At 42.1% G+C, this 72,089-nt stretch overlaps 1 protein-coding gene across 1 annotated transcript; it reads right to left on the reverse strand.

Moving 5' to 3' along the window:
* Positions 1-16,830: 16,830 nt before the first annotated feature.
* Positions 16,831-49,673, reverse strand: LOC143887427 (protein DETOXIFICATION 20-like). Its single transcript, XM_077391513.1, has 8 exons — positions 49,262-49,673; positions 38,218-38,759; positions 33,221-33,307; positions 33,046-33,102; positions 32,667-32,905; positions 30,905-31,023; positions 20,377-20,463; positions 16,831-17,000 (listed from the first exon to the last, which is right to left on the reverse strand). Exons 1-8 carry the CDS (start codon positions 49,505-49,507, stop codon positions 16,920-16,922), a joined length of 1,458 nt encoding a protein of 485 aa, XP_077247628.1. The 5' UTR covers positions 49,508-49,673; the 3' UTR covers positions 16,831-16,919.
* Positions 49,674-72,089: the final 22,416 nt, after the last annotated feature.

Genomic DNA, 72,089 nt, shown 5'->3' on the forward strand with positions numbered 1-72,089 from the left:
AGAACCTATGACTAAAATACCCCTAGAAGGGGATAGGTCTAAGCGGTACCGATACGCAATGGGGGGATTGGTCCCATTTTTTTGAGCGAATGTCCCTGTGTAAACATATTTTTAGCATCTCCAAGGGGCGGTCTCCGCAGAGCGGATCGGGCAAGGTTAGTGCTGCTGAAAAACAAAACCGGGGAGGGTAGAAGACCTAGAACTGGACAATATTTACACAATGGGGTCGGGGCATGACAAATGGTATCAGAGCCGTGCGTCCCGCAATACGGTGTGCCAGCGAGGACATTGGGCCTTTAGGGGGATGGATTGTAAGATCCCACATTGGAAAGAGAGAGAAAGTTCTTGGGCTATATATGTGAACTCTCTTTCTCCTTGTGTAGACGCATTTTTAGCATCTCCAAGGGGCAGGCCCCTACGGAATAGGTAGGGAACAATTAGTGCTGCTGGAAAACAAAATCGGGGAGCGTAGAAGATTCAAAACCAAAGAATATTTACACAGTGCGGTTGGGGCGTTACAATCAGAATATGAATCGACATGATTTGAATGCAGATGTTGTGACCAAATCTTGTCTATTAACGTTCCGATCCTTTAGATTTTTGGATCACCATAGGTCCATTGACACCCCTATTGTATTGGTTGCATGTATCGCACACATGAAAACCAAGATAGGATATAAGGCAAGCCTATCACGTACCAAAAGTTATACTTTTCTTCTTATAAATAAAATCGATAGGCACTAATTAGTAAGTTCAAAACTTATTGTTAAAGTATAAACGCTTTAGTAACACCTTATCCGACAGCTTAAGCTTTTGGTGTAATTGGTTGTTTCACATGGTATCAGAGCAAAAGTCCTCGGGTATGGTTTGGAAAATATTTGCTTAGTCTCTTCCAATGTTCTTCGGTCTTAGTAAGCGGGGTGATCATGATTGGATGGCTCGTTCCTCCATAAGAACCTCGATATTATGTTGACTAGGATTCGACAATCGGTTTGAGTGAGTGATTCGAAGACTTCCTTTCCTCGATCTCGATTCATGTATAAATTCAAGTATAAATTCAGGAATTAGGATACTGGTTGAACCGTAGTGACCCGAATTCCCAAGGTATCACATAATTACATTCCCAAAATTTCTTAGCTTACATAGCTTATGATCAACCGTAGTGGCCCGGCAAAACCCATGTATGGCTTTTTCTATTTCTTAATAAAATGAAATATGATCAACAATGGTTCGAATGTATATACAAAGGATTTCAAACCTCGTTGATAGTAAAAATCCACATGCAATGGCCAAACCCAAAAGAGGTGCCTAATGTGCCACGTGTAGGCCAAACCTAAAAAGAGGGGGGCCACATGTGAGGGGAAGTGTTACAGTATAAAATATTTAATAAGACCTTCGCTAACAGCTCAAGCTTTTGGAGTATTTGGTTGTTTCACACTTGTAAAATCTCTTTTAAGTACAAATATCAGTTATTATCAGTTATTAGAAGGCCTACAGTTGGGAATAGGGAAAGTAACAATGTGGAGAGACCCAGCAAACCATCATACAATTATTCATCGCCAAAATAATAACAAAACTTGCAATAAGAACTTATAGAGCTCCCATCCTTGGGGAGTAAACATGGATCACATGTTTCATTCTATATACCTGGCAATTTGGACACAAAGGGTCGACATCACTTTTAATGAGCTGTCATATTGCTTTGACACTTGGGCGAAGTAGTAATGTTTTTTGTGTGGAAAGTCATACAAAGTGCTCTAGTAGGTCCATATCTCACGTTGAATAAATGGAAAGATCAAAAGAAATGAGCCTACTTGTGAGTTGTGGCCTTTTAAATATATAGCGCAACTTTTTTGACAAAGAAAAAAATTCTGCTAAATAAAGAAAGAATGCAACAAGAAAAAGAGCAAAGTGGCCTGGGGTCTGCCATGAATGATGCTACCAATTACCTAGCATGGGCGGTGAGAAGGACCCTGCCACTAAAATGTTTCTACAAAAATATGGTAGCCATGTGAATAAAGAACAGGAAATAGAGAATATGGGCTAAGGCTGTTTTTCTATAAAGGAGTGACAAGAAAAGTGAAATGGACCCGGATTGGAAGTGGAAGCAGAGTGGATGATGCGAACGTCTCAACAGTGATGCGTGTTAGGAAACCTTAGATCTCACAAGTAGGGCGGCATCATCGGCGACCACGATTCCTTCCTTGAGTGTTTCTTTGTTGAGCCACGAAGGCGGTATTATGAACATGTTCTTGTGCAAGACGAGTGGTGCGCTCAAGAAAAAGTTCGTGACTAAGGAGGAGAGAATATAATTCATTGAATGTAGGAAGGGGTTGGCGAACCAAAATGGTCGTGCTAAAGATAGCATACTCAGTACCAAGCCCTCTAAGGGTGTAATTAAGAAGATCGGATTCAGCCACAGGACGTTGGATGATGGAGAGAGCATCAGCTATGTTCTTGACTTTCGAGAGATATTCAATCATCGAGAGGGAGTCTTTACGTTGATCTTGAAGATCCTGCTGGAGTTCGATGATACGAGCAGAGGAATGGGCAGAAAAGGACTTTTCAAGGGCTGTCCAAATAGCATGTGAGGTTTCAAGGTTGACGACTCGTGAGATCTAACTGTCAAAAAAGTTACATGGTATCAGAGGATACTTGCTAAGTATCCAATCCTTCTTCTCTCCTTTGCCTTAGCCCCCAGCCCACCCCCCCCCCCCCCCCCCCCCCCCCCCCCCCCTTCTCTCCTTCTATTCTTCTTTGAATTCTGATCTCCTTTTTTTTCTTCATTTTTTAGCTGCACCTCTATCCTCCACTCGCATGGCACTTCCGAAAGTCACAACAACCTTTTATAATGTTGCAACCCTCTCTGCAACGTCCTCCCTCTCCACGCCATCTTCCTCCTCCTTTACACCTCCTATGGTGTCAAATATCTCACATCTAGTGTCTGTCCGTCTCGATCGGAACAACTTCCTCTTATGGCGTAGTCAATTCCTCCCCATCCTACGCAGTCTAGACTTCCTCCATTTTGTTGATGGCTCATCTCCTCCACCACCTCGGTTTATTTCCTCATGTTCTTTCGATTCCTCTACTCCCATTACCGACTATTCTACTTGGGAACGAATTGATCAGACTCTTCTTAGCTGGATCAATGCCACGTTAACGGAACCCGTTCGCTCTCAAGTTGTCAACCTTGAAACCTCTCATGCTGTTTGGACAGCCCTTTGAAAAGTCCTTTTTCTGCCCATTCCTCTACTCGTATCATTCAACTCCAGCAGGATCTTCAAGATCAACGCAAAGACTCCCTCTCGATGATTGAATATATCTCGAAAGTCAAGAACATAGCCGATGCTCTCTCCATCATCCAACGTCCTGTGGCCGAATCCGATCTTACTAATTACACCCTTAGAGGACTTGGTACTGAGTATGCTAACTTTAGCACGGCCATTTTGGTTCGCCAACCCCTTTCTACCTTCAATGAATTATATTCTCTCCTCCTTAGTCATGAACTTTTTCTTGAGCGCACCACTCGTCTTGCACAAGGACTTGTTCATAATACCGCCTTCATGGCTCAACAAAGAAACACTCAAGGAAGGAATTGTGGTCGCCCATGGCGCCGCCCTACCCGTGGAGGGCGTCCACCTTGTAACAACCCCCCTCGTCCCAACTCCAATGCAGGCATTTTTGGTCAAGGTCATCCATTACATGCTCATGTCAATGTTCCATGTCAGCTCTGCAACCGTCGCGGTCATTCAGCCTTGCAGTGCCCCAGATACACACAACTCGCTCACCCCGATGATCTACCTACAGCATTTGCCGCTCTCAACATCGGAAGTATGGACCAGCAGTGGTACCCTGACACGTGTGCCACCAATCATATGACCTTCGACTAACACTTGCTTCAAAATCGCTCGGAATATATGGGTAGCTCATCGATTTATGTTGGAAATGGATCCGCTCTGCCCATCTCTCACACTGGATCTATTGGTCTTCGCACTTAAATAATGTTCTATGTGTTCCTCATCTTAAGAAAAATCTCATTTCCGTCGCTCAACTCACACGGAATATTGACTGTGTCTTCATTTTCGACTCTTCAGGTTTTACTATTCAGGATCGAGTGTCGGGGAAAGTTCTTCACCGGGGAATCACTAAAGGCGGGTTGTACCCTCTTTGCACTACTACCACGAATCCATCTGACCTTCTCCAAGCACACTCTACAGTTCACGCTTCACGAGACATCTGGCATATGCGCTTGGGGCATCCTTCAGATCAAGTTTTGTGGAAATTAACATCTATTAAGTCTATCAATATTAGTACTGTTTCTGTTGAAAAGTCATTATTTTCGAGTTGTATGGCTGGCAAACACTGCAAAATGCCTTTTTGAAGTTCTCCTTTGCGATCTTCAGCCCCTTTAGAACTACTCCATTCGGATTTATGGGGTCTTGCACCAACCTTAAGTAATGCTGGATATCGTTTTTATCTATTAATAATGAATGATTTTTCTCGTTTCTTGTGGGTTGTACCCTCTTGTTTTGACATCTTGTTTTTCAAAAGATATTAATTGAGAATGCCTTGGGTATGAAAATTAAAGCAATTCAAATAGATGTTGGAGGAGAGTATACAGGACATCAATTCACTCATGTTTTGTCCACTAGTAGAATTCCTCACCTCATTTCATGCTCACACACTCCCGAACAGAATGGGATCGCTGAACGAAAGCACCGCCATATTATTGAAATGGGTTTAGCCCTTCTGGATCAAGGTCGCTTACCTCAGTCATTTTGGTTAGAAGCATTTCAGACTGCAGTCTACTTAATCAATAGACTACCAAACCCGATCTTAAAAAAGAAAAGTCCGTATGAGATCTTATTTGGGCCATCTCCCGATTATCACCATCTACGCGCATTTGGATGCACTTGTTACCCTCTCTTGGTGCCATACAATAAATCTAAACTTGATCCTTGGACTCGACAAAGTATCTTCCGTGGTTACGGCATCCAACATAAGGGTTACAAATGCCTTGATCCCCTATCTGGTCGTACATATATCTCACGTCATGTTGCATTTGACGAATCATCCTTCCCTTTTGCAGGTTTTTCCAGGGCTCCACCATCACCCACCACCACCTATACTATTCTGCAATGGACCAACCCTTCGCAACTATCCCACCCCCAGTTGGCTTCCAGCCCTACTGATAGGACCCCTATCCCATCTCCCTCTTCTAGTTTGGTGCACACCTCCCCCACTACGGAACCCACCATTTCGGAATCTCCATCATCTCCTCTACAAATTCCTCCCTCCCCTACTCCCCTTCCACCCCCTTACACTAACCGATCCCACCTGCTTTACCCAAGCCTCTCGCCATGCTAAGTGGAGGGAAGCAATGCAACAGGACTTTAATGCTCTTCTCCACAACCGTACCTGGTCTTTGGTTCCCCCCAAACCAGACATGAATGTCGTCGGCTGCAAGTGGGTCTTCAAGACCAAACTCAAATCGGACGGGTCCCTTGGTCGTCACAATGCTCGCCTCGTTGCCAAAGGCTTTCACCAACAGTATGGGATCGATTTTGCCGAAACCTTCAGCCCAGTTGTTAAGGCACCCACCATCCGCATTGTCCTCTCCCTCGCTTGTTCCCATCGTTGGCCACTTCTTCAACTCAATGTCAGTAATGCCTTCCTCCATGGGCACCTTCTGGAAGAAGTCTATATGCAGCAACCCCCGGGATTCATTAATCCACTCCACGCTGGTTACATTTGCAAACTTCACAAGGCAATTTGTGGCCTCAAACAAGCCCCTCGCGCTTGGTTCCAAAGATTCAGTTCTGCATTACAAACGCAAGGTCTTCACTGCAGCACCAGTGACACATCATTATTTATCAAACAGTCTGAGCAAGGGTCCATTTACCTTCTCTTGTATGTCGATCATATAGTGCTTACAGGTAGTGATACTGTCGAGATTCAGCAACTCATCGCTTACCTTTCTGAGTGCTTTGCCATGCGCGACCTTGGTAGTTTACACTTTTTCCTCGGCATGGAAGTTCTGCATACACCAGCTTCTTGGAAGTTCTGTGCACACCAGCTTCTTTAACTCTCACTCAGACAAAGTATGCACTAGATCTTCTCAAACGATCCAATACCCCTGAGGCCAAACCAGTTCACACTCCAATGGTTAGTGGGTCCAAATTATCCGTTCACGATGGTACCCCATTAGCAGATGCCAGCACTCACCACAGCATTGTCGGTGCTCTTCAGTACCTCACATTAACTCGCCCTGATCTCTCGTATGCAGTAAATCAGGTATGTCAATTCATGTACAAACCAACCACTAATGGATATTGCGCTATCAAAAAGGCTCCCTTGGTCTCGGTATCACTTTCACAACATCTCATGATTTCTCCCTCAAAGCTTTCTCAAATGCTGATTGGGCGGGGTCTCCAGCTGATCGTTGCTCCACCACTGGCAGTTGCATCTTTTTAGGTCCCTATCTTGTCATGTGGTCCTCAAAGAAACAACCCACTATCTCTAGTTTAAGCACGGAAGATGAGTATCGTGCTCTCGCATCTACTACTGCGGATCTGTGTTGGCTTCAATCTTTGATGAAAGAATTAGGCCTCTATGCATCTTCCCGTCCGGTGGTACACTGTGATAATCTAAGTGCTACCTATATGGTCTTTAACCTTGTATTCCATCCCCGCACGAAACACAAGAGGTCGATTACCATTTTTTACGTGAACGTGTTGCGCGGGATTTCTTACGAGTACAATTTGTTGCCAGCATTGATCAAGTGGCCGATGGTCTCACCAAAGGGTTACCTACGAAGCATTTTTCTTGGTTTCGTGACTAATTTAATTTGTTACCACCACACTTGAGTTTGAGGGAGGGTGTTAGGAAACCTTAGATCTCACGAGGATCACATGGATCTCTCGTGAGATACATTCCAATTGAGGAAAATGGCAACCAACCATTATTTCCTCTTGTATCGTTAAAGGATTGGCAATGTTTCAATTAGTTTCCATCTATAATCTGTATAGCTTAAATCACTCCACAATTGACCATTTTCATACTGTAAAAGATCAATGTATGGCATTTGCCATCTATATTGTATGGTATCAACCCTATTAATAACAACTCTGCAAACACAAGTATGCAGAATTAGTTCATCTCCTTCTATTGTGTAACGAGTGGTGTGTCTTCTCTCTCTCTCTCTCTCTCTCTCTTACTCTCTCTCTCAATTACCTACATCTAATTCTACAATGTGGAAGTCAAGGGGGACATGAATTGAATTGCCTTTGGATCTTTTGAAGTACCCCAAAGGCCCATTGGCAGTTAATTCTATTAGAAGGGTAAGTTGGTCCCAACCCCAAATGAAAATGAGGAGTAAAATTACATTGCCATGCATAACATTTTTGGCCCATGCCATGCATCAGTGTAAAATAATGGGCCCAAAAGAAAATGAGGTGAAAAAGTTTGGACCCAATGATCAAAACATGAGGAAAAAAGGTGTCCCACCCACCTCATCTTCATGTGGGGCCCATTATTTTACACCCATATATGCAAAGCTATAAGTTCTAATATTCCATCAATCCTCTTACTTTTCACAGAAAGAAACCCTAAATCAAGAAGATGAAAACCAAGTTTGCGAAGGAGAATGACCGGTGATCAATTTGAATACCAGCAAAACCCATCTGAGGTAAGAAACATGCTTAGGGTATGACTTTTGTGTTAATTTCTTTGATTTGCATGTAGATTGGGGTTTTTGATGGGATTTTCTATCATTTCAGTCGTTCGGAGAGAATCCGGTGGTCAATTAGGCTCTTTGGAAACGTCATGTCCCGAGCTTTCCAACAACACTAACCTCACTCTATGCCACCGAGAGGTCAAAGAGATGATTGTTTAAAGGTGGAAACCCTAGTTTTGATGGGTTTGGTTACTAACTTTGGGGGCGGCAGGAAAACACCCTTCCGGTAACTTCCGTTGCCGGCCACCAGTGTCAATAGGTCGGTTGCCATGAAATATTTCAAAACCCTAAGGTGACACGACCCTAGGACTCTCAAAATGGGAGAATCATAGACCCAAAGATGAGAAAGAGAGAGAACCTGTGAATCGGGTTGAGCCCTTGGACAGTCGACCATCCAATCTGATGGTCGACCGACCCTTCACCACCCATTTCCAGTAAGACTAGATGGTCGACCATCCAGGTTGCATGGTAGACTATCCCAGGCATTGTATGCCCAGTTCAGTCGACCGTGGGCAAGGTGTTAAATTTTAGTTTCGGAATGCGTTTCTGTCCTCATCGAAACAAAAATTTCAGCCGAAATTTCAGACGAAATCTATCAAGATTAAATAAAGTAATATTTTATCCCGTCCAAAATTTAGACGAAATCCTCGAAATTTTGATAATTTAGGCTAAAATTTATGGATAATATTAAATAATAACTAAAATCAAGATTTTTTTCATTATATTCCTTAAATTTCGACCGAAATTTCAGGGAAAACTAAATTTCGATTGAAATTTCAAAATTTCGGTGGAAATTTTGTAACGTTTCGACTTAACCCAATTTCGCTTTCGGTCTCGACCGAAACCCGACGAAATTTCAAATTTCAGTCGAAACTTTAAACCTTGATATGGGGGACCATGTTCAACTGTCCAGGGCTTTGTTTCTTTTTTCTTTTTTTTTTTTTTTTTTTTTTCTAGATAGGAATCCTCACGTGCATGTGTTTATTCTCTTTTACTCCTCTCATGTACCATTGAGGACATGTTGATTCATGAATGATTCTTGGATTCTAGGTAATTGAAAGTCTAGCCAAGGGATATTGGTTTCAGCACTTGAGGTAAGTGATATAGCACTTCCTTAGTGCTTATTACAAACACTTATCGTAATAAGAATATAAATTTTTTTTCAGATACACATTTGGCTTGTGAAATAACCTGCTTTAATAAAAAGGCATCTAGCCTGCCTAGTTAAAAGGGTTTTATTGATTTTGTTAATATGTATGTATAAAGACCCCTTTTTTTTATAGGTAAGCAGGGATCAAACCCCCGACCCCAAGGTGAAAGAACATAGTCTTTACCAACTCAGCCAAAGGCTCAAACCCTATGCATAGAGACTTTGAATGCTGTTACAACATACCACGGTAAGGAACCTCAAAATCATTGGAACTCATGACATGTTTTGAAATTCCAAACAACTTACTAGTATTTTAAGCCCAATGATTCAACCCTTGGAAATCTTCTAGTCTTGTTTTGATGATTCTAAACACAAGTTGATTTCTTGTGTAATTTTATTGTACTAATATGTTTGTGTTTAAGTTGAAGATTTTACCTAAACTATGTACTTTGATGGTGCATCAAATGGCAGAGGCAAACGAATTGGCATTTTTTTTGTCTCACCTCGGGACAAACACATACCGATTTCCATCAACTTACAATTTGAATGCACCAACAACCCGGCTACGTACGAAGCTTGCATAGTAGCCCTTTCATTAGAGGTACAATGCCTTGAGGTGTACGAAGACTCGCTTTTGATCATTTGTCAGACAAATGAAAAATGGCAGACTAAAGAAGATAGGTTGATTCCTTATCACAGTTATCTCACAAGCCTGATGAAAAGTTTCTACAATATCAGCTTTACTTACATCTCTAGGTTGAGAAACAGATTCCCTGATGCTTTTGCCACACACGCATCCATGATTGACATCCCGGTAGAAGTGGATGCCCGTCCTTTGGCCATAAAGAGACAAGTCATCCCAGCACCACAATATCTGCTTTACTTACATCTCTAGGTTGAGAAACAGATTCGTTGATGCTTTAACGACACTCACATCCATGGTTGACACGATAGGAGTGGAGGTCCGTCCTCTGGCAATAAAGCGACAAGTCATCCCAGCACACGTACACATGGTTTATATAGCAGCCAGATGTCCAGATGGGGAGCCTTGGTATTTCAATATTAAGATTCTTATATCTGGCAGGGGGCACCCCCCAGAGGCCTCATCAAAGGAGAAAAGAGCATTACAGAAACTGGCATCTAGGTAAGTCATTTGTGGAGGAGACTTGTATCGCAGATCCTTCGATGGAGTCCAGCTCTTTTGCGTCAATTAAGACAGGCAGCAAAAATTCTGGAAGATGTTCACTCAGGGGTCTGTGGTCCTCATATGAACGGAAAGATATTAACTCGGAAGATCCTTCGTCTTAGTTACTTCTAGACCACCCTCGAAGCAGATTGCTTCACATTTGTCAAGAAATGCCACCTCTGCCAGATCCATGCTAATCAGATACACGTGCCGCCATCAGAGCTCCACTATCTCACATCTCCATCGCCATTTTTGGTATGGGTATTGATATTATGAGCAAGATTTCTCCCAAGTCGTCCAGCCGACACGAGTACATACTTGTCGCAATTGATTACTTCACTAACTCGATTGAAGCTCAATCATACGCTTTGATATGATCAGCATCGGTTGTGAAGTTCATCAAGGCAAACATCATCTACAGATATGGTATCCCACACGAGCTGATATCAGACAACGGTTCTCACTTCAAGAAAGAGGTAGCCTCGTTGTGCAAAGAGTTCATAATCAAGCACCATAATTCGTCGTCATATCGACCGCAAACTAATGGCGCTGTCGAAGCAGCTAACAGAAATATCAAGACGATCCTTCAGAAATTGACCTGATCCTACCAGGATGGGTCAAACAAGCTTCCGTTTGCACTATGGGCATATACAATGTCAGTCCGTCAATCTACAAGAGCTACTCCTTACTCGCTTACATAGTATAGAAGCCGTACTGCCAATCGAGTTGAAAATCCCTTCACTCAAAATCTTAATGGAAAGCAATCTACCAGAATCTGAATGGTCTGTATCCTTCATCAAGAATTATGCATAATGGATGAGAAAAGACTGAGAGCGGCGTACCACGTTTGTACCAGCACAGAATAGAAACGGCTTTCAATAAGAAGGTTCGAGTCAGATCTTAGAGAGGGCGATATGGTGTAGAGAATGCCGAGCTCCTGTCTTCGATCATAGGGAAAAGTTTAGACCTAATTGGTCTGGCCCATACATCGTCAATGAAATCCTGTCCGAAAAAGTCGTTAGACTTTTTAACCAAAATGGAGATAGAATATCAGAACCTACTAACCTCGATCAACTCAAAAGATATTACTCATGAATATCGAAGGCCTCCATGCGCTGATTAGAGCCCTAAAATGAATCACCTACAAAATTCAAAACCCTTTTGAAGATGTCTTCAAACCCTCAAACTACGCGGACCTGATCCCAACCTCTTTGGGGTACGTAGGCAGCCTGACAAATCTAGGTTCGGTTACACTTTCCAGAATAAGCAAAACCCTTCACTCACACTCATTTTAGAAGAGAAAAGCCCTCAAACTACGCGGACCTGATCCCAACCTCTTTGGGGTACACAGGCAGCCTGACAAATTCAGGTTCGGTTATCCTTTTGCAAACCATCAAACATTTTCTTCAATCATTTACCAGAAAAGCCTCGAACTACATGGACCTGATCCCAACCTCTTTGGGGTACGTAGGCAGCCTAACAAATTCAGGTTTGTTCACACTATGCAGAACAAACAAAAGTCCTTCACTTGAGCCCCTTATCCCCACAGAAAAGCCTCGAAATACGCGGACCTGATCCCAACCCTCTTTGGGGTACGTAGGCAGCCTGACAAATACAGGTTCGGTCATATTCTGCAAAGCAACCCGAGATCCTCAAAACTCTAACCTGAAGTCCTGCCAATATTCAAAACGAAATATTCGTAGGACAGAAGAAAAGAGAAAAACAAGAAGGTCTAAAGACCCGCTAGGTCGAAAACTTGCAAGGGCGACTTAGGTAAAATTTAAGGTCATCGCGCTCATAGAAACGACAAACCTGAAGAAAAGTTTCTAACAAAACTAAGGGCAAAATGGTCCGCCAAGATGAAAACCTACAAAGGGCAGCTTGGTTGTTGACAAGGGATGCCTTCAAAAAAGACCAAGCGAAGCACTCTTCGATCTAAAACAAAATGCATTAAAACTCCAAACAATCTAAAGGGTCTTTGGACCAGGATTGAAAAGCCAGGGGCAGGGAACACTGCCCATGAACAAATATATCCAAACTCATCTACTAAGATTCGACCCACCTAAAATAAATCAAAAGCATTTGTTTCAGTAATAGTCGAGTCTTCATTCCCGGGTCATGCATGTTTAGACAGATGTTTTCTCGGGGATGATTGTTCCCATTTCACATGATTTTCGCCCAAAACTCTTCAAAGTTAATTGAAAATGGCATAAGAGACCAGGTGCTTGCACTTGGGCGAATTGAGGGTGCTCTTTGGATCTTCCTCATTCGTCACCAGGCACGAACCTTTGCATCTCTGGTTATCCATTGCAACAGAGTATTTTATAGGGTTCCAGGGCCAGCTCCCCTGGATGGCGACTCTGAGTTATTTTAGGTGCGTCTTGGTTTCGAGGCTCCTGTCTCCGGATCAAGAGGTATCTCATACATTTACATCGCCACCCATGCTGTGAGTGGCATCATTTCGAGAGTTCCTTGGTAGAGCTCTCCTTCACATTGTGGAGGTCTTAGAGGATTGACGGGGGATCTCGCGTCCCTCATTCATCGTCCTCGGTATAGGGGTCCACAGTTTCTTACCTTGTGTTAAATTTCTCTTGTCTATTGGAATATCTACACTAGGGGCATTTTGTATTATTAGTCATAGTAAGATATGACTAAAAAAACAAAATATTCGATCAAATAATAATAGAAACCATGCAAGGGGCATTTTACATTGTTAGCCTTTGCTAATAATGCAAAATACTCAGTCAAATTGTCAAAAGAACTAAACTAGGGGCATTTGTGTAAATACCAGCCTAGAACGGCGACTATTTACACAAAATCAACTTTATTTCAAATAGACAACAACACAAACAATTGCAGATAAAAGTATTAAACTGATCCATATATATCTCATATGTCTAATGAATACATGTCCGATCAGAATAAATAAATAATAAATAATGCATCTCATCCCGAATCGGGGTACATCAAAAGAAAAAGAAAAATCTACTCCGACAGACGGTCTGTGGGGCCCTGCCCCTGAGTATCCTGGACTGTGGGTGGGGCGGGGATCTTCCTGAGGCTGGGAAACAGAGGACTCCCTTGGCTCTCTTGATCCTGCGGCTGATCCCCCTCTATGGCGACATAGCAAAGAGCTCGGCGAGTATTTATAAAAATTTCCCCTAGTTTAGCTCTTTTGACAACTTGATTGAGCATTTTGCATTGTTAGTGACAACTTTAACAATGCAAAATGCCACTAGGGTAGTGAAATCCCTAGCAAGAATTGAGGCAACTCGATGACACCTTTCGAGACTCAATGGACATGCCCTATGTGGGCCAGAGGTTCAATGTATCCTTATTTGGGAACATGCTCACATCTCTTGATAGTAACAGGTTTTGCCTTCACCTAACTCTAAGCTCAACATACCCTATGTGGGCATGGTATACAATTATGTGAATTTGCTGGGCATATGCATTGTGATGAAGGCTTAAAGGTCCCTCTTACCAAAATGCACGAATAACCCTTACTAGGAGGCCTTGGTGCGGCGGAAAGTTCAGTACAGTTTTGTTTTAACGCCACCACAAAGATGACATGCAAAGGGGTGGTGCTTTCAAGTCAAATGGAACCGTGACCAACAACAATCCGGGTAATGACATCCCAAACGCCACCAATCCGGACCAAGCGCTAGTTACTCCCGAGGGTAATAGGTATGAAAATTATAGTGTGTGCGGTGTTTGACATAATTAAATAGGAAACCCTGGGTGCCTCCCGGGGCATTTTCGCGCAATTGGCGGCAATTTTGAGCATTGGCTCAAGTGAAACTTCGAAGAGTGAAGCAAGCATATGGTACATAATTTAAACCTAACACTTGTTTTATTTTGCTCGTGAGGAGTACTCGCAACTTGCGAAAGATTCGCAACTTACGATTACCCCTAAACGCAACGTAGGGTTAAGAATAATCGTAATATAGGCGGAAAGAAGCATAGTTTTCTGATATGTTTTTGAAAATCTGCCAAGTCAAATCACTCTAGAGCTATAATCTTATGATTTTCCTAGCAGAGTCGCCAGTCTTGGGAGCCGATTTTTTCCCGCTCGGCCCCTTTCAGTAGCATGGGATCACCACATTGGGTTGGGAGGGTGTTTGTTTGTTTGTGTTTTGGGTGAACTTGGGACCGAAATCTGAATTTCACAAAAAAGTGAATCTCAAAGTCGCCACCTAGGTTAGGGCCTAGGACCCATGTCTACTTTTCTGATGAAACGGGGATAGAGATCCAAGTTTCATTAAAGGAGCGATAACCAAAGTTGTACTCTAGGTTTGGGGCCTAGAACCGTAATTTTACTCTCTTTGCTAAGGCATGGTCTTTATAGAAATCTGAGTAAGGCTTATGGTTACATTCGGGGAAAGTGTTAGGCACCCCTCATGCCCAGGTAAACCCGGTCTCTTGACTTGATTTGGCAGTTTTAAAGAACTTTATGACAAATCTTAATTTTTTATCCTTTATTATGATTAGGCTTAATTCATGTACATAAATGGGTGAGATTTACGAAAGAAGGAAAAGAATCGATTTGGGCGTTATCCGGATTGAGGGTACACACTACATGTTTCGAATCCCTGGAGGATCTCAAAGTGACGGCCTTAATCTGAATAACTAAAATGAACGAAAATGACAAAGCGTAAAGGAAAGAAAAGAGTGGGTTTTTTATTCCCTCCCCTTGTCCAACACCATTGGAGCGCGAGGGCTATCGTCTCTATCTCTTTTGTCTTTGGTAGGACCGAATATAGAGCGGCGAGATAAGGAGAGGGAACGTAGCCCTAATTACAAAGAGAGATTCGGGATTTACATTACAGGACCCGGGGCAAGAGGAGCCTTGGACCCTATAACTACCCTATACCGAATTTTATAACAGAAATGTAGAAAGCTCAGAAATAAATGTAATTTTACCAAAGGAGCGAGGAGGCCTCCCGAAAAATCAGCTGCGTAACGGTGCTAGGTGGATGGTGTAGCTCCGAGTTCTCCCAAAATTCAGCAGAACAATGACACTAGTCAGACGATGTAGCTTCGGGTTCTCTGAAAATTCGGCAAAACAACGGCGCTAGTCGGAAGGTAGCTTCGGGTTCTATGAAAATTCTGTAGAACAATGGCGCTAGTCGAACGGTGTAGCTTCGGGTTCTCCAAAAATTCGCCAGAATAACGGCGCTAGTCGGACGGTGTAGTTTCGGGTAATTCTCAGAAAATTCAGCTGAACAACGGCGCTAGTTGAGTAGGATAGCTCCGAGTTCTCCAAAATTCGGCAAAACAACAGCGCTAGTTGGAGGGTGTCGCTCCGAGTCCTCGGAAATTCGGTAGAATGCCGACGCCTAGTGTGAGCTCTGTATGTTTTTCTCTACTCTCTCTCTCTCTCTCTCTCTCTCTCTCTCTCTCTCTCGGGTAAAGAAACTAGAATTTTTTGGATAGAGTTTCCTCTAACATAATGTAAACTAGAGTAACCGAAGGTTTATATTGAAACTAGGATTTTGATCTGGTTAAATATCTTGTTTTTACACTTTCCTCGTCCCCCCTATTTATAGGGTCAGATGGGAAATCGTAAGGTGCGATTTTCAATTCGCAATTTGCAATTACAAAATCGCAGGTTGTGATTTGGTGGTTGCACCCGACGATTTAGGGGCCACTAGTAGCTCGGTTGACGGTATTTTGGGCAATTTCGGGGTTTTTCGGGAGTTTTGGCGGACCGTAACTTCTTCGTTTGGACTCTGAATTGCGTTTGGTCAGATCTGTTCGATTGCTTGAGATAAGAGGGATCCCATGAACCTAACTTCACGCTTCGGAGTGGAGTGAATAACTTCGATGCGCCCGAATCAGGTTTATGGGGTTTTTCGGGAGTTTTTGAGAACTTTGAAAGATGATAACTCCTTCGTTTGGACTCCAAATCGTGTGCGGTTAGGTCCGTTGGGTTCCTTGCGATGAGGAGAATCCAACGTACCTAGTCATACGCTTTGAAAAGGTGTATGCAAAATTTGAATGTCTTTTTACTAAACGCTTAAGCGAATGCCCTGTGAAAACGGGCTTCATTGGTGGAGCCGTAAAAGGCAAGTACCGTGTAAAAATGGGCTTTTGGACTTTATCCTCTGGACAAACTCATTTTTGGAGAAGTATTTCCTGTTCCAAGAACCAGAGAGAGAGATCAAGAGAAAGAGAACAGGGGCCTTAGGCTCGTCATGGGACTCATCGTCGCGACAACCTATCATTAGTACCACCTTGACAAAATTTGGTGTCTACATGCAATGTTAAATCAACCCCTCAAATATCTTAAATCGACCCCATGTGTCTATTTCTCTCTCTATGTTAGAGAGAGGAGAGAGAAAGAAATAAGAGGTCGAATTAAGATATATGGGGATCGATTTATCACTCCTTTTAATATAATGATCTTATTTGCAAATAAAGACTAATTTTGGTGGCAACCAAAGAAGCCCTTAACGAGTTCGTATGTTCTAATTCAAGAGGATGTGGCAACTCAAGGGAAAATTTCTTCGCAGACAACTCTCTAGTTAGTAGTTGTTTTTTTTTTTTTTTTTGGGTTGCAAGGAACGTGGAGTCAATTTGATTGATTGATGATATTAAAACATGTATTTTTCTTAATTCTAAATTACTTGTAGTCAATAATCAATTGTATTGTCAAATGTGATTCTATTCTAAAAACCCAAAAAATTAAAATAACAAATATGTCAGTTGCTAAACATGATTTAAATTCTTTAGAATCAGAATCAAAATAAAAAAATAGAATCAAGAATCAAAATCAATATCAGGAAATAGAATCAGAATAGTTGCCAAATGTGCACTTAATCTCTTCTCATACATCAACTCGCTCGCTAAGCATGGGACGGGTGGTCATATGACTCATTGGCATCAGGCAATAACCATCTATTTAGCCGTGCTGATGCTTTTTGTACCTGCATAATGGGCAAAAAGGTAAGACTCCATTCAAAAGTGAATGTTAGAGAGGCATTAATTAATTAAAAGAGGTTGATTTGTTGAGGTTTCTATATTGTGTCACTGATTTTAAACCTACAACAAATTGAAAGTTAGGATAATCCTAAACCTCCAATTTTTGGGACAACCTATTAGTAGGGCTGCACAACAAAACCAATCAAACTGATAAACCGAACCGAACCGGGCCATTTGGTTCGGTTTTTATATCTACCGGTTCGGTTGCGGTTACGATTTTAACAAAGCCGATCCAATCGGTTCGGTTCACAGTTCAGAAAATATTAATCCGCAAAACCGAACCGAACCGAACCGGTTCAGATATCTCTTTTTAGTATTTTTTGCCGTTCAACTTCAAACTTCAAACGGTTCATCCATTATCCCCAAAATCAAATGGTCCAAAGTTGTCCATTATCCCCAAAATCAAACGGTTCGTCCAATATTAATCCATTATGTCTTTTTCTATTTATGACTGCCCATTACTTATAGGTAAAATACAAATAAACCATAAACCGAACTGGTCAAAACCGGTTCGGTTTGGTTCGGTTCAACTGCCAATCGGTTCGGTTACGGTTTGGAAAAAATCCAAACCGATGGGATCAGTTCGGTTTAAGAAATTCCCTTAAACCGAACCGGACCGAACCATGTGCAGCCCTACCTATTAGGGGGACAGCAACTGAATGGCTTAGATGATCCAACGAAGTGTGCCCCACTGTACTTCTTGGCGACGTGTTCACCTACATACATGATGGCCCCAATATAAGAACTACCTAGGTGCTTCGCTGTGCGTTCACCTACACACAAGGCCCTAATATAAAAACTACCGATATTGAGGCCACAAGGGTTGGTGCTTACAGAGCCAAGAAATATAGTGGGGTTAGATGAACTATGACATTCATTTGTTGGTCAAATCGTGGATATGCCTTCTAGTAATTGGTGCCCAACAAATGTGTTTGCTATAAGTTGGAAAGAACTCTACTAGTTGGGAATCACCACCCATGCGTGAGCGGTCTCACCCAAGTATGGTGTTAAGTATCGCCATATATGATCCTATATAATAAGGGAAAATTACATTTACACCCCCTCTAGATTCACTCATCCACTTCTACCCTTATAGTTTTTTTTTTTTTTTTTTTTTTAACCCGGAAAGGAATGCGACCCCGGGGCGGGCCTCTGCATATTATTTATTGAAGGCACAATACAAGAGGAGGGCAAACAACCAGCCCTCTAGACCGCGACAAACAAAGGGGTACCAAAGACCCTACACAACACCACCTGCTTCGATCATTTGCTTGGGCGAATATTTGGAAAACCATTAGTGTCGCATCTTGCAGCCCCCTGGGCTATGCGAGGCATTTCTGACCATCCATGGAAAATTTGATGAGATCTAGATTTGCAAGCTTCATTTGCAAGAGCATCTACCACTATAGTTTAAAACGTGACAACTACACCCCATGTAGTTTCAATTTGTATAAGGTAGGCCCCCTCAGTTGATAGTTCGTGGGCCCACTGTGTTTTTGGTAGTGTTTGGAATTGGGTATGAGCCCACATTGTTTGGATGATCCAAAGAGTTCATTTGATGGGCCCTAACATAGATAGGGTGTGCCCAAAAAATCAGCTCCATTGGACCACCCTAAACCTTCAATCTGTGGACGAACCGTCAACTGAGGGGGCCTACCTTTTACAAATTGAAACTACAGGGGGTGTAGTTGTCACGTTTTAAACTAACGGGGTAGAAGTGGATGTGTCAGAAACTAGAGGGGGTGTAAATGTAATTTCTCCCGGTATCAGAATATAGTCAATATACCACGACGTTAAAACCCTAGTTAGAAAAACGTTATATGACAAAAAACAACGAGTTTTTTATACCGTATAAGCCTTTATAGTCCCTTATTTTTCAAAAAGTACTGTACAGACCACATCATAGGATGATCGAAACCGTCCATAAGATGGAACACAATGTAAATAGGTTGCTTCACCCAAAAATTATTTCCATAGGATGATCGTAACCCTCCGATCTATGGAGGAACTGCACATTATGGTAACCTCTAAAGATCGAACGGTTGTAATAATCCTATGGAAATGATTTTTGGGCGACAACCTATTTACATTGTGTTCCATCTTATGGACGGTTTGGATCATCCTATGATGTGTTCCGTACAATAGTTTTTGAAAAATAAGGGACTATAAAGGCTTATACCATATAAAATCTCAAAAACAACAAGGGAAAAATTCAAATTTAATACCACATGGGGTAAAAAAATGTAGTAAAAGTGGTTAAATCAATAAGAGGACTGCTAGACTTAAAGGAGCCCTTGCAAGAATGAGATGAAAGGGTTCCCCATTGGAATGAGATGAAAGGGCTTCCCCATTGGCTGCATGTCACTCTAAAATGTAGAAGTCAATGAATGTTAATGCACTCTGGTAATGCGCAGCCAATGTGAGAGCCCTTTCATCTCTTTTTTGCAAGGGCTCCCTTCAGTCTAGCATTCCTCAGTAAAATTAAAATACTAGAAAACAAGTTTAACACATTTAAAGTTTTGTCATTAACAAAATATAGCGGGGTCAAAATTGGAAAGTTGGATAAAAATGCAATTAATAAGTTTAAAACTTGTTTAAAATACGTTTTAAACATTCCCCTTAAAAAGTTTTAAACGAAGTATTAAACAGCATCTAAAAAATAAATTTTTTTCTTTGAAAAAACACCGTTTAAAACGAAGTTTTAACTTTTAACTACTAAATATGCTTAAAACCTTGCATGCAAGAGAAAAAAATTAGAAAAGAAGTTAATACTTACCTAAAATAGTTCTTGGCCTTTTCACTAGACTCCCTATGTACAAAGTTATTATCCTTTGCAGTCTTTACCTTTAAGGAGGAAATAGTTATTGAATTTGAATCTACAGGAAAGCCTAAATTGTCAGTTTTTGATATTTATGGATTTGAGTCTCGCTTACACTGCTAAGACTGTTACAGTCCCAGGTACCCCTAGCTAATGGGAGAGATCCATTACTTTGTTGCCAGGGACAAAAGATAGTTGCCTCATACTTGTTTTTGAAATCATTAAAAAGAACTAACACATGTATTCCGACTGTAGGGCTTTCCTATTAATAGGGAAGCCAATCTGATGCATGTGTGTGGCTTTTCTATTAATAGGGAAGCCAATCTGGTGCATGTGTGAAGTGTACAGTTGTGCACGACAAGGTTTTAAAAGTTTCCTGGAAAGTAAAATCATTTTGTGTAACAACTCAATTAAACTTCGACGAGTTTTGATGCTCTATATGGTGTGGAAGAATAATTCAATGGACGCAAACATACTGAAGTAAATGCATTTTTCACTATTACCTGAATACTCCAATCTGTTCTCCCAGTGATGCAAATAAGCACAAGTGTTTGTGCGGCAATTCCAAGCATCATGCCAATCCAAATACCCTGAAAAAGAAACCAAAAAGAAGAATATATATATACTAGTGAAAAACCCCGTGCGATGCAAACCGTCAATGTGATGGAACACAACATAGGTTGATCCAAACCATCGATGTGATGGAACACAACATCAATAGGTTGTGCCCGTAAAATCATTTCCATAGGCTGATCCTAGCCCTCCAATCTATAGAGGTTTCTATAGATAAAAAAGCATAAAGGAGGGGGGTAGGATTGAAATTATGTGGCTTTAATGGGTGCCTTTGTTAAAAAGCATAAAGGAGGGGGTATGATTGAAAATATGTGGGTTGAATGGGTACCTTTGTTAAAAAAAGTCAAAAAAAGTAATGTGTAATTCTCATAGAATTTTGGGAGAAATTCAAATAATTCTCTCTTTTTCCTCCCACTATATATATATACTAGTAAAAAACCCGTGCGATGCACGGGCCGACAAAGAACGGTACGGACCATGTGATAGGTTGATCCAAACCGTCAATGTGATGGAACACAACATAAATAGGTTGTGCCCCAAAAATCATTTCCATAGGCCGATCCTAGCCCTCCAATCTATAGATGTTTTCATAATTCCTCTTATCTTAAATCGAATGGTCAAGATCACCCTATAGTTTTTTAATTAAAAAACCATAAAGGAGGGCGTAAGATCGAATTTATACGGCTTTAATGGGTGCCTTTGTTAAAAGCATAAAGGGGAGGTAGGATTGAAATTATATGATTCAATGGGTGCCTTTGTTAAAAGCATAAAGGAGGGGGGGTAGGATTGAAATTATATGAGTTGAATGGGCGCATTTGTTCAAAAAAGTCAAAAAATGTGACGTGTAATTCTCACGTGATTTTCAAAAAAATCGAAAAAACCCTCCTCTTTTCATCCCAGCTTATTATAGTAGATATATATATATATATATATATATATATATATATATATATGAGGAAAGTGAAGCTACACCGCCGGTGTAGCTAACTTAGCTACACCGCAGGCTTAAAATACAATGGGCCCACATTTTTTTTGGTGATCCAAACCATTCATTTGATTGGCCCTCACATAGATAGGGTGTCCACCAAAAATCAGCTCCATAGGATCATCCCAACCCTTCAAACTGTGGAGGCAAAAATGGACAAATTTGTGAAGGTTTTTACACGTTCATTTTTGCCTCCACAAATCGTAGGGTTGGGATGATCCTATGGAGCTGATTTTTGGTGGACACCCTATCTATGTGAGGGCCAATCAAATGAATTCTTTGGATCACCAAAACAATGTGGGCCCATTGTATTTTAAGCCGGCGGTGTAGCTTCACTTTCCTCTCTCTCTCTCTCTCTCTCTCTCTCTCTCTCTCTCTCTATATATATATATATATATATATATATATATATATATATATAGAGAGAGAGAGAGAGAGAATAGAGTTCCTGAGGTATCATATAGGCTTATATGAGGTGGCGCACACAAAACATAAGGCGCCCACCTTGTTTGGATGATCCAAACCATTCATTTGAAAGGCCCCATCATAGATAGGGTGTGTACCAAAAATCAACTCCATTGGATCATCCTAACCCCTCCAAAAGTGAAGGCAAAAATGGGCAGATTTGTGGGCAAAAAGTGTCTATCCATTTTGCCCTCCACTTTTGGATGGGTTAGGATGATCCAATGGAGCTGATTTTTTGTACACACCCTATCTATGATGGGGCCTTTGAAATGAATGCTTTGGATCATCCTAATAATGTGGGCCCCTTATGTTTTGTGAGCGCCACCTCATATAAGCTATATGAGGTTAACCTCACGAACCTTTTTCTCATATATATATATATATATATATATATATATATATATATATATAGACACACACACACACACACACACACACACATTAGCAAAAAACCCCATGCATCTGCCGACAAAGAATTGTACAGACCACATCATAGGTTGATCTAAACCGTCCATGTGATGGAACAAAACATAAATAGGTTGTGCCCGTAAAATAATTTCCATAGGCTGATCCTAGCCCTCCAATCTATAGAGGTTTCCATAATTGTTGTTCCTCTTAAGGTGTCCACAATTCGTCAATATTATTACAGGTGTTCTGCATTCGTAATATCAAACTTTCCTTAATTTGACCTGCACATAATGAATAAGGAAAAGTAGTTTTTTCGTCATCGTTAGGGGTGCAACTTAGGTCTCAATCCGACCCAACCCGAGGAACCCATATTTTCCGACCCAACCCGATTTCCAACCCGACTGGGTTCAACCCGACCCAACCCGATTTGCAATTTCCTCAACCCAACCCAACCCGATTTTCAATTCGGGTCGGGGTTGGGTCGGGTTGACCCGATTTGATATGGTACCAATTGTTGACCACCTCAACTGAAGCCGGGTTGTTTTGGATTTTGAAAACCAATAGTGAGTCACCAATAATCAGTTTTTAACTCACAATCGGTTCTCAAAATCCAAACCAAACAGGGACTAAGTATTAACAAAGGGAAATGTTATCCGCACTACTATATTTTGATGATCACACTCCTCACTTTATTAAAGTACGGTATGGCCCGCACCATAGGATTATCCAAACCATCCATTGTGGACTATTGAGACTATTTCAATGTTGAAAAAGAAAAACACATATACAGAACTTCTTCAAATGGAACCCAAATTCGGGTTTCGGGTCGGGTCGGGTCGCTCGACAGCCCAACTCGAACCTACCCAATTTCCAATTCGGGTTGATTTTTCCCAACCCAACCCAACCCGATTTGCAAAAAAGCTTAACCCGACCCAACCCAAATTCGGGTTGAACCCGTCAAGTTCGGGTTGAACCCGACCCTCGTGGGAACATCCAAGTAACAATGATGGTTTCAAATTATATATAGTGCTAATGTCCTCACTACCATATTTTATAATGGCACTGCTCACCATATTTTGATGATCGCACTCCTCACTTTATTAAAATGTACGGTATGGCCCATACCATAGGATGTACCAAACCGTCCATTAGATGGGCCACTGCCTACATAGGTTGTGCCTCAAAAATAATTTTCATAGGTTCATCCAAACCCTCCGATCTATAGAAGGTTATAGGTTGATCCAAACCGTCCATGTGATGGAACACAACATCAATCGGTTGTGCCCGTAAAATCATTTCCATAGGTTGATCCTAGCCCTCCAATCGATATAAGCTGATCCTAGCCCTCCAATCGATAGAGGTTTCCATAATTGTTGTTCCTCTTCAGGTGCCCGGAATCCGTCAATATTTTGCAAGTGTCCTACATGAGTAATATAAAGTAGTTCTTTGGTCATTGTCATATGTCTTTACCTCTTCTTAGTAGTTTTTTTTTGTAACTGTCATAGAGAGGTACCTGTGTCGGTTCTTTTCGTATGTAGATTACGATTTTACCCTCAAATAATTTCTCATAGAGATGGATGTTAGATATCAGCAAAGGGGTTAATGGTAAAAGAGTAATGCTGACAGGTAAATCACAGATAAAAAGAAAAGAAATTTCTTTTTCCTCCCGCTATATTGTAGTAGATACTAGTAAAAAAACCACGTGCGATGCACGGGCCATCATAGGTTGATCCAAACCATCCATGTGATGGAACACAACATAAATAGGTTCTGCCCCAAAAATCATTTCCATAGGCTGAACCTAGCCCTCCAATCCATAGAGGTTTCCATAATATGTTGTTCCTCTTAAATCGGATGGTTATGATCACCCAATAGATTTTTTATTAAAAAAGCATATAGGAGGGGGGTAAGATTGAAATTATGTGGCTTTAATGACTGCCTTTGTTAAAAAGCATAAAGGAGGGGATAAGATTGAAAATATGTGGGTTGAATGGGTGCCTTTGTTAAAAAAAGTCAAAAAAGTGATGTGTAATTCTCATAGAATTTTCAAATAATTCAAAAAATCCATTCATTTTCTCTTCTGCTATATATATATACTAGTAAAAAACCCGTGCGATGCACGGGCCGACAAAGAACGGTACGGACCATGTGATAGGTTGATCCAAACCGTCCATGTGATGGAACACAACATAAATAGGTTGTGCCCCAAAAATCATTTCCATAGGCTGGGCCCTCCAATCTATAGATGTTTCCATAATTCATCTTATCTTAAATCGGATGGTCAAGATCACCCTATAGTTTTTTAATTAAAAAACCATAAAGGAGGGGGGTAAGATCGAAATTATACAGCTTTAATGAGTGCCTTTGTTAAAAGCATAAAGGGGGGGTAGGATTGAAATTATATGATTCAATGGGTGCCTTTGTTAAAAGCATAAAGGAGGGGGGGTAGGATTGAAATTATATGAGTTGAATGGGGGCATTTGTTCAAAAAAGTCAAAAAATGTGACGTGTAATTTTCACGTGATTTTCAAAAAAATCGAAAAAACCCTCCTCTTTTCATCCCAGCTTATTATAGTAGATATATATATATATATATATATATATATATATGAGAATAGAGTTCCTAAGGTGTCACCTCATATAGCTTATATGAGGTGGCGCTTAAAAACATAAGGGGCCCACTTTGTTTGGATGATCCAAAGCATTCATTTGATAGGCCCTCACATAGATAGGGTGTGCCCAAAAAATTAACTTCACAGGATCATCCTAACCCTTCCATTTGTGGAGGTTGAAATGGATGGGTATAAACCTCCATAAATCTGCCCATTTTTAACCTCCATAAATGGAAGGCTTAGGATGATCCTATGGACCTGATTTTTTGTAGGCACCATATCCATCTAAGGGCCTTCAAATGAGTGGTTTGGATCACCCCAAAAATATGGGCCCCTTATGTTTTGTGAGCGCCACCTCATATAAGCTATATGAGGTGACACCTTAGTAAAAAGCCCGGTGTGATGCACGGGCCGACAAAGAACTGTACGGACCACATCATAGGTTGATCCAAACCGTCCATGTGATGGAACACAACATCAATAGGTTGTGCCCGTAATATCATTTCCACAGGCTGATCCTAACCCTCCAATCTATTGAGGTTTTCATAATCTGTTGTTCCTCTGTAGGTGCTCGGAATTTGTAAATATTTTTGAAGGTGTGTGAAATTCGTAATATCCTCAAAAAATTAATAAGGAGAAGTAGCTTTTTCGTAATTGTCATATTTTGATACCTCTTCTTTGTAGTTTTTTCCTTAATTATTATATCCAGGTACCCGTTGTCCGTAATTTCACTCCCAAACTTTACTAGTAATGATTACTAGCTTCTTTCTTTACGTATTATTGGTAGCAACCTTTCAAGAAATAGTATTTCGGTGTAGTTTTTCATCACATCTAAAGACAAATCTCTGAATACATACAATTGCAATGAATGGGCGAGATGTAGCATTTGGAGAAGGTGGCTAGCAAATCAAGATTCAAAATTACCACCGACGTGTTAATGCCACAGATTTTGCAAATACTTGCGAACATTCATACCTTTTTTTACCCTCACATAGCTAATATGTACAGATATGTGGGGAGGGCAAAAAAGGGTAAAAATCATTCACATTGACATGTTAAATGGAGAAAATTCTCTCCTTTTCTCTTGTGCTATATAGTAGTAAATATATATATATATATATATATATATATATATATATATATATATATATATATATAGAAGAGAAAAGGTTTGAATTATTTGAATTTCACCCAAAATTCTAAGAGAATTACACATCACTTTTTTCGACTTTTTTTTAACAAAGGCACCCATTCAACCCACATATTTTCAATCCTACCCCCTCCTTTATGCTTTTTAACAAAGGCACCCATTAAAGCTACATAATTTCAATCCTACCCCCTCCTTTATGCTTCTGTAATAAAAAAAAATGGACAAAGTCAACATAGTGACATTTTTTCTTTGCAAAGATTAGGATTGGGTGCATATATTACATAATACTACGGATTTTTGTGAACATATTACATAATATTACGAATTCCGGACACCTTTACAAATATTGACGAATTGCGGGCACCTTCAGAGGAACAACAATTATGAAAACCTCTATAGATTGGAGGGCTAGGATCAGTCTATGGAAATGATTTTACTGGCACAACCTATTTATGTTGTGTTCCATCACATGGACGGTTTGGATCAACCTATGATGAGGTCCGTACAGTTCTTTGTCGGCGATGCACGGCACGGGGTTTTTTAATAGTGTGTGTGTGTGTGTGTGTGTGGTTTAAAATTTCAGTTTCGGCAACCAATTCGGACCCCACCAAAAATTGAAATTTCGGTCTAAAATTTGGTAATTTGGTTCCAAATTCCGGACCCAATTTCTAAATTTCGGACCAAAATTTCGGCCGAAATTTTGTAACACTATATATATATAAATAGAGAGAGACAGAGAGAAAACGGTTTCTACACACATGTGTAGATAAGTTATCTACACACTACCTTAAAATACAGTGGGGCCCACATTGTTTGGGTGATCCAAAGCATTCACTTGATGGGCCCTCACATAGATTGGGTGTGCCCAAAAATCAGCTTCATAGGATCATCCTAACCCTTCGAACCGTGGAGGTAAAAAATGGACAGATTTGTGAAGGTTTATACACGTCCATTTTACCTCCACAAATCGTAGGGTTGGGATGATCCAATGGAGCTGATTTTTTGTGAACCCTTTATCTATGTGAGGGCCAATCAAATGAATGGTTTGGAACACCCAAACAATATGCCCTCCGTTGTATTTTAAGGTAGTCTGTAGATAACTTATTTACACGTGTGTAGAAACTAGGGCTGCAACTAAGGTCGGGCGGGCCGGGTTTTGAAGAACCCAACCCTACTCGAGCAATATCTCGGGTCGAGTCGGGTTTTTTTTTCTGGAAAACCCATGATTCCCAAACCCGGCCCTACCCATGATAAATCTCGGGTCGGGTCGGGTTTTTTTACGTTGACGCAATTTTTTAAGGAAAACTCTTGTTTGGCAAGGCAACTCAACTGATAGAAGTAGAAAAACTCAAGCATGGCAAACTCTAATAACTAGTCCAAAGAGAATAAATTGATGCATTACCAAATGAAAATGATTATACTCATATGAGATAAACAACAAACTATTTAGTGCATTAACTATTTAGTTGAAGCTTGAAACCCTAGACCTAAAGGGGGGAAATGAAGAGAAGATGGAAAGAGTCCATATGATTGCGTGCGAGCAAGAGTTTTACTTTTAAGTTTTCACTTTTAAAGTAACAAAGTTTTAGGAAGAAAAATAAAACATACTATAACTTAAGTAACTCAGGTCGGGCCCCTTCAAACCCGGCTCGACCCGAGATTCATGCTAGCTTTTGAATCGTATACCCGGCTCGACCCGAAACTTAAGAAACATGAACCCAACCCAAGCTATTTTCGGGTCGGGTCGATGCGGGTCGGGTTTTACCCGACCCAAGTTGCAGCCCTAGTAGAAACCGTTTTCTCATATATATATATATATATATATATATATATATATAGCTTATTTTCGGGTCGGGTTGATTGTGAGCTTGAAGCTCATATAGCTTATATGAGCTTGAGGGCCCAAACACATGGCCACATGGGTCCCACATTTTTTGTGCTCATCCAAACCATTCATTTGCAAGGCCCCATTATAGATAGGGTGTGTACAAAAAATCAGCTCCATTGGATCATCCTAATCCGTCCAAAAGCGGAGGGCAAAAATGGGCAGATTTGTGGCAAACGGTGTCTGTCCATTTTTCCCTCCACTTTTGGATGGGTTAGGATGATCCTATGGAGTTGATTTTTTGTACACACCCTATCTATGTAAGGACCTTTCAAATGAATGCTTTAGATCATCCTAACAATGTGGGCCAACATGTGTTTGGGCCCTCTTATATATATATATATGTGTGTGTGTGTGTGAGAGAGAGAGAGAGAGAAAGAGAGGAAAGTGTTGGTGCGCTCGAGTGCCCAATCACATGAGTCCCACATTTTTTGTGGTGATCCAAACCATTCGTTTGCAAGGCGCTATCATAGATAGGGTGTGTACCAAAATTCAGGTCCGATGAATCAGCCTAACCCCTCCAAAAGTGGAGGGCAAAAATGGACAGATATGTGGACAATTAGCTCTTCTTTAATTAATATTTGATGTTCTATCATATATATTTTCTATTTCTAGCAGTGTCCTCCGTTTGTAAATATTGGGGGTTAGCCGTGTCCGACACTCCGTGTCCGTGTCGGCATGCGAAACTCGTGTCCGTGTCCACAAATCATAGGTGGAATCACCTCCCTTCTCTTAATAAATTATTCAAAATGTCGGGGATGACAATTTGGCTCACATTGAGAGGTCTAATGGAGGCTCAAGAAGTCCACTGAGAAGTAGAGAACGTTCTTGTAGTCTGTTGCTAGAGACATGTATGGAGAATTATAGTGAGCCAAGAAAGTTCTAGGAGGGTCCTAGACTGTTGGATGGTTGCCAAGTGGCAAAATTCTGACCATTTGTATGTGAGGGGGTAACCTATAAATAGGCAAGGCCTCCCCATTTGCAAAGGACCTCTAAACCATCGAGCATTCATTGGCTAAAAGTGTCGGTGTAAGTTACACCGACATTCATTGACATATGCACTGACGGTCATGACCGTGAGTGAATGTCACTTTTCTTGAAGTGTGATCCGTCTTGTAAGCTTTCCACAAGTAATACATAGCATGCCCTCCACATGCGTAAAAAATCTATAGGGTGATCTTAACCATCCGATTTAAGAGGAACGACATATTATGGAAACCTCTATAGATTGGAGGGCTAGGATTAGCCTATGGAAATGATTTTTGGGGCACAACATATTTATGTTGTGTTCCATCATATGGATGGTTTGGATCAACCTATGATGTGGTTTGTACAGTTCTTTGTCGGCCCGTGCATCACACGGGGTTTTTTACGTGTGTGTGTGTGTATATATATATATATATATATATATATATATATATATATATATATATATGAGAGAACATTTCCTACACACTTGTGTAGGTAAGTTACCTACACACTACCTTAAAATACAGTGGGGGTCCACATTGTTTGGGTGATCCAAACAATTCATTTGAATGGTCCTCACATAGATAGAGTGTCCACAAAAAATTAGATCCATAGGATCATCCCAACCCTACGATTTGTGGAGGTAAAATGGACGTGTATAAACCTTCACAAATTAGTCCATTTTTTGCCTCCATAGTTTGAATGGTTATGATGATCTTATGGATCTGATTTTTTGTGGACACCCTATATATGTGAGGACCATTCAAATGAATGGTTTGGATCACCCAAACAATGTGGGCCCCCACTGTATTTTAAGGTAGTGTGTAGGTAACTTACCTACACAAGTGTGTAGGAAATGTTCCCCCTATATATATATATATATATATATATATATATATATATATATATATATATATATATATATATATATATAGAGAGAGAGAGAGAGAGAGAGAGAGAGAGAGAGAGGAAAGTGTCTCTAGTCTCTCCCCTAGATAAGCTTATCTACTCCTCCCTTTAAAAAAACACAGTGGGCCCACGCTGTTTGGATGATCCAAAGCATTCATTTGATAGGTCCTAACATAGATAGGGTGTGCCCAAAAAATCAGCACCAAAGGGTCATCTTAGAACTTCATTTTGTGGGGCACACCGTGTCCAAAATGGACGCATATAAATGTGGACGTTTATATGTGTCCATTCTGGGTACCACAAGGCACCACAAAACGAAGTTCTAGGATGACCCTTTGGTGCTGATTTTTTGGGCACACCCTATCTATGTTAGGACCTATCAAATGAATGCTTTGGATCATCCAAACAGCGTGGGCCCACTGTGTTTTTTTAAAGGGAGGAGTAGATAAGCTTATCTAGGGGAGAGACTAGAGACACTTTCCTCATATATATATATATATATATATATATATATATATATATATATATATATATATATATATATATATATATATATATATATATAGAGAGAGAGAGAGAGAGAGAGAGAGAGAGAGGAAACTGTTGGTGCGCTTAAGCTCACTAATAGTGAGCTTAAGCGCCCAATCACATGGGGGCCAACTTTGTTAGGATGATCCCAAGCATTCATTTGAAAGTCCCTTACATAGATGGGGGGTGTACCAAAAATCAGCTCCATAGGATCATCCTAACCCCTCCATTTGTGGAGGACAAAAATGGACAGACACAAATCTGCCCCATTTTTGTCCTCCACAAATGGAGGGGTTAGGATGATCCTATAGAGCTAATTTTTGGTATACCTCTTATCTATGATAAGGCCTTGCAAATGAATGGTTTGGATCACTCCCCAAAATGTAGGACCCATGTGATTGGGGAGCTTAAGCGCACCATAAATTTGGTGCGCTTAAGCTCACCAACAGTTTCCTCATATATATATATATATATATATATATATATATATATGTATATATATGTATAACACGTGTGTGTCGAGCTAGAAAGAAAGAGAGAGACTTACTTTAACTTGGAGAGAAGTAAGGTAGCCGAGCAAAATTCCTAAGGGCATCCCTATAACATAGTAGCAACCAATGTTCACGTATGCTACAATACTTTGCCAACCAGCCCCCAATGCTACCCCTGCTCACCACAAAGGTTAAATTAAAAGAAATAGAAATGCCAAACTACACAAGGAAAGATAAGAGTAGATAGGTTAATGTGAAATAAATTCTTTAAAGATATGTTTGTGAAATAAGAAAAATTATTTCATTGAATATTCCTAGGCTCAATTATGAATGTGGATCTGAGTAGGGGGAGAGACTTCTGAGGGCACGAGTGGATAGAGCATGAGAAATCTCTAGAAAGTAGTGCAAACATATACAATAATATTCCATGGATTAATCTTTTCATGGTTGCCAAACACGCCATGCCCTATATGTTCTAGGTTACTCAGATCCCATTCAAAATTGGACGCATCAACTACCAAATCAATAGCCATACTTATTATGAGAAGTGACGTTTGTCACACCAGGCCCCACAGCAACTAACTAAGATTTTAAAATTTTTATAGAGTAATATAGAGTGGGACCCGCTCGAAGACATTTATAAAGGACTTTATACGAACACATCGTAGCCGAATGAGAGTATATCATTTATCATGGCAATCGGATCATATTTATGAGATAGTTTAAATCGAGGTCTAATGACTATTAATTCTTGATCGAACTCATTTACAACCATCAGATCGATGGTCAGATCATCAAGTCTCTCAGATTTATGATGTAGTAGTTCCGATCGACAATCGAAGATGAGACTATTACAAAAAGTTTTATCTGACTTAATTAATAATTGACAGTAGTTTCAGGAGGCTACAAGATCGACGGCTGGTGTGTAGTTAATTGTTCTAATTATTATGAGTATTCTTGTTATCATTTTTAGTATTGAAATTGGATTTTATTATATAGCCAAGTTGAGTTTTTAATTGGCTAAAGATTGAAGAGAATTTAGGCCAATAGTAGACTAGAGATGACCGTTAGAAAATTTAGGAGCTAAATCGGTTTCTCCAAATTTTGATGTTAGCCGAATTTTGTTTGCTTAGAGACATATTTTTCTTTCGGAATAGAGAGGGATATTTAGGAAAGTTGGAAGATTTTAGATTTTCTAGGGAAAGACAACTAAGCAAAATTTAAGGAGAAAAGCCAAATTTATACAATCTAAGGAGCCCAAAAATTGATCCAACCGTAGGATAATTAAACATGGAAAATACTAAGTCTATAGGATCACGTTTTCTACTTGTAGGATAACAACCGAATTTATTATTTTGATTTGGACGTGTAGGAATGTTTATTTTTTTTGAAGATTTTGGGGGATTTCATTCCTAATTTGATGGACATAATATACTTGGTAAGGTGGAAAGAGATTCTTTGAACATGATAAGATGGTTGAAGAGAAGCTCGTCCTATCTTTGGCTGTTTGCAGGATGGATTGGTAAGGTCTCAGATTGAGTGGAGGGAATGTCAAATCTCATTTTATCATTAAAGAAGATCAGCTAGTAGTGAGGCCGACAAGTTAGCAAGAGAGGGTGCACCTAGGGTGGAGTCGGAAGTCTTTGATTTCCTCCCAGCTTAATGTGTTGTTGTTTTATGTAGCTTTATTCTTTCTTGTTGTTTGCATTGCCTTGATCATCTTGATCGTCGGGGTTTTATTTTTCTTCCTTTTATTAATTTATTTCATTGCCATTAAAAAAAAACAACGGAATGTAAATGTAGGTTTCAGAAATTTGCCTGTAAGTACTGGTTGAACACTGTTGAGCAAGATGGAGAATGATAGAAGAACACTAAGACTTGACACTTCTTTCGCCACCTCCACACTACTGCTGAACGCGTAAGAAATGACATTGCCAAGTGCTAAAAACAACACAAAAAACACCACACCGACAGATATCGAAGTGCTTGAGACCACTTTTATTGCGAATATTGCAGCTTTTGGATCTCCACGACCCAATTCATTCGCTACTCTTACGCTGTGAAAGTGAGAAAAAAAAAATGAAATCCTTTTAAAGAAGAACAATCTGGATTATTGACATATGCACCAATCAATTGAGCAAATGATTTGGCCCACCCATTATCACACATCCAAAGAGAGTTAGTAATAATACTATACCTTGCTGCAGACAAGAAACCAAATGAGATCATTAATTCCCAAGTACTGATGTTGAGGCTGCAAATCCACGTTTAGTTAGTAACCTTATGTTAGCTTGTGCTTTATCATTCCAAAAAAAATGTAAGTTAGTGTTTGTGAAAATTAAAAAATAACTGCCAATTGTGATTTATCATACCAGATAGAGAAAGCAGATATTGCAATTGTGGCATTTTTCATGTACGCAGCTACTAAGATCAACAAGGAATTGTACCATAGCTCCAAGCTGTCACAGAAAGAAAAAAGTTTAATAGCCATGTTGAATTGGTATTGACATCCATAAAACTAAGAAGAATCCTCCAAAAAATTCTAATGAGTCCAACCTTTGGGACCATTTGGATACGCAGAGTTTAGAATCTTGGATTTCCTCAAGAATCCTGGATGGCAGACAAGGGAAGCAGACCATCTTTTTGTCAAGCGAGAGAGTAGGAGATTGTCCTAAATTCAGGTTGTAGAAATCTCATGATGTGGGGGCGGGGGGGATTTCGAAATCCTAGATTTCTTACTTAAAGTAAAATCCAGAATTTTACACCACTTTCCAACTAAAACCTGGATTCTAAAATCCAGGTATCCAAACAGACCCTTAGATTAAAAGTTTAATTGAGGGGGGTGTTTAATAATGTATAGATGAGAGAAAGATGTCAGAATATATGAGATCTCACAGTTGGATTAGGTTGAGATATCACCGTCGGATCGTTGTGGTACCCTTAGAGTTTAGGAAAGTAGATTTGATTAGGATTGTTTCCTTCCATAGTTATTTTGATTTTATTCTATGTTTATTCTGTATGTGCTCTATATAGGCACACCTTAAGATTATTGTAAAGCATCCAAAAGTTTAGTGAAATCTCCAAAATTTATCATGGTATCAGAGCCTCACGATCCTAGTTTGGTCTGAGCACAACTCAAAGAGTTTCGTTCCCCGGCGGACGGCACATCTAGCTGTCCGCCGGTACCGCACAATTATTGTCGGAGCACATCCCTTTTAAATCATTCCGTCGTCATCCTACTTCGGCTACACCGACCCTTCTTCCTGGCATCACGATTGTCCGAGCTGCTTCTCATCCTTCGTCCTCAACTCTGATCACCTTCCGCTCTTGCTACTGTCGTTCCATCACCTCTGTCCGGCATTGCTCACTTTCGTCTGAGACATTGAATGGGGTATCTAAATCTAGAGGAGGACGAAAGACAATGAAGTTCTGTCCATATGGTCACGGATAAATAAGAAACCTTTTTTACTCTAGCTTTTACATTATTTTAATACCCTATGATCCAATCAACTTTTGTAGAGAGCTTTAAATGCATTGTTTCAAGCACACCCAAATACCAATCATGCCACCCTAAATATTGATAAGGACACTCCGTTGATTCCTTGTTTTTCCCTTGCATATTTTAATGTAATCCTTTCCTTGGGGGACTCACTGTATTTGCCATATCCACTCTTTTTCATGCATTGTCCAACATTTTAAATGTTGCACCCTATTTGCCGATATTTGTCATCAAAATCTTCACCGCTATTTGGCTGTCTCCTCCCTACTCGTCTTTCTATCTTATTATCGGATTCTTTCTCTTATTTCAGTTGAGGTGCCTTTCTTAAGGTGCGTGCCTAAAATAATTCCTCTACTCAGTTGAGGTTCCTCGATTCCTTGAGGTGTGTGCCTGAGAGATGCATCTTCCTGCCCATTCCGGCATTGGTCCATAGTGACCCATTACAACTAGCCCATCGAGGCTTGAGTTTTTTCTAACCCATTGAGGCTATGATTTGTTATGATCTGTCTCTTAGCGGCAGCGGCACATCAACAAGCGGCGTCTTCTTCGGCGATATACATTCGGCAACAATATCAGGGAATATTCATCATCAAATTTTGGCAGTACGCTTCAAATCAAATGATTCTATTTTCTTATGGGGATTCTAGTGGAGGATTTTATTTTTCATATTGTGGATATTTATTGTAATCAAACGTATACAGATTTCCAATCCATATACGTTTGAGGGGGCATATTAGAATATATGAGATCTCACCGTTGGATTAGGTTGAGATATCACCGTCGGATCATTGTGGTGGTGGATTAGGCAAGTAGATTAGAAGAGGTAACCTTAGATATTAGGAAAGTAGATTTGATTTGATTTCATTCTATAGACTAGGAAAGTAGATTTGATTAGGATTGTTTCCTTCCATAGTTAGTTTGATTTGATTTTATGTTTATTCTGTATGTGCTCTATATAAGCACACCTTGAGATTATTGTAAAGCATCCAAAAGTTTAGTGAAATCTCCAAAATTTATCAAGCCTTTTTCCATAGACAAATATGTTAGTATGTCCCAAACCAGGGCTTGCAATGGGGCGGGGCGGGGCCGGATGTTGCATTCCCCATCCCCGCCGGAAGGAAAATTCCCCGTCCCTGCTTCGGGGATGGCTGGGAATGCCCACCCCCGCCCCGCAGGGAATTTCTAATCCCCATCCCTGCCCCGTCTCTACCCCGCACAAAAAATCCCGCCTCAAAAAAATGATTTTTAATGCCTATGAAGAAGAAAAGACAAGCCATGTTTGTGCACTTATCAAAATATAGTAGAGCCAATATCACTAACCTAAAAGAAATGTTTACTGTTCACAAATAAAACACTAAAACAAGAGAAATTATATGGTGTACGGGCTTACAACAATAAGGCCTCAACAGGTACCACTCTTGACTTTTGATCCAACAGCTCATCAAAAAGCTCAAAAAGTGAGCTGTTGTTGGATCAAATATCAAGGGTGGTACCCCTACCGTTTTGTTGTAAGCCCTTATACCATATAAAATCTCCTAAAACAATACTAAAATAAGAGGGTATTGATAATATCTTGCATATTGAAGCGGGGGAGGGCGGGACCATCTCCATCCCATCCTCGCCCAGTCCCTGCTCTGGGGGATTTTTAAATTCCCGTCCCCATCCCTGTTGAGATCGGGGAATCCCCGCCCCGAGCGGGGCAGATCCCTGTTTTCATGGGTGAAATTGCCAGCCCTATCCCAAACATACCAGAGGACTAGGATCACCTTCCCGAGGAGGTTTTCATGTCATAGCCTATGCAGGGTACGATATAGTAAAAGAATAGTTTGAATCACCTTCCCGAGGAGACTTTTGTGTAATAGCCTATGTAGGGTAAAAACCAGTAAACGAATAGTTTTGAATCATCGAAATAGAGGGATTCCCTTACGTGGTCCATTATGGCTCAAACGAATGATTTTTTCATCAAAATAGAAAAGGAAATGTTGGATGAGGCACGAGCTGAGATAGCCTTGCTAAGGCAAGTAAGCGCATGAAGAGACATGAGTAGGTGGCCATTGGAGTTCCAAGTTGGGGATAAGGTTTTGCTAAAACTTACATCCCAAATTTGGAAGAAAATCAATAGCACGACGGTTCATCGGGGACTTATTCGACGATATGATGGCCCCTTTGAGATATTGAAGCGGGTCGGAAGTTCAGCCTATACTTGTTCTGCCAGAGAGACTTAAGATTCACCCCAAATTCGATCCATGTGAGTTTTCTTAAGTCTTTCCATGATTTGGTGGACCAAACCAGAAAAACACTCAAGAGAGCACCGCCTACAATCCGGAAACAGTTTGGATGTGAAGTGGAGAAAATTTTGGACCACCGAACGTTTGGGAGAAGTAAGAAGAATTGATGGACAGACGTAGTCAAATGGAAAGGATACCCTGACAGCGAGGCTTCATTGGAAAGAAGTTTGAGAGACATATCAAGGAGTAACTGGAGTCTGCTCTGACGAGGACATCGGGTTCTTCAGGTGAGGGTGGTTTGTAGCCCCTTAGCTCAATGGCATAAAGCATTAGCTTGTGGTGGCACCTTGCACCCTTGCCAATGTTAATAGAAGGCAATCAAAGTGGGAAAAGTCCATTGGCCTAAGGCCTAGGAGCGGAGAAGCATAGGCACGGATATGGTAAAACATGCTTGCAAGGGCTTGCGGGCACGGTAGGAACAACACCAAAGTGTAGGTGGAATGCACTGGCTGGTAGCCATGGATTGGCATATTCTGGCGGGAACCAATAGCACTATGCGCAATGGCATATGGGTGTCCTTGGCATATTCTGGCGGGAACCAACAACACTATACATATGATGGCAATGATTGGCATGTAGTGCACAACAGCATGGCATATGTTGCTGGACAATTAGGGATGGTTTTGGCCCGTTTGGCAGCAGTTGGCAAGAAGAACCTAGTGTTTAAAAACGCGGACGTGACGCGGAACGCGGACAAGAAAAATCCTGTTAACACGGCGCGGATGCAGCCAAGAACACAGTTGATGTGGTCAACGCGGTCATAACTAAGGAGAGTCAAAGGAGTTTTTATTGATTCTACAGGGCCGCCAAACGCGGAACACGGATGTGTGTGACCCGGAACGCGGCCAAGAAAAATCCTTGTCGACTCGGACGAGTTCCTTGTCGTGTCAAGGAGTTTTTAAACACAGGAACCAACAATACAGCACATACTATGGGCGGTTATGGCTGTTGGGTGCGAGTGGCAGCACACCATTGGACCAAATGGGCACTGCACATATGCAAAAAGCTTGCCTAGATTTGCACATGGTCCACATACAAGTTGGTTAGGTGAGTTTTGGTCACATGTAAGCTGGTGGCTTGTTCCGGCATTAAACACATGGGAAATATGGCCATTGGGCAGTTGTTAAATAGGCCTATAGATAGGTATCCCCCCCCCCAAACACTTATGGCACTTGGGACTTTGGGGGTGTTGAGTTCCCTTGTTATTGTAATACTGTTGGATTGTAAGAAATCCAAGTAAGAGGCAATAATATTGTAGCCATGGAAGTAGGCATTGTGTTTTAGGCAGAACCAAGTTAAATTCTTTTGTCTCTTTGTGTGTTTGTTTTATCTCTTTGTTCCTTCAGGGAGGGCTCAAGTGCATTGGCTGAGAGTAAGATGTGAAGACTTAGTGCCATCACCGGGTGTTTGAAGAGTGAAAAAAAAATAGCCCTGTGACACCATCCATGGTGGGATCCAGTAAAGGATGGACTGTATATTCAGATCAGCATACACTTAGCCATAGATGCATGCGGTGGACATACTTTCACCAGAGGATAAAAAATAATAAAGGGCAAGTCAGGAGAGACTAGACGAAGCTTACCAGATCATTACACCAGAGGATACGGAGAGCTTTACCACAGGCCATAGTTCCGAAAATGCACTTCTAGAAAACCCTCTCCATGTCTGTGGACACCATCCCCCAAAAACATACACAAATTCTCCAGCTAGAGTCAGCCAACTGGACAGAACCATGGAACCCATGGCACCACCAACTCCCAAATTCAACTTGTCAACAAAGATCCATGAAAGGAGTACATGAAGTGTAAATGAGATACTAGCTAGCCAGGCAATGATAGAGTTCTTGAGTTGTGCTTGTAGAAACATTTGCATTGTATAGTTAAAGACAAAGTAAAAGTTTATGGGGATGAACCATAAGGCAATTTTGCCGCCTGCTTCCGCTATCTCTTCGTCCTGGTGAAGAAGCTTGAGGATCGGAGTTGCAAAGATATAGAGAGGAAGAATTAGGAAAGCAGTGGAAAGAATAACGATCCAAGACCGTTGCATATACATTCCCATCATTTGGTATTGTCTTGCTCCGAATGCTTGACCACAGAAAGTTTCCAGGGCACTTCCCATGCCCAACTGCAAAGAAAATGGGAAGAAGATATGAAACAGGACAAGCAATTCCCTAGTTACTATTTGCAAACCAGTATATTTAAGCCATTGCCAAAACACGAGAATTTTTACAGCATTTTGTTGTTAGTCCAATTTGTTTGTATAGCCCTAATCCTCTGGTACTTAATGGAAATGACATATATATCATACATCTCCGCAACAACCATTGTGTTGTTTGAATATCGCTTACTTTTTCTCTGCTACTCTCCCTATCTCAACCCTTTGCTCTCTATCTCTGCCCCTTTTCTCTCATATCTCTTTGTCTCTCCATCCCTCTCATCATCTCCACGTTGATGACCTGATATTTTGCCAATTTGACCTAATATATTGCTTACTTGACTCATTATTTTGCCAATTCAAGATAATATTTTGCTGACCCAACTAGATCTTTTACAAACTGATGCAGTGCCAACATGGCAACCATGTCATGCCTAGGTGGTTTTGGTGGAGTTCCAAGGTGCATTCCCGCAATAATGTTGCTGGCCCGTTTTGAACCTAATTGTTGGGCTTCTAAATGGCAGAATCATGGAAAGTGGTAAACTATAAAGTTGTAGGTCTCTTTGAGATCTTTCCAACAAGTATTTCTGTTCGAAATTTGATCAAGTGGTTAGAAAATTATGATAGTTTTAGTGGACTGTGTCTGTGGGTGCCCAAAACAGTCAAAGTTAATGAGTTCCAATGCAATTAATGTTATGTTAGTCCCTAAGCTAGCTAGTGGAGGAGCTTGAACGAATTTGCTTTGATTTTCTTTTATTTAAAGAGTTAGAAACGATCTTTAGAGGGGATTTTGGATGTTGATTAACTTACGTAATTGATGGAATATCAATTAGGTTGAGCATTGCTCCAATTTTCTTCTCTTTCTTTTGGATGTGATCCTGTGTTCTTATTTATCTTCTTCTTCCCTCTTAAGCACCCGGATTATCTGGTATCAGAGCCAACGTTAGTTACTCTCTTGGGCTAGCTTCGATTTAATTTTCATGGCGGCACGAAGAGGTAAAGGAAGGTGTGGTAACCAAATGATGGAATATTTGAGAGATGAAAGAGATAATGAACTTCAAGCGCTTCGAAGACAAGTTGAGCAACTTGCCATGAAACTTAAACGCCAAGAGGCTCATAGTGAGCATGGTGGATCAAGCTGTGGAGGTTCTAGTAACGAGTCTGATGTGAGTCCCTTTGCCAATACTCGTGAGGAGGCTAGGTTGGAAAGGTTCTATCATGATTTCGACACTGTCAAGATTGACTTGCCGGAGTTTCATGGTCATCTACAACCCGAAGAGTTTCTTGAATGGCTTAGTGCCATTAAGAAGTTCTTTGATTACAAAGAGACACCCGAAAGCCAACATGTGAAGCTTGTGTCTACAAGGCTTCGTGGCTACGCTTCAACATGGTGGGATAAAGTTCAAGAGATGAGAATCCGCAAAGAAAAGCGTAAGATTTCTTCTTAGGACAAAATGAAGTCAAGGCTTAAGGAGAAATTTCTTCCGTTGGATTTTTCCCAAATTATCTTTTCTCAATTATTACGAGCCATGAGTTTGTAGAATTCTTCGGTGTAGTCTAACATACTCTCGGATTCTTGGCGTACGATTTTTGGGGCACAACCTATTTACATTGTGGCCCATCAAACGAATGGTTTCGATCATCCTATGGTATGGGTCGTGCATTAACATTAAGGCCAAATTGTAGGCCCCACGCAGATTATTCAAATTAAGTTTGTGGTCAACGCCATAGGATGATCCAAGCCGTGCATTTGATGGGCCACGACGCAAATAGGTTGTGCCCCCAAAATCATTTTGATGGGATGATTGCAACCCTCTGATCTATAGGGTTTCCGTAATGTGCAGTTTCTCTATTGTCTATCATGAGAAGCTAAATATAATGTTTTCCCACTCCCCGTGCATCGCACGGGGTGTCCCACTAGTATATATATATATATAGAGAGAGAGAGAGAGAGAGAGCGAGAGAGAGAGAGAGAAAACAGTTTCTACACATGTGTAGATAAGTTATCTGCACACTAGCTTAAAATACAGTGGAGGCCCACATTGTTTGGGTGATCCAAACCATTCATTTTATTGACCCTCACATAGATAGGGTGTCCACAAAAAATCAGCTCCATAGGATCATCCTAACCCTTCGAACCGTGGAGGCAAAAAATGGACAAATTTGTGAAGGTTTATACACATCCATTTTACCTCCACCAATCGTAGGGTTGGGATGATCCTATGGAGCTGATTTTTTATGGACACCCTATCTATGTGAGGGCCAATCAAATGAATGGTTTGGATCACCCAAACAATATTCCCTCCACTGTATTTTAAGCTAGTGTGTAGATAACTTATCTACACATCTGTGCAGAAACCGTTTTCTCATATATATATATATATTTATATATATAAAGAGAGAGAGAGAGAAGTGTAGCTACACACTCGTGCTTAAAATACAGTGGGCCCCACATTGTTTGGGTGATGCAAACCACTCATTTGAGGGGCCCTCACATAGATAGGTTGTGCACAGAAAATCAGCACCATAGGATCATCCCAACCCTACAACTTGTGGAGGCAAAAATGGACGTGTAAAAACCTTCACAAATCTGTTGATTTTTGTCTCCACAGTTTGAAGGGTTGGGATGATCCTATAGAGCTGATTTTTTAGGCACACCCTATCAATGCGAGGGCCTATCAAATGAATGGTTTGGATCACCAAAACAATGTGGGCCCTCTATATTTTACTTCGTCGGTGTAGCTAAGTTAGCCACTAGTGTGTAGCTTCACTTTCCTCATATAATATATATATATATATATATATATATATATATATATATATAGGAAAGTGGTTGTGAGCGGCCCCTCATATAAGCTTATATGAGGTGACCGCTAAAAACATCGTGGGCCCACATTTTTGGGGTGATCCAAACCGGTCATTTGATAGGCCCTGACTTAGATAGAGGGTGCCCAAAAAATCAGCTACATAGGATCATCCCAACCCTTCAAACTGTGGAGGTGAAAGAGGGGAAAATGGGCGGGTATAAATTTGCCCACTTACTCGTCCATTTTCCCCCTCTTTCACCTCCACAGTACGAAGGGTTGGGATGATTCTATGGAGCTGATTTTTTGGGCACCTCTTATCTAAGTCAGGGCCTATCAAATGAACGGCTCGGATCACCCCAAAAATGTGGGCCCACCATGTTTTTAGTGGTCACCTCATATAAGCCTATATGAGGGGCCGCTCACAATCACTTTCCCCATATATATATATATATATATATATATATATATATATATATATATACAGAGAGAGAGAAAACAGTTCCTACACATATGTGTAGAGAGTTCTCTACACACTAGCTTAAAATACAGTGGGGGCCCACATTGTTTGGGTGATCCAAGCCATCCATTTTAAAGGCCCTCACATAGATAGGCTGTCTACAAATCAGATCCATAGGATCATCCCAACCCTACGATTTGTGGAGGTAAAATGGATGTCTTTAAACCTTCACAAATTAGTCCATTTTTTGCCTCCACGGTTCGAATGGTTAGGATGATCCTATGGATCTGATTTTTTGTGGACACCCTATTTATGTGAGGGCCTTAAAAATGAATGGTTTGGATCACCCAAATAATGTGGCCCCCACTCTATTTTAAGCTAGTGTGTAGATAACTTATCTACACATGTGTGTAGGAACCGTTCTCTCATATATATATATATATATGAGAAAAGAGAAGGTACTCCCTGGAGTAGATAGCTTATCTACTCCCTACCTTAAAATAACAGTTGGTGCTACATTGTTTGGGTAATCCAAAGCATTCATTTGATGGGCCCTCACATAGATAGGGTGTGCCCAAAAAATCAGCTCGATAGGATCATCCTAACCCTATGAACTGTGGAGGCAAAAATGGACGTGTATAAACCTGCACAAATCTGTCCATTTTTTGGCCCCACAGTTCATAGGGTTAGTATGATCCTATCGAGCTGATTTTTTGGGCACACCCTATCTATGTGAGGGCCCGTCAAATGAATGCTTTGGATCACCCAAACAATGTGGCCCCAACTATTATTTTAAGGTAGGGAGTAGATCAGTTATCTACTCCAGGGAGTACCTTCTCGTTTCTCTCTCTCTCTCTCTCTATATATATATATATATATATATATACTAGTAAAAAACCCCGTGTGATGCACAGGCCGACAAAGAACTGTACGGACCACATCATGGGTTGATCCAAACCATCAATGTGATGGAACACAACAGAAATAGGTTGTGCCCGTAAAATCATTTCCATAGGCTGATCCTAGCCCTCCAATCTATAGAGGTTTCCATAATATGTTGTTCTTCTTAGGTGCCCGGAATTCGTCAATATTTTGAACGGTGTCCTGAATCCGTAGTATTATGTAATATGTTCACAAGAATCCGTAGTATTATGTAACATATGCACTCAATCCATAATTTTGCAAAGAAAAAACGACACTATTTTGACTTTGTAGACAAAATATATAATAAAAAATACATAAAGAAGGATAAAATAGGTATTATGAAAGGGGTAGGATTGAAAATTTGGGGCTTTAATGGGGGCCTTTGTTAACAAAAGCAAAAAAATTGATGTGTAATTCTATTAGAATTTTGGAAGAAATTAAAAAAAGTCTCATATTTTCTCTTCTGCTAAGTCCTCTTAAATCGGATGGTTAAGATCACCCTATATATTTTTTATTAAAAAACCATAAAGGAAGGGGGTAAGATTGAAATTATGTGGCTTTAATGGGTGCCTTTGTTAAAAAGCATAAAGGAGGGGGTAGGATTGAAAATATGTAAGTTGAATGGGTGCATTTGTTAAAAAAAGTCAAAAAAGTGAAGTGTAATTCTCATAGAATTTTCAAAAAATTCAAAAAATTCTCTTCTACTATATAGTACTAGTAAAAAACCCGTGCGATGCACAGGCCGACAAAGAACTATACGGACCACGTCATAGGTTGATCCAAACCGTCCATGTGATGGAACACAACATAAATAGGTTGTGCCCCAAAAATCACTTCCATAGGCTGATCCTAGCCCTCCAATCTATAGATGTTTCCATAATTCCACTTAAATCGGATGGTTAAGATCACCCTATAGATTTTTATTAAAAAACCATAAAGGAGGGGGTAAGATTGAAATTATATGGCTTTAATGGGTGCCTTTGTTAAAAGCATAAAGGAGGGGTAGGATTGAAAATATGTGAGTTGAATGGGTGCATTTGTTAGAAAAAGTAAAAAAAAGTGATATGTAATTCTCATATAATTTTCGAAAAAATCAAAAAATTCTCTTCTTTTCATCCCAGCTTATAGTAGTAGATACTAGTAAAAAAACCCATGCGATGCACGAGCCGACAAAGAACTGTACGGACCACGTCATAGGTTGATCCAAACCGTCCATGTGATGGAACATAACATAAATAGGTTGTGCCCCAAAATAATTTCCATAGGTTGATCCTAGCCCTCCAATCTATAGGGGTTTCCATAATTCCTCTTAAATCGGATGGTTAAGATCACTTTATAGATTTTTTTATTAAAAAATCATAAAGGAGGGGGGTAAGATTGAAATTATGTGGCTTTAATAGGTGCCTTTGTTAAAAAGCATAAAGGAGGGGGTAGGATTGAAAATATGTGAGTTGAATGGGTGCATTTGTTTAAAAAAGTAAAAAAAAAGTGATGTGTAAATCTCATAGAATTTTCAAAAAATTCTCTTCTTTTCTCTTCTGTTATATAAAATATATATAGATATAGATATATGCACCATTTCAAAAAAATAAAAAAAAAAATAAAAAAAAAATATATATATATATATATATATATATATATATATATATATATATATATATATGAGAAAACGGTTCCTACACATATGTGTAGAGAGTTCTCTACACACTAGCTTAAAATACAGTGGGGCCCCACATTGTTTGAGTGATCCAAGCCATCCATTTTAAAGGCTCTCACATAGATAGGGTGTCTACAAAAATCATCCCAACCTTACGATTTGTGGAGGTAAAATGGATGTCTTTAAACCTTCACAAATTAGTCCATTTTTTGCCTCCACAGTTCGAATGGTTAGGATGATCCTATGGATCTGATTTTTTGTGGACACCCTATCTATGAGAGGGCCTTAAAAATGAATGGTTTGGATTACCCAAATAATGTGGCCCCCACTGTATTTTAAGCTAGTGTGTAGATAACTTATCTACACATGTGTGTAGGAACCGTTCTCTCATATATATATATATATATATATATATATATATATATATATATATATATATATATATATATATATATATATATATATATATATATATATATATATATATATATATATATCTAGAGAGAGAGAGAGAGAGCCTCTGCACAGGAAAAAGAAAAGAGAAAATGAAAAAGAAGATGATGAAGCAAAAGAATAACAAGGTAACAATTCTAAAAAGAAAAGGCAAAATACCAAAATAGTGAAAATGAAAAAAAAAAGAAAAAAAAAAAGAGAAAATAGAAGAAAAGAAGAAGAGAGAGAGAGAGATTTAAAAAAGTCATGTTAAAATTCTCAAAAGGGTATTTGGGCCTTTTGCCCAATACGACAGACTTCTGTCCTTATTTCACATAAAAACATGCTTAACTGGTATTTTTTCAAATTTTTTGAATTTAAGTGGTAGAATTTTTAACTACGAAATCAAAGTCTACTTAGCGTAGGGACCACACTTGATCAGTTTCAAGTTGTGGTCCTCAGATGTGACAACCGTCTCTAATCAAGTTGGAACAATATTTAACAAGGGAAATGATATGTTCGCCCCATTTTCTTCCCTGGCCCACCCTCTCGTAGTGTAAAAAGAGTAGTCATAAATACACTAGAAGGAGTGGCCCAGGAAGAAAATTAGGCGAATATATCACTTCTCTTTAACAATTATTCAAGTTGATCATTCCACATAAATTTTCACATGGTATATTGGATGATGGCCGACTAAAAATCACTAAAAGCTTTTCCAACATGTCTCCACATGTATGCTTTACAACATGTAAAGAAAGTTCATTTTGCTTTCTTTTTCCTATTGTTCTCAAGTATCTTGAATGCTTTTTATAGGCGCCCTAAAAGGGGGTTAAGATAATGAAGAGGTTGTTGGATGAATGATTGAATGGTCAAAGAGTGGGATTTTCAGCTTTTAAAAGGTCACAACACCCTGCAGATGTTAGTATTCTTTAATGAATTAAATACAAGTGAAGAAGTATGCAATGGCACAAGGAGAGAAAAAGAAAAGATTTGGATAATGTTAGTGTATGAAAAGGGGTTGTTGGCTATCAAAGATGTAGTCCTGGCTGTGATAAGAAAACAACTATAGAATAGACATCCTCTCTTCTCAGTAGTCTAACAAGGTGCATGGGATTCCCTTATTCACTAAATCACTAGGATGTGACATTTTATAGGTAGGTACATTAGACGCACTAAAAGATTGAATAATTAATAAGTGTAAGTGGGGACTACTTGCTCAATAATCCAAACCATCTATTTCCTACTTTATTTACTCATGAAAAAGGATAACTTGAACCATTCCTATTCAATTTTTACTTAGACGACATCAGACGGATGCCAAAGCCATCTAGATTCGGTTCTATGGGATTCCCATTCATGCGGACTCAACATTTGAAACTTTGGAAGGCATTTTTTGGCTCTGTTATGGAGAATAATGATCACTGTATGGAGTACGCCTCTGTAAAAGTTTTTACGACGGAATGGAGGTGCCTACGTTCTTATGTGCGGCTAAAGGTGGAGGACAGATGGTACTCTATTGGTGTGGTTACTAACCACTTGGATAAATTAAAAATGGGAGCCAAACATTTTGACACTAACATGGATCATTATCCTTTTGATTTGGAGGCCCTCTAACAGACGCAACCTCCAAAAAGAGGGGACACTTGCTCAAGTCGTAAAAGGCAGTGAGGACAGGAGGCATGATATTAGTATTGTTTGGTCAGAGGGTGGGCCACACGGTGCTAAAGTTTTGCGCGGTTTGAATAGGTGGCGTTCATCGGAGGCTCATCTTTTGCATGATGGACATAAGGGGACCATGCACTATCACCGTCGAAATTTCGAAAAGAACAGGGAAGCGAAAACAGTTGTCCCTAATAGATTGAGCAGGTTAAAGAAAAGAATTACACTAGCTGGTGTAGGTCAAAGAAAGAGGGGATCTCGATAGGGTGTCACACATTCTGGTAATATACTGGAGGGGGATATCAGAAGTCGTTTCAATAAGGAAGAACAGGAGTGGATGAAACGATGAAGATCTTCACTATAGTTTCAATTTCTTTGCCCTGGTAGTTTCAGGCGCTAATTTGATCTTGGAAGCTGTGGAGCAGTTACATTGAGGTCGATTCCCTTTAGCTTGAGAGATTCAAGTCTTTCGCTTTGAGTGATATCCTTCATTGGTTTTTGTACTTTATATATATATATATATATATAAAGAGAGAGAGAGAGAGAGAGAGAGAGAGAGAACATTTCCTACACACTTGTGTAGGTAAGTTACCTACACACTACCTTAAAATACAGTGGGGGCCCACATTGTTTGGGTGATCCAAACAATTCATTTGAATGGTCCTCACATAGATAGGGTGTCCACAAAAAATCAGATCCATAGGATCATCCCAACCCTACGATTTGTGGAGGTAAAATGGACGTGTATAAACCTTCACAAATTAGTCCATTTTTTGCCTCCATAGTTTGAATGGTTAGGATGATCCTATGGATCTGATTTTTTGTGGACACCCTATCTATGTGAGGACCATTCAAATGAATGGTTTGGATCACCCAAACAATGTGAGCCCCCACTGTATTTTAAGGTAGTGTGTAGGTAACTTACCTACACAAGTGTGTAGGAAATGCTCTCTCATATATATATATATATATATATATATATATATAGAGAGAGAGAGAGAGAGAGAGGAAAATGTTGGTGAGCTTAAGCTCACTAAACTTATGGTGAGCTTAAGCGCCCTAATCACATGGGTTCCACATTTTCTGTGGTGATCCAAACCATTCATTTGCAAGGCCCTATCATAGATAGAGTGTGTACCAAAAATTAGCTCCATAGGATCATCCTAACCCCTTCATTTGTGGAGGACAAAAATGGGCAGATTTGTGGACAAATAATGTCTGTCCATTTTGACCTCGACAAATGGATGGGTTAGGATGATCCTATGGAGCTGATTTTTGGTACACCCCTATCTATGATAGGGCCTTGTAAATGAATGGTTTGGATCACCACAGAAAATGTGGGACCCATGTGATTGGGCACTTAAGCTCACCATAAGTTTGGTGAGCTTTCCTCATATATATATAGTAGGTGCTTTTCTAACATATTTTGAAATAGACGCTTTGAATTAGTCTTCAGGCGCACGAGTTGCTCAATAAATTTGTTGATTTGGATTCCCGACATTAACAAACTTTGTGGTATTTGGTAACGGTAATGGATTTTTGTGTAATTTTTATATCAATTTTGACCACCCTCAATGACAACGTTCGGTGAGAAAAGACAGAATTTAAGGCGGCATTGTATACGTACTGAAATGGATTTTATAGTCATTTTTAAATCGAGTCATATGCGTGAGGACAACTTTTTGTAGGGAGATGATATTTTCACTCCCCTGCATTACCTGCATAGCCCCCTTATAACCAAGGTTTAAAATTTTGGTTTCGGTAACCGTTTCGGACCCCCAAAAACCGAAATTTCGGTCCGAAATTTGGTAATTTGGTTCTAAATTCCGAATAAGTAGCGTACACTCCTTGTTTTACCTGGGACAGCCCCTTGTATATCTTTTACTACTTTTTTACATTACAGGTGCTCTCCAAAGTAAAGGAAGGGCGAATACATTATCTCCCAGTCCACCACTTAAAAATTTTCAGCACCCGTCAAAGGATACACGTGGTATGATTTTATGATAATCTCATGATCGAACGGCTGAGATCTCAGAAGTCTTTTAAGCATTAGGAAAAATGTGTCATCTTCCTCTTGCCCTAGATGAGAAACCAGAAGAGAAGCCTTCATGAAATGAAAGTTACTTTGGGTTAAATGAAAGGGGGGTTTTTTGGGCCACGGCAAACGGATTTTCTACGATGCATCCAGCCGTTGGCTTTTCATGGAGATGAAGGAGAATCACCATTCAACCCAAATTTATAGGTATTTCTTAGTTGAACGGATCTTGCTTTTTCACTTTTTTAATCCTTAGATATGGGGAAAAGGCTTGATACGTGTTCAATCCGGCCAGACTCGGCTGGACTCGGCCTTGACTCGCCAAGTCGATTACTCTAAAATGCGGCTGCCGCTATTCCGTGTCGACTCGGCCGAGTTCCGTGCCGAGTCAACTAGTTTTTAAACACTGCCAGTCTCTCTGGCCCAATTGTCATGGTTCACTAGTTTTATACAAACCCGGTATTTATAAATAGAAAAGGAAATTAGTAACTAAAAACTTACCAGTATTCCCTTGGCGAATCGCACGATAATGGATTGGACGAGCGCATAGGCAGCGAGTTCAGTTTCTCCAATGTGCCCGATGAAGGCCTGTGTCACAACGAGCATCCCAAACACTGAAAGCCTTGTGAGAATAGCAGGCCCTGAAACTCTCCATAACTTCTTTGATTCTGACCAAATCCTTCCCTTTAACTCCTCTCCATCCCCCTTTTCTGATGGAAGAAGCTCTTCATCCACTCTACTTTCCATACTTCCCTATGTAGATATGGCCTAGACACTAAAACCCTGAGAAAACGAACCAATATATAATGGGAAAGTCTCATAAAGTTTCCACTACCCGCTCTAGTTAAATTTTAATCAGCCACCTAGAATTTAAGAGGTCCCCATATTATTTGCATTTCAAGTTGCTTTTCCACTATACCATCAAAGCTATTCTTTCCTTACAGCATAGAGAACCCATGATTTGAACTTGGTTGCTGAAGCACTCGGATATTGGATCAGTGAGTAAATATAGTAATCTAATCTAACTACTATATATCTATTCTAATCTAATCTAACTACTATATATAAAGGCAAAATGATAGGTTAATGTCTTCCACCCTTTGCCAAAAATTCTATCTATATCTCAGTTGTATTATGCCTATTCTCTTCAATAAGACGTTATGATATTACCTACTTTCTTTAGGGTAAAATCGTAATCTACATCTACATATATAAAGGCAAAATCTTGGGTTATTTTCTTCTACCCTTTGCCAAAAATTCCATCTATATCCTAGTTGTATTATGCCTATTCTCTTGAATAAGACGTTATGATATTACCTACTTTCTTTAGAGTAAAATTGTAATCTACATACGAAAAGTACCGACACAGGGTACCTGTCTATGACAATTACGGAAAAAAGTACCATGAAGAGGTAAAGACATGACAATGATAAAAGAACTACTTGATATTACTCATACAGGACACTTGCAAAATATTGACGGATTCCGGGCACCTTAAGAGGAACAACAATTATGGAAACCTCTATCGATTGGAGGGTTAGGATCAGCCTATATCGATTGGAGGGCTAGGATCAACCTATGGAAATGATTTTACGGGTACAACCGATTGATGTTGTGTTCCATCACATGGACGGTTTGGATCAACCTATAAGCCTCTATAGATCGGAGGGTTTGGATCAACCGATGAAAATTATTTTTGGGGCACCACCTATGTAGGCAGTGGCCCATCTAATGGACGGTTTGGATCATCCTATGGTACGGGCCATACCGTACATTTTAATAAAGTGAGGAGTGCGATCATCAAAATACAGTGAGTAGTGCCATTACAAAATATGGTAGTGAGGACATTAGCATTATATATAATTTGAAACCATCGTTGTTACTTGGATGTTCCCACATGGGTCGGGTTCAACCTGAATTTGGGTTTGGTCGGGTTAAGCTTTTTCACAAATCGGGTTGGGTTGGGTTGGGAAAAATCAACCCGAATTGGTAATCGGGTCGAGTCGGGTTGGGCTGTCGGGCAACCTGACCCGACCCGAAACCCGAATTTGGGTTCTATCTGAAGAAGTTCTGTATATGTGTTTTTCTTTTTCAACATTGAAATAGTCTCCACAGTCCACAATAGATGGTTTGGACAATCCTATGGTGCGGGCCATACCATACTTTAATAAAGTGAGGAGTGTGATCATCAAGATATAGTAGTGCGGATAACATTTCCCTTTGTTAATTGTTAGTCCCTGTTTGGTTTGGATTTTGAGAACCGATTGTGAGTTACAAACTGATTATTGGTGACTCACTATTGCTTCTCAAAATCCAAAACAACCCGTCTTGAGTTGAGGTGGTCAACAATTGGTACCATATCTCAGTGACAGATTCATTACCATAGATGCAGTCCAATCTCTACCAAAGGGGATAAAAAATCAGTCAATGCATTGGCAATGAATGATTGTGAAACTCCACTCTTTGGCAAAACTAAGAAGGTATATTTATAGTTTACATTTACTTTCTTCTTAATTTGTCATCTTCATATTAACACATCATTTAGTTATTTAGTGACTTGCAAATTTATGTCTCTCATTGTGGGACCCGATCCCGCGAGAGGGGTGGGGCGCGAGCCGCCACGCCTTCTCTTGGTCTCTCGTACCCACGCGATTGGCGTGTGCTCTTTTATTATTGATTTTAATTCATCTTTTATGTGAACTTGGGACCACTAAGGTAATCCGAATTCCACACAAAAGAGACTGACAGAGTCGCCACCTAGATGTGGGATCTAGGACCCATAATTAACCAGAAATCTAGACTCGCTACCTGGTTACGAGAATGGAAGGTATGGGGAGTTATCCACCACATGCACCATTCCTGCCCGATAATCGGTCTTCGATTCCAAAAGCTAACTCTTTTAAATTTATGATGATTCTGACATCCCAAGCAGATGAAATGGCTTTGACAATCTTGGGCTTGAGATCCTCAGGCGGATAAAAATGATGAAGGGGGGGCACAATAGATTGCTTCCTTCCATACTGACGCAGGATCCTGGCAGGAATATAAAAGGAAGTCTTTTTGAGACCAAGAAGGCGAACGTAGTTAGCTTCTCCGGTGTTGAAGACAGCTTCTTGGATTCCAGGAATTTGCCAATAAATCTGATCTTGTCGGCGAGAATTTAACCATTCAACCCAATCGCTTTTATGATTGAAAGAAACATCATGACGCCATTCGCTGAAGGTGTACAACGTATGATCAAAATGGACAGGAGCTGCAATTTTTAGCTTGTGGCACAACCACACCTGGAGTAATGCAGGACATCCCGAGAAAGAACCAACGAAGGAGCGAACATAAGAGCCTGGACCTGAGCTGGCGCGAAGACGAGCCATATCATCCAAACCATTGAAGGTTTCTGCAAGCATAGTAGGAATTGGATTGGCACCACGATCCATTTGATCGACAAGGTCCAAGAGAACAGCTGACGCAAAGCGAGAAGGCTGGACAGTGAGGAACCTAGCAAAGGAACAGAATCTCAAAGCGCGACGTCGGCCTTTTTGAATATCAACAGCACCGATGTGTCCAATAGGAGGATAAATATCAATCAGCTGCTACATGGACACTTCTTGGCCTTTGATGAAAGAGTTCATGGATTCATCTAGATTATTCATCAAGCGAAGGAACAAAGGACGATAATCTGGAACACAAGATGGCTTCACTAGAGGGCCATCCACAGGATATTCCAATAAGGCACACCATTCTTCAAAGGTGGGACACATTTCTAGGTTGCCAAAACGGAAGACATGATGATCGGGATCCCAACACTCTGATGCGGCATAGAGTAATCCCCAATCGAGCTTGATGGTCGCCACGTAGCCGAAGAGATTTTTCTCTTGCTCACTTATGGCATAGATATGGGATTCTCTTAATGTACTACGGATCCAATCAAGAATTGCACGAGTAGACATGGTGCCTGCAAGCCAAGAGAAGGGATACAAGAATGATCAAGATTACTTGAACACAAGATTGGGATAAGTTCCTGCCAGTAAAAGAAAGTATGAATACATGATCGAATCACATGATAGAAGATTGAAAATCGTACGATCAAGAGATAAGATGAGATAGCATAAGATTGCTTTTAACGGATAGATCATGAATGACTAATCCTATGAGATCTTTGGAAATGATGGGATTTATATCCTAACCCCAAAGGGAAAGTTTTTAATCTCCGCACATTTTAACAGTGTTACCTGAAGGCATCAACCCTAATCCTAACCTATCGGAGTGGAGAGAGAATCTCGACTCATGACTTTGTTCGTGTATCTAAGGACTGATCATAGCCATTGGAAGATGGACTACGGCCTAATTTAGACACAAATGGGTAGGATATCCTAAACTAGGCTCACACACGTGACGCACATGTGTTCGTATACTACATGCATGTGTGGGTTAATCTAGGGGTAAGGCCAAGAGTTCCCTTAGCGCGAATCCATGTTCGATATACTGTACCAGTGTGCGGCGTATCAGTACGTGAACAAGAGATCCGTTTACGCACCATAAGGTGCTAGGCTAAGGGTGGAATGCTTCTCTAGCACAGAGGCACCAGGTGATGAAATCCCAGTCAACCATGCTAGATAACACTCCGGGTTCCTAAAATAGGACGTGTGTGCATGTGAGATGCAGGGTTTAGATGCAAGTGATGTAAGTGTGTGCAATAAGTTCGCGCAATCTATGATCCCTTCAGATTTTGTTAAATTAAGTTCGAGTAAAATGTGATGAGAAAATAAAGCATACAAACTAATCTAACAAGTATATAAGAGATAGAGTTTTTATGAGCCAGTTAAATTAAATTCAAATGAATTATCCTTTGGAATTGTAATGAAGTTAGGTGGTCCCCAGCAGAGTCGCCAAACTGTGGGACCCGATCCCGCGAGAGGGGTGGGGCGCGAGCCGCCACGCCTTCTCTTGGTCTCTCGTACCCACGCGATTGGCGTGTGCTCTTTTATTATTGATTTTAATTCATCTTTTATGTGAACTTGGGACCACTAAGGCAATCCGAATTCCACACAAAAGAGACTGACAGAGTCGCCACCTAGATGTGGGATCTAGGACCCATAATTAACCAGAAATCTAGACTCGCTACCTGGTTACGAGAATGGAAGGTATGGGGAGTTATCCACCACATGCACCATTCCCGGGCATGAATGTTGCATGTGGTGGATAACTCCCCATACCTTCCATTCTCGTAACCAGGTAGCGAGTCTAGATTTCTGGTTAATTATGGGTCCTAGATCCCACATCTAGGTGGCGACTCTGTCAGTCTCTTTTGTGTGGAATTCGGATTGCCTTAGTGGTCCCAAGTTCACATAAAAGATGAATTAAAATCAATAATAAAAGAGCACACGCCAATCGCGTGGGTACGAGAGACCAAGATAAGGCGTGGCGGCTCGCGCCCCACCCCTCTCGCGGGATCATGTCCCACACTCATACTTCTTTTTTTCTTTTGAAAATTTTACTTTTATTTATTTATACGCCAATACTTTGAAAATTTTTACTAGAAAAATGATAGTCTCTCTTCAAATAATAAGAATATCGTTCTTGAACAAAAGAAGACTATACGAAAATCTTTTGCAAAAGAAAATAATTTCAAACATTAAATTTCCAATTCGGAAAGTCAAATTGAAAAATTGAAATTGGAAGTTAGTGAAAACTTAAAAAGAAATGAAAAATTAAGTCAACTAAACAAAGTTTTAATAAATAAAAATGATGACTTAATCAAACAATGTAATGACCTTGAAAAGAAAAAAGAAAGCCTTGAAAACACAAACAAGGATTTAAATGAAAAATACAAACTTGTGTGTGAAAATAAAGAACAATAAAAAAACTAGTTCATCTCATAAAATAGACTTTCTTGAAAACCAATTTAGTGAGATAAAACTAGTAAATAAAGAACTTTCTTTAAAGAACCAAAGATTACAAGAAGATAAAGATAAACTTACATGCTCACATATGTATTCTTGTGGTTCTAGTTTTTCCTTGTCTGCCCATGCTTATTCATGTTCATATTGTAATAGATTTGGGCATCACAAATCTAGGTGCAAGCTTAGATTTGTGAAATCAAACAAGTTTGTTTGGGTTAGAAAAGATACACTCCCGCAAACAAACTTGGCAGGAACCAAAGTAATTTGGGTTCCAAAATTCCCCATTCAAGCAATACACTAAATATTTTATTATAATGGGTTGTGCGTTAATTGCTATATCATATGAATTTCTTTTAGATCCTTCATGTTATTGCATAATTCTGTGTATCTATAAGACTTGTGCTTAGTTGATATATCTTATTATTTATGAAAATAGATATTCATAAGTATGAAACTTGAACTTGAATGTATCTATTAGTCATAAGAGCTAAATGATCACATCATTTTCTAGCCATAGTCTATAAGGAAAACAATGTTGCATTTAATCTTAGACTATATTTTGTGCTATATTGAATATCTTTTACATAAATCCAACTAAGTGCAAAAACACACACATGTGCACTTTGCATCCACATTTTAGAGGCTTAATATGTCAAACATTGCTAGACATAGATAAAACATGTATCACATTTTGATTCTAGCAAAATCCATCAAAAGAACATCCACAAAAATCTCAAATAAATACATATGTCCAATCATCCACTTGAGCTTAAACAATAGAGAAATAGAAATAGATTTTTAGATATCCTCACATAGCCTAGGGATCAAGTTTTCAAGTCCATCAGAATTCCATAGATGCAAGAAAAATAGGAGAAAATTAGATTGCCCACAAAATCCCTTGAAAAATACTGAAAAATTGGAAACAGGGGTGTGGCGGTCGACCGAGCTTAAGCGGATGACCGCGGATGATCGAGAAGACAAAAATAAAAAGAGTCAGGCGGGTCGCGACGGATGACCGCGATAGCCCGGTCGACCGCGAGGGTCGAAAACTGCTTTTTAAAGGGCGTCCGCGATTCATTTCCTCTATCTTCCGTTGTCCTTTCCTCTCGTAGTTTTTTTTCTCTCCTCTTTCCTCCTAAGCTGTTTCCGTCCAAGATCTTTAAGATTAGGGTAATTTGAGTAAGTTTTCTTCATCCTTCTCCTTTGATTTTTTCTCTTTATCCTCTTTCTTTGTTTTTATCCATTAAATCATTCCATCTCTTCTTCTATTCTCTTCTTCCTCCATCACTTTCACAAATCCTTTGTTTTCTTCTTGTTTCCATCTTCATTCGTCCTCCATCATCCTTCATCAAAACCCCCAAATCTCTTCTCACTTTTCTCATTTTCTTCTTGTCTTTCTCATTCTTTCTCAAAACCCTAGACCTCAAAATGTCTACTTCGAAGAAGACCACCACACAAAAGGGCAAACGGGCGAGGACCGAGTCTGAAGAAGTGGTGTTCCCCACTGAATGCCTCTTCAACAAGAAGGCCATGGATCGATTCAAATAGTTTCAAAATCGAGGTGTCATCTTAAGGCGAAAAGTCATGTTCCAAGACTTTGAAAAGTTCAAGATCAAACCGCTATTCGAATTCCAAGGTTGGACATTCTTTCTCTCATATACCAACTATGTTTATACTAAACTAGTTAGGTATTTTTATGCCAATTTGGATATTACCCATGGAGGAGTAGTAATGAATACTTACCTTCAAGGAGACAAATTTAGATTAAATGAAAGATTTATGTACTTGGCTTGATGTACCTAATGACAGGATAAGGATTTTATTTTGGAAAAAGGATGAGATAGAACAACACTTTACAAGGATGGATGTTTATAAAACCTTAGGAACCGTCCCTCCTCCTCAAGACAAACTTAACATCAATGCCAATGTCATGAATCATACGGCTCGAGTCATTTATAAGATTGTCGCCTATAACATCACTCCCAGGGTAGGAAATTTTGATGCTGTAAATCCCTTCGAAGCCCTCATAGTCCATTTGCATTATGGAAAAGATTAAGTTAAACATAGGATTCATTATGTTGGGTTATATGGATGAGGCGGTCAAGAGAGGACAAGGCGGTCTATCTTATGGGATGCAAATTACCAAGCTCGTGAGGCATCATAAGATCAACCTAGACAATGCATTCTCAGTAAGCCCTGATTCCGTACTGAACCACACCACCATCACTCTTATGAGGATCCCTATCCCAGGTGACGAGGGTCCTAGTGCCATTGCACCAGATGAGGTTGATGAGGTTGTGGATGAAGCTGAGCGAGTGGCCCTGATGCAGGAGCATATTTGATCTCATGAGCGGGCACAGGCTCAGCAGCGCCAGACTCCCATCACTGGCTCATATGAGTGTGAACGTCGAAATTCGAATTCTCACGAAGGAGAAGACAATTTCGAGATCCGCAAATACAAGAGAAAATTTTAAGAGTATAAAAGGAAAAGGAGTGGGATTGAGTACACTTCCGAGGGTTGTGCTTAACTAATCTCTATGAAGGAGTAGAGTTATTTACACTTTTCCAAAGTCCTCCCCAATATCTTAGAGATTCCTCTCATAGAGTAGAGTTCATTGGACTCATCCCCTTGTTAATTCTATCATACAGAAAACCCCCGATTACAAAGAACAAATGCCTTAATGAAAAGATGCCTTTAAAATATAAAAGAATGCGATACTAATACACTGGAACTATCTTCTTTCAATGTTAAAAAAAATAATAATAATAAAGATTTACAGTAACTGTATGTAAATTGGGGTCTCTGGATGTGAAATCCAGAGCCTTGGCAAAAAGACATATCCTAGATTATAAAAGCCCACGAGAACACGTAAGATATCTAATGGGGAAAAGAATTGAATGTGGAAATTTTATAATATCACCTTTCTACTCTTTTGGATGAGAGAATGTGAAAGGAATGGAAGTGAGTATCGGTATGTCAAAGGGATAGTATATGGGTTGTATGTATGGAATAAGTCTGTCAAAGGGATAGTGTATGAAAGAGAGCAAACTTGATGTGAAGTTGCCGTGTTGTTGTGAATTTTTTCGTTACGGATAAGGATTTCCTATCTCTTTGAAAGAAGATAATAGAAGAAACAGAAGAGAATATAGGGAAGATAAGGGGTGAGAATTTGGAAGAGAAGTTACAAAAGGATTATGAAAGAAAAGATTGGCTATTTGGGATTAGGCAGACGGTGGTTGATGGGATTCCTATTGTCTGAAGTTTTTTTTCTTGTGTTGCCCAAACCCTCCTATTTATAGGTTTCTTTGGCTTGCAGCGGTCAAATAACTTGGCAATGTTTTGGACACAAAAATGAGCACATGTGGCAGTTTTAAAAACCACCAAAATGAGCATGTTTTTGTCCTTGTGTTGAATTTCAAACTTGGGGAAAACAAGCACGTTTTCTCTTTCTTATTATTTCATTTTCAAATTTCAAATTTTTGTATTGAAGACTAATTGATGGTGTCGGAATCCGGGTCTGCGATCACGCGATCGGTAGAGGGCCTTCACGGGGTCTGCAATCACAAACAAAGGGGGTCAGGGGGGTCCGGGGTAGGTCCCGGACGACCACTTCGACACCCAAGTCAGATCCTTCGACCAAACTATATAAAGGACAGCGAGAAGAGGAGAGGGTTCGATCAGGTTTACCAGGACCAAGGCGCAGATTCTTTTCTAGGTGTACGGGTGAATGGGTCGGAGGAGACTAACAAGGAGAGTGGGATTAGGTTCCTAGTCTCCTCTGTTGTTGCCTTGCCTTTTTTTCCGGTTGTTTTTGTGGGAGCTTAGAAAAAAGATGGATTCGTCTCTTCTTCCCCTCCCCTCCTTTTTAAAGGGTGGCGCGCGGACCTCTTCATCATTATGGAGAGAAAACCTTCCTTGGCAGGATTGGGCCGTTCGCTGCCTGGACGGCGCGCGTGGCTTCGCTGGATAAACCCTTCTATAATTCGTGATGATGAGGTTTGGACGGCGAGAAAGTGACACGTGTCGTAATCGCACGGTCTTGTCATTTTCCAGCGCCTTTCTTCATGATAGTTTAGCCATTATTGGTGCATGGGCGACACGTGGCGATATTTGGGAGCACCGCCGTATTTATGTCCCATCATAACACCCCCTTACTCCTTTGGTCCACTTAATGGGCCAAGGGAGTAATATCTGGTCAAGCGACGCCATGGTGAGGGCATTTATGGGGGCTCCGGAGTACGAGGAGGCGTGCCGTTTCATCCGGCGGTTATCCCCGGGAAATGGTAGCGTCATTATGGGTTGCCTTGTTTCGAGATACAAGGTCTTCTTCCTCGAGCTTGAAAAGGCGGGCCACTCCGGTGCTCCGTCCTTGGCTTAGATGTTTCTCCGCACTTTCTCCCTTCCTTTTCAACAACATGTTCGGTTCCCCTTCGCGAGTTAGGGGGAAAGCCCCTCTTTCCCCGGAATCGTCGAGCGACCCTGACCTATCCTCCGACTTGGAGGGGGACCTTACGGCCCGCCAGAAAAGGGCTGGGGCGGATTTGGGCCCTTCCTCGGGCTTTCCCCTCCTTCGTCTTTCCTCCTTGCCTAGGAAGGACAAGTCGTCTCGCTCTCGTGTTGCCAGGGAGTGGTCTTTTTTCTCCCGGGCCTATCACAAGGGGATGGAACTGCGTGGCCGGGTTTCGAAGATGGGTAAGGAGATCGAGAATTTGAAGCGGGAAAACGAGGCATTGCAGAGAAAGGTTCACTCCCTCAACGAGCAGCTGCTTGAATACAAGGTGGACCCCTTGCTGGAGAGCTCCTGGGAAGAGGAGGGGAACCCTTCGGGAGAGGAGTCTTCTTCCGATTAGTTTCTGGCTTCTCCTGTTTTCCTTTTTTTTTTCTTTCATTCCCCTTTCTTGTCAGGGACTTTTGGAGCCTGCGTGCCCTATGTTTGGTTTCTTATCCCCCCCTTTTTGTAGGCCTGTGGGCCAAGAGGATGTGAATGGACGATTTTTATGAATTTGTGGCGTGTTTCTTATGTTGCTTCTCCCATCCGTTTGGTTGCTTTTCCACTGTGTTTGGCATAAATTATCCTTGTTGGGAGGAATTGTGGTGTTTTTTGCTCGAATCTGTGCGGGGTTCTGAGCCTTTATCTAGCGTGTTCGGTTTCCCCCGCCTATTGTGTTCGTGCGTCGAGCTCTCGTGCCGGGGCTCTGGGCCTGGGCGCGTGTTTTCCCTTTGGTGGAATTGAGGTCGGATTTCTGTGTTTGGTTTCCCACCTCCGGACCCTTCCCTTTCATTAGGTGGGGAGGAGTTGAAAGTGACTTGTGACGATGGGGATCGGACGGCGAGTGACACGTGTCGTAATCGTGCGGTCTTGCCGCTTCCCAACGTCTTCCTTCATGACGGTTAGGCTTTGTTGGTGCATGAACGACACGTAGCGAGATTTGAGAGTGGCACCGCATTTACGTCCCATCATACCTTTGGTCCATTGAAGGGAGTAAGTTTGCTCATCTGGTCAAAGAATATCGTGACGAAGGTATTTATGGGAGCCTTGGAATACGAGAGGGCGTGCTGTTTCGTCTGGTGGTTCCTTCCCGAGGAATTGTAGCGCCATCACGCGGTGCTGGCCGATCATCCAATAGGGAGTAGACACGCGTAGGGCAAGTCGCTTCATTTTCTTACCCAAGGGTTTCCCATTGGGTTTATAAAGGATGATTTCTTTTCGCTTTTTACGCAGATCGCTTTTTTTTTCTTTTATCTTTCTTTGCTTTCTTTCTGCCTCTCTTTGGGCTCGCCAGGGATGTTGTTGTCTTTCGAGAGTCTCTCTGTAAGTGACGAGGGGAAGGCTGCCACCTAGGGGAGCCCTCCCAGCAGCCCTGAAACAAGCCCTGATGGGTTGGGGCCTCAACAACCAATTCCTGAGAGGAGTCCGCCTCGAAGGTTCCCCCCACGCTCTCATCCTCCCCCCCCCTTTACGAGAGGGAGTCCCATGAAGCCTTTGTTCATCGCAACCGCTCGTTCTTTTCTTATGTTTATCGTAGGGAAATTGAGGTCTGTAGCCGGATGATTGACATGGATCGAGAGATCGCAGCCTTGCGCGCAGAGAACGACTTGTTGAGGAACCGGGTGAGGTGGCTAAATGACCAGAGAGCGGTGGGCCCGGCGGACAGGATTGGGGGAGCTCTTCGGAGGAGGAGCATAGCAATAAGGAGATTTCTGATGCGAAGAACCCTTTCAGTGGCCAGTTGCATTAGGCTGGAGGGAATGGGATGAGGGAGACTTTGGGAGGGGCTCTTTTTCCTTCCTTTTTTTTCTTTATTTGGGGGTCTTGGGGGCCCGGGCCTGCGTGCCCTATTTTCTTTGTCTTTACTTCCCCCCCCCCCCATTTTTGTAGGCCTGTGGGCCAGAAGAAAGTGGTTGTGAATGTTTCTTTTTGCACTTCTGACTTGTATCTTATGCTTCCTTTCCATCTGCGCAGTAGCTGAATTATTTGGGCGGGACGGTAGAAGTAAGACCGGGCCTTTGTTATGCGACCCGAGCCCTTTCCACTATGCTTGGTATTTTTCATCCGGTGGAATTGTGAGCCAGACCCTTGTGATGGGTCCCGAGTTTTTCCCAATGTACTTGGATTTTTCCATCTGGTGGAATGGTATGCCAGACCCTTGTGATGGGTCCCGAGCCTTTCCCAATGTACTTGGATTTTTTCATTTGGTGGAATTGTATGCCGGACCCTTGTGATGGGTCCCGAGCCTTTACCAATGTACTTGGATTTTTCCATCTGGTGGAATTGTATGCCGGGCCCTTGTGATGGGTCCCGAGCCTTTCCCAATGTACTTGGATTTTTCCATCTGGTGGAATTGTATGCCGGGCCCTTGTGATGGGTCCCGAGCCTTTCCCAATGTACTTAGATTTTTCCATCTGGTGGAATTGTATGTCGGGCCCTTCGCGTGGTTTCCCATCTCCGGACCCTTCCTTTTCATTAGGTGGGGAGGATATGGGGATGGCTTGCTGGGGAAGTCATTTAGCGGTAGGGGTAGCAACGTCTTTTCAGCCAGGGGGGAGTGGCGCTTCGATTTTTGGCGGTTTCCTCGAATTTCTCAATTGGTGCCACGTGTCTGCATCCCATCGGATTAGACAGGGAGGGAGATCAATCGACGCGTGTTGAAACCCTAGCCCTTTTTAAGACCTTTCTGGGGATTTCATTCTTGCTTTATCTCTTTGTCTCTCTCGGGTGAAGTGGGCTCCCTTCTGTGGCGATTTCTCTAAGTGCTGCTCTTCACCAACTTCTCGCTGGCTTTTGCCCCTCTTTGTCTATCTGCTCGGTGAGTTCTGTGCTTTCTATTTCGTCTGTCATTTGATTTTCTTACGATGTCTGTCGCAACCGGTTCTCAGATTACGTCCTCTGAGTCAGTAGAAGTAGTAGAGAGGGCTCCGCCAAGGAAGAGGAGGCGGTTGGTAAAAGGCGGGGGTGGCGGCTCTCAAGATGAACAGCAGCCCAGGGAGTTGGAGGATAGCTCCAGGGCTTCTGGGTCGTCGTTGGGGGCCGCTCCCTTTGAATCTCCCTCTCGAGTTTCTTCTGCTCGTGAGGCGGAGATTAGAGACATTCGGTCCGGCGCCGTTATTCGCCCCGGCCGGGTGGCGGGTTGCAAGAGTTCTTTGGGAGAAGGGGCGGCGGAGAAGATTAGGAGGGAGTTTCACATTCCTGAGGATTATGGGATTAGGGTTCCTTCTCCTAGGGATGGGGTGTGTGAGGGTGCTACGGAGGAGGAGGTGGCTTTCTATGTGGAGGCTTTTCGGGCGGGGATTAGGTTTCCACTTTTGGGTATCATAGTAGAGGCCCTCGAGTTTTACCGGGTGGCCCCCTCCCAACTGGCGCCTAATAGTTGGCGTACTCTCTTGGCCTTTGTGGCCAAGGCGGGCCTTCACAAGGTTCAGCCTACCCTTCCTCTGCTGCGGAGTTGCGTCGCCCTTAGCCCATTGGTGAAGGGGGAGGACGGCTGGTTGTACCTGACCCAGCGTCCCCAGGTGAAGATTGCGGCGAACTTGCCCTCTTCCATTAAGAAGTGGAAAGAGGAGTACGTGTTCATCATCCCCCCGTCGGATGCAGGTTGGGGCTTTCCCTATTCTTGGAGGAGCTCTGTTGAGTGGCGAAGGAAAGCCCTCCTCGACGAGTCCGACTGTAGCAAGTTCGAGTTGGAGAAGCTTGCCTCCGGGGAGCCTATTGATGTCTTAGAGTTTAGATGGGAGAGGGGTCTGAGGAGGCTTGGTTTGCTGGGTGCTGCGGAGAGGAGAGCTCGCTGTACGGGCGAGGAAGTGGAGGAGAGTTCCGCCAGTCATCTTGGTGAGCCTTTTTCCCTGGGTTGGTCTCCTTCGCTTCCCTCCCCTTTTTTTCTATTTTAGCTGTCATTTTTTTTTGCGCTGAGTTACTGCTGCTTTTTTGGTTTTGGCAGCATGCATGTCTTCTTCTGGTGATGCTGGCAGGGGAAAGGGGGTCGCGGCGACGGCGGCCAAGGGTCCGGTAAACCGTAAGAAGATCCCTTCAGGCGTCATGGCCGCGGCCAGGATAGATCGGTCGCAAGCAAGGCTTCCCCAGTCCGTGCCATCGAGTTCTTCTGGTCGGTCGGTCGGAGAGAGGGATACGGCTAGGTCTCCTCCCCGGGAGTTGGAACCTCCTGTCAAGAGGGTTGCCACTTCTTGTGCTAAACAGGGGAAAACCGGCCGTGGGGCCCGTCCTCCCGCCGCTTTTGAGGAGGACATGCCGAGTCGGCTGGAAGGGTCGGTAATGACCAAGCTGCTCCTGGAGCGGATGGAGCTTTCCCCACAGTGCTACCGGACGCAAGGAGAACTCTTTAAACCCGACTGGAAAGTTGGTATTGAGGATAGCGTCCTCGGAAATCCCCGGGTCGGGGTGGAGCTTGGGTTGACGACCGCCCTTCCTGGTGATGAGGCTGAGTTAGAAGGCTTCAACCGCAGGGCCCTGGGGGCTCGGTACCTTCATTCGATGTCCTGCGTAAGTGCCGGGTGGCTGGCCTTTCTGCTTTCATTTTTTTTTTGGTTGTCTTTGCAGTAGTTCTCTGATGCTTTGTTTGTGGCGGGGGCGTTTGTAAGCTCAAACTTTTGCTAGGAAGATGCTGCAGTATATGGTTGAGGATGAGTCCGAGATCGGTGCTTTCGAGGACCGAGTTCGCAAGTTGAGCGAGGACCTGGAGAAGGCCCAAGCCGAAAAGGTTGCGCTTGAGGACACCGTTTCCCAACTCCAGGGGGAACTCGAGGTAGCCGAGGATGTGAGGAACCACACGGCAAATAACTTAGTGGTGGCCAGGCAAACTTTTGCTGAGGAGCTGGTGAAAGCGCGGGAGGAATGGCGAGATTCTGAGGAGTTCTTTAAGGCCGCCGCCTCATTCAGCGTGGATATTGAGATAGATGCTTTTGTCGAGTGCCGGCGGTGCGTTCGCGAGGATGATTCTTCCTTCCCTCTTGAGAAGTTGGTGCATGAGGCTGAGGAGGCCATTCCGGACGATCTTTTGCCGGCGCCAGTGGATACCGAGAGATCGGTCGAGGATCCGGCGGTTGCCCTGGAAGCTCCTTCGTTCACCGAGACCTCTGCGGGGGCTCGGTGAGGCCCGGATGCCTTTTGGATTCTATTTTCTCTTCTTTTTATGGTTCCATGCTGGGTTTGTAATAACTCTTTGACCTTTCTTTCTTTTCTTCTTCTTCTTCTTTTTTTTTATTATGTACAATGTGCCGTGGGTCAGTTGACCCTTTGGTATTGAATTCCAATTTGATTAGCGAGAATATCTCTGGTGCACCCCTGTGGGGCGTCTTGTTTGTGGAAGGACTATCTTCCCCTCAAGTGATCAGCTCAGATGCTACCTCTGTCCCACTCCCTGTCTTTTTCCGGCTCTTTATTCATCGTGGGCCGGAAAGTGGAGATACACATGGCTCAGGTAGAAATGCTATTCCATTAATTTGCAAAGGGGAAAACATATCTTTGCTTCTGAAAATGAAAAAAAGAAGGCAAACAAAACATTCATCATATCGTAAAAGGAAAACACGGACCTTACCCTACCTTTTTACTTGTAAAATTCTCGGAGGTTATCCATGCTCCAACTTCGAGGGACTGGGGTCCTGTCGAGGTGCTCTAGCTGGTAGGCCTCGGGGCGGAGTGCTCGAATGTTTTACCTGCTGAGCCATCAACGTGCAGGGTCCAATGAATCTCACCGCTTTGTTCCATTGAGTCGGACCTCATGTCTTCGCGAGGCGTCTGCTCGGTGGGGCCCCTGGTCTTCTCCATTATTGCCGGTTCCGTGGTAGGGGCTGTGGATTCCACTATAAAATCGGCGAGGGCCTGGGATTTGATGGCCGGCCTCGGTCGAACCTAAATGTCGAATTCTCCCAACTCAACAGCCCAGCTTACCATCCTGCCCGAGGTCTCTGGTTTTTTGAGAATCCTCCGGAGGGGCTGGTCGATCAAGAGTATTATGGGATGGGCCTGGAAGTAGGGGCGGAATTTCCGGGCGGCGCTGACAACTGCGAGGGCGAATTTCTCTATGTTCAAGTACCGAGTTTCCGCACCGTGTAGGGTTTTGCTTACATAGTACACCGGGTGTCCTTCTTGTCGCTCTGTTTGGCCAATACCGCGCTGACCGCCGTGGGGCTGATGGCCAGATATAAAAATAGTTCTTACCCGGGCTCGGGCTTGGCCAGTACGGGCGGTGTTTGGAGGTACTGTTTCAAGGCGTCGAAGGCTTCTTGACAGGCCGGGGTCCACTCAAATTCTTGTATGTTTTTTAGCTGCTTGAAGAAGGGCTGATATTTTTCTGCCGACTTGGGCATGAAACTGCTGAGGGCGGTGATTCGTCCCGCGAGTCGCTGCACCTCTACCGCTGTTGCCGGGGGCTCCATGTCCATGATGGCCTGGATTTTTTCGGGGTTGGCCTCGATGCCTCTCTGGCTGACCATGAATCCTAAGAACTTCCCGGATGTCACCCCAAAGGCGCACTTTGCGGGGTTCAGCTTCATCCGGGCTCGCCGCAAGGTGTCGAAGGTTTCCTGAAGGTCGGAGATGTACTTGGAGGCTTCCAAGCTTTTTACTAGTATGTCATCAACATACACCTCCATGTTTCTTCCGATCTGCTCCCCGAACAGCTTGTTTACGAGCCGCTGGTATGTGGCCCCTGCGTTTCTCAACCCGAAGGGCATGACGGTATAACAGTAGACGCCTTGATTGGTGATGAACGCAGTCTTTGGGATGTCTGATTCGTGCATTTTTACCTGATTGTAGTCGGAGAAGGCATCTAGGAAGGTGAGGAGCTCATGTCCGGATGTGGCGTCGATGAGCTGGTCTATGCGCGGGAGAGGGTAAGGATCTTTTGGGCAAGCTCGGTTTAGGTCTGTAAAGTCTATACAGGCCCGCCAGCCCCCGCCGGTCTTCTTGACCATGACCACGTTGGACAGCCACTCGGGGTACCGGATCTCTCTGATAAATCCGGCTTGTAGCGGCTTTTATGTGGGTTTGGCGTTCTACCGCGAAGTTCCTCCTTTTCTGCCAGACAGGTTTGAGGGTCGGATTCACGTTTAATTTGTGAACAGCCAACTCCCTGGGTATCCCGGGCATGTCCTGAGCGGACCATGCGAACACGTCTTTGTTGGCTCTGAGGATGGAGTCTAGCTCCTCGGCGGGCTCTCATCTGGTCGTTCGAGCCCGCTCTCGGGGGTCCTCGCCCCCGATCGTGAAGTTTTCGGCCGGGGCATTGCTTCCTTTCAGGCTTGCCGTGTAGTGTTGGCGTGCTATCATCTGCTGCCCCCGGACTTCCCCTATCCCGGTTTGAGTGGGGAACTTCATTTTGAGGTGGGGGGTGGAGACTACCGCTCCCTAGTCTCTCAGGGCGGGGCGTCCTATGGTGGCGCTGTAGGTGAACGGTATGTCTACGACCATGAAGATGGTCTTCTGGAGGGGGTACGTTCCGAAGGTTACGGGTAAGTCGATTTTGCCTTTGACCTGCACCGACGCTTCGGAGAACCCGTAGATGGAGTATTCCGCGTGTCCTAGTCTCCCTTCGCCTAGTTTCATTTCTTCAAAGGTTTCGAGATGCAGCACATTGACGGAGCTCCCCGTGTCAACCAAAATTTTCCCTATGTCAAAGTTGGCTACGATTAGCCTGACGACCAGGGCGTCGTCGTGCGGGACTTGTAGTCCGTCGAGGTCTTCTGGGGAGAAAGTGATGACCTGATCTTCATGTGGAGGATCCGTTCGGGCCTTTTTGGAAGGCATCTCCAGGAAAAACACCCGTTCTGCATACGCTCACCGGCCAGCTGTTGTTGGTCCTCTCGCTGCGGGCCCACCTGCGATGATGTTGATTTTTCTGATGACGGTAAGCGGTTGTTCGTGGGCCTGCGGGTGTTCAGTCGGCTCTTCTTTCTTAGGGTGCTGGTGGCGGCGTGAGTCATGCCTGCTCCGTGACCGGTGTCTGCTCCGGGAGCGATACCTGCTGGGGGATCGGCGTCGGCTATCGGATTGGTGTCGGCTGTCGGATCGGCGCCGGCTACCTGACTGGCGCCTGCTGCGCGACTGGCGCCTATCTCTGGGTTCGTCGTTGGGGTGAGGGTCCTCGTGCGAATTTTTGACATGATTCCTGAGATATTGATTTAGATGCCCTTCCTCGGCCAGTTTTTCTAACTGGAGCCGGAGGTGGAAACAATGGTCGGTTTCGTGGCCGTGGTCCCCGTGAAAATCGCAGAACTTTTTGGTGGACCGTTTCTTTGGGTCCGTGGCCATTCTCTTGGAGGGGGTCAGGAGACCCTGATCTCTAATAGCAAGTAGGACATGGGAGAGGGGAACTTTTAGGGGGGCACTTCCAAGCCTTTCGAAGACGGGGACAGCGTTCCGGCTGGCTTGTCCTTCCCCAGCCCGTGGCCTCAATACTCTTCGGCCATCGTCGCTCTTTCTTTCCTCGGGGCCGGGTTGGTTCCGCTCTAGCGCGCAGGCTTCTTCCGCTCATACGAAGTTGTCGGCCTTGGATTCCAGTTCCTGTAGATCCCGTGGTGGCTTGAGGGTGAGGTGCAGTTTGAGATTCGGGTTGGTGGTGGCATGCTTCAGCGTTGCGACCGCTATTTGGACGTCCATGTTGGAAAGTTGGGCCAGCTCGGCGTCGAATTTCAACATGAAGTCTCTTAGGGTCTTGTTTTTCCCTTGTCGGAGGGCTAAGAGGGCGTCTGTTGGATCGTGGCGGAGGCGGTTGTTGGCGAATCTTGCGTTGAACTTCCTTCCGAATTCGCGGAAGGACGCAATGGAGTCGGGCTCCAACCTCATGTACCAGTCGTTAGCGGTCTTTCTTAACAGGGAGGCAAAGGCTCTGCGCATAAATCCATCCAACGCACCCCGGAGCGTCATTACCCTTTTGAAAGTTTGGAGAAACTCAAGAGGGTCTGTGCTCCCATCCTACAGACCGAAACGAGAGAAGTCTATCCCTGCTTCCATTGGGGTCTTTAAGACCTTCGAGGTGAATGGAGATGCCGTTTCTCTGTCCCATTCGTTGAGGATGCCGTGGGCATAAGGCTTTTTCATTTCCAGTTTTACTTCTCGGATTTGCCTTTGCAGGTCGGCTATCGGGTCTGGCCTGGCGGGCTACGCTGAGGTTGCTACCTCCTCTGTCCGGGCTGGGGGCGGCTCCTGGAAGCGAGCCGTCCTCGTAGGGGGAGCGCGGCTGAACGTAGCTTGTTTTCCATCGTTTCGCTGGTGCCCCTGGCTGTGGGAGGCAAAGGGCTATTGGCTGATGGGGAGGGCGTCCGGCGGGCCGGTACTCGCCTTCGCCTGGGATGACGCTCCCCCGGCTGTTCCTCGTCACCTTCGTCGTAGGCTTCCGTCTGGTCGTGTGTTGTCAGTCGTTGAACATTTCAATGGTGGGGACCATTTGCGGTGTGCTGGAGGAGGGCTGGTGTCGGCCTGAGAGCGGCGAGTTTGGCTCCCGGGAGCTTGAAGCGTGGGTCTGCGCGTGTTGGGCCTGGCTCCTGGTCATTACCCCTATTTCTTGCTGTTGGGTGTGGTTTCTCATCGCCATAAGGCGTTCAATCCTCGACGAGTCCCACGGATGGCGCCAATATGATGGCGTCGGAATTCGGATCTGCGATCACGCGGTCGGTAGAGGGCCTCCGCGGGGTCTGCAATCACAAACAAAGGGGGTCAGGGGGGTCCGGGGTAGGTCCCGGACGACCACTTCGACACTCAAGTCAGATCCTTCGACCAAACAATATAAAGAACAGCGAGAAGAGGAGAGGGTTCGATCAGGTTTACCATGACCAAGGCGCAGATTCTTTTCTGGGTGTGCGGGTGAATGGGTCGGAGGGGACTAACAGGGAGAGTGGGATTAGGTTCCTAGTCTCCTCTATTGTTGCCTTGCCTCTTTTTCCGGTTGTTTTTGTGAGAGCTTAAAAAAAAGATGGATCCGTCTCTTCTTCCCCTCCCCTCCTTTTTAAAGGGTGGCGCGCGGACCTCTTCATCATTATGGAGAGAAAACCTTCCTTGGCGGGATTGGGCCGTTCGCTGCCTAGACGGCGCGCGTGGTTTCACTGGATGAACCCTTCTATAATTCATGATGATGAGGTTTGGACGGCGAGAAAGTGACACGTGTCGTAATCGCACGGTCTTGCCGTTTCCCAGCATCTTTCTTCATGATGGTTTAGGCAGTATTGGTACATGGGCGACACGTGGCGAGATTTGGGAGCACCGCCGTATTTATGTCCCATCACCAATCGTTTAATTGTCCGTTCAGTGCTTTTGAAGTATGCATTTTTATGCATGTATTGAAGGTAAGTGAAAGAAGTTCCAAAGGGAGCAGTTCTTTTTCTTACCCTTTTTCTGAAGTGTTTTGGATCAAAGAATGGCTACGAGTATCCTCAGAACGACTATCAAATTGATTGATTTGAAGTTTCCTTAGGGACAATTTGAGAATCAATGTCACCCTTCTTCCATCTCAGATTTTTAAAAAATGACAGTGATCATGTCTTATTCAGATAAATCTACTTCACCTTCTACCTCAAGCAATAGAGTAGCAGCAGCACCTTCATGTTTACTCGGAGTTTTCCTGAATACTTCTTACAATATTCAGTTTTGTAGCCACCGTTTTGTTGTCCATTTATTCTAATTGATGCTAATTGCTGGTTGTAGAAAGGCACATGTTTCTTCAAGTAGTTAACGTGTCCATCATGTGTTGTAATTTTATAGAGATTTGGACGAGATTTATTGCCACATCATAAATTTATAGGTGGTGGTTATGAACCGACCATAGTGGGTTCTTTTTGCTCCCTTATGCATGCTGTTCCCAAACAAATAAAGGGACTAAAAGAGGTCTTCCCTCTACCAATTGTACACCCTCCATTTTATTAGTCCCTTTTTTTATAGTCATATATAATAAAAAATCACCGAGGAAGGATGGCCTGTGTAAATAGAGAAGGTAGTTAATTTAATCATTGTCCATAAAAATGCAAATTAGTGGGTCACTCCATTTCTCCTTGTGGTTCCCATATGGGATATGTATGCTCTAATCAAAACCGTTTATTTGCTAGATCATATTGAATAAACACCTTATCTGTAAGATTAAGCATAAGTGAGGTCTAACTGTCGAGTTTAAGATCACCTAATCTAGTGCTAGATCAAGGACCCTTACTTTGATGAGATGATGACTAAAGTGTCATTTTGGCCAAAAGACATCCAAGGAATGGTATATTATAATTCCTCGGATAATTTTTACGTCTACAATGAGACTCTTGCCAGAGATATTGCATCATTGAGGACTGGCATGGACACTCTCACGACTAGTCTTGAGACCCTCTCCACTGGTTTCACTACTGCTGAGAGCCAGAGAGTCTCTGATCATGCAGTTATGATGGAATTTTTGAAAGAGGGTAGGAGACTTAGAGGTGAGCAGCATGTCGACATGATGAGAGCCTATCAGAGGATCCAGACCACCAGATACTATTCCAGGACTCCTCGTGACGAGGGTCCTCCTCAGGAGTGATGGATACCCAGCACCTTCTCGGCAGTAGATACAGTCAATCACATCCTTCTGCTGATTGTCATCTTTTGGCTTCTTCTCTTGCTCAGTTTGGGCTTTTGGACTATGTTTATATTTCCTTTTGGATGTTGTTCATGCCTGATGTGGGCTTTATGTCTAGATGTACATGCCCAGCATGGGCCTTATGACTTGTGGATGATGCCCAGTGTGGGCTTTATATTTTCTGTTCATGGATGATGATGATGCCCAGTGGGGGCTTTTAGTTTGATGTATATGTGGATGGACATGCCATGTGTGGCATAGTTGTGGATATTATGGATGCTTTGGATGATGCCCATAGGGGCCTTATATTTTCTTTTGTTATCATGTTCAGAGTATTATATATTTCAGTTGTGTAGTGATGATGAGTAGCACCAGGCTCTCACACCCATTTGTGTATCTCTGACATGTACTTCTGATGTGAAGAGGGTGTGTCTCTTCCATCTTCTAATCATGTATATGGAGCTATACTTTATTTTATATATATATACATGACCTTTTGGTTGTTATGAATGTGTACTTTCTTTTCATTTTCCGGTATCCATGTGTTTATTAGACTACACTATCTTCAGTATTATATCATTTGTCTAATAATCATCCATTCTTGTTCAAATTGTAATTACCTTTTGAATGAAACAAAATTTAGTATGGTTAAAGGTGATTGTATTCAAATCAAGGGCTTATGTGCCTAGAACTATTTCATTTAAATTAGATGCACATAGTCAGGGAGAGCTTTTACCTTCATATATGTGTAAATCTCTAATGGTAAGCAATTTGGACTCAAAAATCATATTTTAGTTTTGAGCATATTCATGCTCAGGAAGAAACTTGTCAGCTTCAAGGTTGGAAATGTTGCCCAAGTATTGAAATCATTCACCATTTCCATCATATCACCTTGTCATGCCCTATTACATAGGTTTCACCCAGGGCCAATGACAAATTCGTAGGGAGAGAGCCAAATGGTTATATATTCATGTTTATATAGATCATTGTGATGTGCTCACAAGGTCTATTGCCCCTATAGTTGTACTTTACATTCAAATCTTTAAAAAAAATGGTTTATCATGCATCTCACTTCTATTTTCTTCTTGATAAGCATTACTAGCGCTCAAATATAATATCATATACTAGGCACATAGCTTAGATACGCTATTATTGACCTTAACACACCATTTGCACTTTTACTATGAAAATCCTTCTTTTTTGTTGTTGCCAAAAGGGGGAGAGTTTTTGGAATTGATTAGGTAGTCCATTATATATGCACCATATACTTTACATTATCATCTTATACTTGTGCATATTGTGAGGGGGAGTAACAGCTCTATTGAATATCATATGATCTCTATATGTCAATATTTTTTATATCTCATACCTTCCTAATCAATTTGTTT

This window comes from Tasmannia lanceolata, unplaced genomic scaffold, assembly GCF_043159265.1.
Source record: "Tasmannia lanceolata isolate RefF3 unplaced genomic scaffold, GAP_Taslan_0.1 ptg000012l, whole genome shotgun sequence".
Lineage (NCBI taxonomy): Eukaryota > Viridiplantae > Streptophyta > Magnoliopsida > Canellales > Winteraceae > Tasmannia > Tasmannia lanceolata.

Excerpts from the sequence above, each read along its gene's own strand:
- LOC143887427 (XM_077391513.1), bottom strand. The coding sequence starts at position 49,507 with ATGGAAAGTAGAGTGGATGAAGAGCTTCTTCCATCAGAAAAGGGGGAT. Across the intron at positions 38,760-49,261 it reads GATTCGCCAAGGGAATACTG|TTGGGCATGGGAAGTGCCCT; the intron begins GTAAGTTTTTAG and ends TTTTCTTTGCAG. Across the intron at positions 33,103-33,220 it reads ATATCTGCTTTCTCTATCTG|CCTCAACATCAGTACTTGGG; the intron begins GTATGATAAATC and ends GTGGATTTGCAG.